The sequence below is a fragment of the Muscardinus avellanarius genome (assembly GCF_963383645.1).
Source record: "Muscardinus avellanarius genome assembly, chromosome: 4".
NCBI lineage: Eukaryota > Metazoa > Chordata > Mammalia > Rodentia > Gliridae > Muscardinus > Muscardinus avellanarius.
In genome coordinates, this window is record NC_137789.1 from 141,908,055 (window position 1) to 141,980,143 (window position 72,089).

General features: G+C 44.7%; 1 protein-coding gene across 3 annotated transcripts; it reads right to left on the bottom strand.

Moving 5' to 3' along the window:
- Positions 1 to 5,461: 5,461 nt before the first annotated feature.
- Positions 5,462 to 58,272, bottom strand: XPNPEP1 (X-prolyl aminopeptidase 1; the record flags this gene model as incomplete). 3 transcript variants are annotated; one of them, XM_080694695.1, is made up of 21 exons in its annotated part: positions 5,462 to 5,590; positions 8,697 to 8,795; positions 9,918 to 9,994; positions 11,402 to 11,575; positions 12,413 to 12,482; positions 13,938 to 13,998; positions 15,681 to 15,752; positions 17,569 to 17,646; positions 17,774 to 17,832; positions 18,901 to 18,951; positions 19,490 to 19,579; positions 20,980 to 21,190; positions 22,583 to 22,664; positions 24,739 to 24,834; positions 26,461 to 26,604; positions 26,922 to 27,014; positions 28,715 to 28,819; positions 29,939 to 30,002; positions 42,336 to 42,460; positions 46,587 to 46,675; positions 58,241 to 58,272. In XM_080694695.1, the coding sequence occupies 21 exons, from the start codon at positions 58,270 to 58,272 to the stop codon at positions 5,462 to 5,464; spliced, it is 2,001 nt and encodes a 666-aa protein (XP_080550821.1). The 3 variants fall into 3 exon arrangements, with proteins under 3 accessions (XP_080550821.1, XP_080550822.1, XP_080550823.1); XM_080694696.1 differs by lacking the exon at positions 18,901 to 18,951; XM_080694697.1 differs by lacking the exon at positions 15,681 to 15,752.
- Between the last annotated feature and the right edge of the window lie 13,817 nt (positions 58,273 to 72,089).

Here is a 72,089-nt window from a genome sequence, read left to right on the forward strand (position 1 = left end):
GAAACCTACGAGCAATTCCTCCCTCATTGCCTATTAGAACTCCCAGGTTCCCTTTACAATTGCCCCCTTCTAATCCAGAACTGGTCTGATAAGAAAGGACTGTTGGTTATTGCAGCCAATCAGATGTGTGCCTAGCTCCCAGAGAGAGAAGCTGGAGAGCCCGGACAGTGGGGCAGCACCCTGGCCCTGGTGCAAGCATCCCAGGAAGGGCAAGGAGTGCCAAGAGCCCCAGAAGTCAGGCCTCCCCAAGGGGCTCATTGCAGGGGCCCTGCATCTGTACCCTCCCTAAGATACTCATTACCTCATACATAAAATTACACAGGAACCAGGTGTAGCGGTGCACACCTCTAATCCCAGTACTTAGAAGGCTGAGACAGAAGTTTGAAGTCAGCCTTCACAACTTGGCAAGACCCTGTCTCAAAAAATAAAATAGGGCTGGGGGTGTAGCTTAGAGGTAGAATGCCCAAGTTCAACCCCCAGTACCATATATATTAGGGAATGAAGTAAGCAAGACAGAAACAAGATCAGAGGCCCCCTTGGAGTTATTCTATACTTTAGTAGAATGCCTGTTTTCCCACTCCACATTATTCTATCATTTATTTAAAAGCGGAGAATGATTCTTTTAACCCATGGTTTTCATCTTGCCATCTTCCCTCTGATCTTTGGCACATTAGAGTCTTACTCCAGTCCTCAGCCTTTGTGGGACCATCCCGCCTAGCCTAGTCTGCCGGACGTGATGCTAAGACACCTGTATCCTGGGCAGGCAGCCCGGGCCCGGCACCTGTTGAGCCCTGCTCCTCAGGCTGGAGCCAATTAAGTCAGGTTGCTCTGGCGCTGCCTTGGGGAGTGACAGGCCTAACAGCCTGATGAACAAACAGTGGAGTTACCGTCACACTTGAGTTACGGTCTGTTTCAACTATGACTCACAGCTCTCCTTCCCTCTGAGAGCAGCTTTCAGGATATCAGAGGAGATGACAGCCCAAGTCCTAAGGGGAGGCCTCCTGGCTTCCAGAGGGATGATAGATGAGAAACAGGATTAATATGTTCTATCATTTGGTGAGAGATTTCTCTTTTAAGTCTAACCTTACAGTATTTATCAAACACATGAGCAAGTGCATAGTGGCACGCAGCTGTAATCCTGGTACTTAGGAGGCTTAGACAAGAGGATCGCAGGCTCGAGGCCAGTCTCTGCAACCTAGTGAGACTCAGTAATGCAGTGAGACCTTTCAAAATAAAAAATAAAAAGGGCTGGCGGTGTACCTTGAAGGTAGAACTCCCCTGGGTTCAATCCCTAGTAACACACACACACACACACACACACACACACACACACACACACACAAGAGCAAGTACAAACAAAAAAACAAAAAGCATTCAAGAATTGATCCTCAGGAGATCACACTTTTCCTGTACTGGGAGGCACTGCTTCTGTTTCCCTGACCTTGTTAACAAATACAGCCTGAGAGGCAATTGCACACCGTGCTTCTTCCCACACAGGAAGCTGGAATCAAGGGTTCTTAAGTGGAAAAACAAACAGCAACAAGATGCTGGGCACTGTTTAAGTGTCACCAACTGAGGCTCGCCCTCCTAAAATCTTCCTTGCTGCCACTCTGCTTCTGAGTGATATGAATAGATTAGTTCTTTTATTTTCTGCTCCTTCCACCAGAGTAATGGACATTGCCAACCATGTGTTGGATAGCCAAAGTATATTTGCATTTATCTATCAGTCAAAGCCACTCAAACTTAAAATATGGTTTCAGTTTAATGAGAGATGATTCTGGGGAAATGGCAGTGTAGAAAGCTCCGCGGATCTGTCTCCTTTAGACAGCACTCGCACTGCCAGATCTGTCCATTGTAACTATTTTTAGGACCCTCAAATCGACTCAAAGCTTGCAACTTCTAAGGGAAGGTCCTAGACAGTAAATTGATGCTAATTTTGGTTGATTTCAGCTCAGCACAGTAGCAACCCCGTACCCCAACTCCAGCCCCCAGCCGGGAGTTGTGCATATGTTCCTGGTGAACCTGCACAGGGCTCGGAGGAGCTAAAGTGGGCAAAAGGGCCTTGACCTCCAAATATCGGAGATGTGTGCTCTGGTCAGAGAAGTGCCCAGGTGGTCGGCTATTACCACTGCACTTCCCCCACAGCTGGATGCCCCCCTCTTCTCCACCTGAAGTGACAGACTTCCAGGGGGCTGGAAGGGTCAATATCCTTTTACCTTCATTTTTCTTTTTAGGAGCCCAACACTGAAAACTACAACATCAAAACCAGCTACATATGTAGAGAAAATGAGCAAGTGACACACGTGCCCAGGAAAAGGCTCAGGCCCCAAAAGACCTGAGACCGTAAGCTCGTACCTTGAACTGGTGCTTCATAAAAATATCACCTATAAAAAAATGAATAACAGACAACAACAAAAGAAAGCAAACCCTGGAGGAAAGGAGAGAGTCTGATTTGCAGAGTTACCGTACTATTAGGTGTGAATGTCCAACTTTCCTAAGAATTCACAAGTCCTAGAAAGAAACAGGAAAGTATGGCCTAATCAAAGAGACAAAATAAATCAACAGAAACTATAACTGGGGGGGGGGGAGCAAATCTACTGGGCAATGACTTTATTTATTTATTTATTGGTGGTACTGGGGTGGAACCTAGAGGCTTTCTACCTCCTGGCTATACTCCCAGACCTATTTTATACTTTATTTGGAAACAGGGTCTCACTAAGTTGTTGAGAGCCTCACTAAGTAGCTGAGGTTGGCTTCGAACCTGTGCGATCCTCCTATCTCAGCCTCCCAAGCGCGGGGATTACAAGCGTGCATCAGCACACCCAGCTTGGACAATGACTTTAAAACAACCATCTTAAAGAAGCTCTGAGAGCTAAAGGAAGATGTGTAGAAAATCAAGAAAATTTTATTTCAACAAAAAGGAAATAGCAATAGAGATAGAAAACCTAAAAAGAAATTCTGGAACTGAAAAGTATAGTAACTGAAATTTAAAAATCCACTAGAGGGATTCAAAGATAGAAGAGAGAATAAACTTGAAGACAAGACAATGAAAATGATGGAGTCTAAGAAGAACACACACACACACACACACACACACACACACACACACAGTAAGGAAAAAACTAAGACATTCTCAAACAAAAGCTGAGAAAGTTCATTAACACTAAGCCTACCCTGCCAAAAAAAAAAAAAATGCTTAAAAGATCCTACATGGTAAAATAAAAAGACATAAGACAATAACTTGAAGCCACATAAATAAATAAAGATGGTGGTACACGCTTGTAATCCCAGTACTTGAAAGGAGGAGGAGGACTGCAGATTTGCAGCCAGCCTCAGCAACTTAGCAAAGCCCTCCCTGATCTAGCAAGAGACCCTGTTTCAAAACAAAAAATTAAAACAGGGCTGGGGGTATAGCTCCAAGGTAGAATGCCTCTAGTTTCAATCCCCAATACCACAAAATAAAGAATAAAGATTCAATAAAGCTAAATACATGGGCAAATATAAAAGTTGGTATTATTGTAACAATGTTTTGTGACTCTGATTTTTGTTTTCTATGTTTAAGAGACTAGTATTTTTTATTTTTAGTCTAAAACTAGCATTATTTAAAAAATTTAATGAGACCAGTTTTTAAAAGAACACAGCAATAAAATGGAATAGTTTAGTCATTAAAACTACATCTATATGTATCAACATGAAAAGCTAATGGGTATACTGCCAAGTTAAAAAGGCAATTGCAGGGGTGGGTGTGGTGGCGCATGCTTGTAATCCCAGTATTTGGGAGGCTGAGACAGGAGGATCGCAGGCTCACAGCCAGCCTCAGCAACTTGTGAGGCCCTCCACAACTTAGTAACACCCCATTTCAAAATAAAGAATAAGTCAGGTGTGGTGGCGCATGCTTATAATCTCAGCATTTGGGAGGCTGAGACCTAGAGGATGGAGGTTCGCGGACAGCCTCAGTTACTTAGTGAGGCCCTCTGCAACTCAGTGAGACCAGGTTTCAAAATAAAGAATAAAAAAATGGGCAGGGGGTGTAGCTCGGAGGTCAAATGCCCCTGGCTTCCATCCCCAGACCCAAAAAGAGAGAGAGAGAGAGAGAGAGAGAGAGAGAGAGAGAGAGAAAGAAAGAAAAAAAAATAGAGCTGGGGGTATAGCTCAGAGGTAGAATCTCCCTGGGATCCGTCCCCAGTACCACTTAAAGGCAATTGTATAACAGACAAAAAATTGTAAAATAAAGAATGGTTGAATATTTGCACATGTAGTATACGTGTCAATGTATGAACATATATGTTCTTCAATACATATACACATACTAATTCAATATTTTGCTGAATGATAAATACAAAGAAAGAAGTTGGCAAAAAATGGTAGCAGATAGTAGTAGTTATACTTAAGCAGCACGTCTTATTTTGGGTTCCTAAAGCAGCAGGCCCAAAGACAAGGTTTATTGAGGTACCAGGAAACACTGAAAAGACAGAGAAAACAAGACACAGAAGAAGAAAATACAGTCTGCTACTGAGCAAGTTACCACAGTGGGGGCAGAGGCTCGGTGCCGCTGGGATTCCCGGGAGAGAGAAAGACACACCTCAGATATCCCAGCCAAGAAATGAGAAAGCCTACGTGCCCACCCTTGAACAGGATGATGAGATCACAGGGGCACTAACTCTCTTGGCCCGGGGGGTGGGGGTGGGGGTCCTCCACATGGGCAAGTCAAGGGAAAGCCTGCACAACAGTAATCCTGGACACGTGTTACAAAACATTGTCTACAAATAATAGGATGATGAGAGCGGTGGCGACTCCTGGAGGATGGGTTCAAAAGACTGTCCCTCCTGACAGAATTGTGTTTGGAATATAACATATTTGAAATGTATTTTTTAAACTTGAGATGATACAAATACCAAAATACCAGTTGTTCTAGACAAAAGAAATGCTTACAATTAAGCCAGTAAATACAGAGAGAGGCCTGGGTCTCCCCCTAGACAACGTGCACAGAGGCCAGCTGCCCGGGGTATCAGCTTGCCTGACAGACCGGGCACTGTGTCCTGAGGAAGGAAGAGAGCTGGAAAAAGCAGTTTTGCCATTTTTATTCACTGATCATAAATATAGTCTCATGAGCATCTGGGTGATCGTGAATGATGTGCTAGCACCTGGAACATGACCATCAACGGAGCCCTCTGATTCGCCACCGCTGGCCGGAGAGCTTGGTGTCTCCCCTCACCAAGTCTTCAGCTCTGTGGGGACTCTCCTTCCAGTGTAGCAATTTTATTTCTGGTTCATTCTCAACAATTAAAAAGTCGTAAAAGACTGTTTGCAAGAAAATATCAAAGAGGATAAGAAGATTTTCAGTTCTCCTTAAGAGTCTAAAAGTAAAAAGGAGAGTTAGGGAGGAGGAGGAAAGGGAGAGGTGGTGGGTCACCACTTCCTTCCTTTCCCCAGGGCATTTTACAAAACAAAGCCGCGGAGGTCAATGCTGCTTGGAGATGGGCTGCGTCTCTCTGATGAGCCACTCCAGAGCTTCCTGGCGGCCCTGTTTCTGCAGTTCCTTCCCGATCACATCCCTGCAGGTCTCATGGTAGCTATTGAGCCAGTCGAGCTACAGGGGAAAGAAGGAAGGACAGTATTATACACCATCACACCATGACATGGGCCGCAAAGGCCGGCAGGGAGGGGCCCGTGTGCTGAGACCACAGCTGAGAGTAAAGGTGCACAAAGCCCTTCTCCCTGCTCAGAACACGATTTCCTTCTATCTTCCTAAAGATAGATGGGACCAGGCCACACTGTTCATAAAAAAAGAGCTTCCAGGAGAGTCTACTCCCTACAGACTGGCAATGACTGCAAGGAAACCAAAAATGCCTGGTGGGAGCTATGGCTCTGGGCTTCCTTGAGTGCAGTGCAACTTGTGAGCAGGCGCTCCTCGTGAGGGGACCCTTGGAAGGGATACCCACAGGCCAGGCTTGTGGCCTCGGGTGGCTCTGAGGACTCCTTTTGGAACTGTCCTGCAATACGCTGAGCTTCCCATCCTATGTCTACCGAGGGGGCTGAATAAACTAGGATCAGCCAAGCCAGGTGGGTCTTGTTTCTGGCTGTCCTTGATGGTCAAGGACTGCGGTGCTATAGGACAGGGCTGGGAGTGAGCTAGACCCTCGCTCCCGAGGGGAATGTGCCACCACACCACGAGATAGAAAAAGATGAAAAGGAAGGTGCTGATGGAACCTGGTACCTGGGTGAGGGCTGATCCACTAGGCCTGCTGGCAAAGCTCTGTAGCAGGCTAGAGGGTAAAATCTCCCTCCTTGTGGAGTAGGAGGAGAAGGCTGGAACAAAGCAAGTTTTATCATGAAAACAGTAAGCCACTTCCTTCCTTGTCCACAGGACGAACCTGACCATAACCTTGCTACGGCAAGACTGCTGAGACTGGCACTGCCATTGGAGCGGCTGTAGCAACGGTACCCCATTCCACTCACAAAGACAGTGGTGTTAGAAGGAGAAGGCTTAGGAAATGCAGTCTGGGCCTGGTACTAAGGCCTGGCTAAGGGTTCGGGATGGGCTTATGAGGCAGTAATGGATGAGGACAGAGATGGAATGGTGGTGTCACCTGGCTCTGAAGGCCAGGGCAGAGGACTTCCAGTGATAAGAGCCTGCTAGCCTGCTGGGAGGTGAGAGAAGGGGGAGAGGTGTCAAATACAGGGGAGCTGCTATGTATGGGCAGCAAGGCCAGGCAGGGCTACAAAGCAGCCTCCCTACCCCTCTTCCAAAGCAGCTCAGCAAGGAAGGCAGCAGTGGCCTGGTGGAGCCCTGGGGCACAGGGACACTCCTAGAGCCCTCTTGGCTAGCTGGGAGGCTGGGGACATCGAAACAGCCTCAGAGGGTCCTTAGCAATAGCCCAAGGCCCTGACAGTCTGCAGCTGTGCAAATTCACGTCTAACCAAGGTCCTCTGCTGCCATCTGGTGACAAATGATGGAATGCAGTCCAACCTGAAAACTCCCTAAGCAACTGTAAGAGCAGACTGGGAAGCCCAATGGACAGAAGCCTGGGGTCTTGTCCCTGCAGACAGATTAAATATCAGACTTATTAATGGGTGTATAGAAAAGGGACCTTCTTTCAAAAAGAAACAAATGATATAGTACTTTGCTTGGTATGTTAAATACTGCTGTTACTTGTGGAAACTTATTTATAATCCCCCAAATAGAAGCCATGTCCAAGGATAATTATAACAGGCACTGGTTCCTCCGGGCACAGGGCCTGTAAGCAGGGTGGCTCCCATGCCCATGTGTTCTTATCCCTTTCACCTAAGGCATCACTTGTGGGGGCTGCAGCAGAGCCATGAAGACACACCTGTCACCAGGCTGCTCACAGGCTGTTTCTCACGCTGTATCTCCCTACAAGCTGAAAAAACCAGTATCAACAGGCCACTCTTGGCTGCTTAAGTGAGAATGCTGGGGTGAACCACGCAGAGGAAGGCCAGGCAGGGAAGGATGACTTTATTCTCTGGCCCATCTGTGAGTAGGAAAAGGCAGAAGAGGCTTCTAGCTAGCAGCAGCCTATCCTATAGCTTCCTGGGCCCTGGAGGTCCTTCCCTTAGTGCCAAGAATGAGACCCAGTCAGGCCCCATGAAGGATGTGGCCCTGCCTCCAGAGATCACAAAACCTCTTCCTAGAGTATCCGCTTGTCCTGCCTTTGGCTCCCAGCAGTCACCTGCCTTCTCAGGGACCTCTGACCCCTGCCTGCTCTGCAACTCGTATCCTGGCTTCCAAACTCCTGGCTTAAAAACTAGTTTGTCTGCCAGTGCTATTTCTGCTTGTTTCTGAACCTTGTTTCTTTCCTGACCCTGACCACCTGCCTGATCCCTCCAGCCTTACTTCAGGTCCCCCAGCTTGCCACCTCACCTGCCTCACGAGCCTGGGGACTTATTCTAGGTTCCGAAGGGGTTTAAAACCTGTAATCCTTTGAGCTTGATAAGTGAGCACTATTGTGTCCAAGGATTTGCAAAGGGTTAGACAGCCCAAGTGACCACGGCAGCAACAGAAAGGCCAGCACTACCTCCCTCCTCAGCTGGGTGAAAACTGGACATAAAATAGATTTTGCTTCCCATTTCCTTAATGTTGTACACAACATAAGAAAACAAACTGCACGCGCAGTGGCCAAGGGGCCTCACCATCCATCTGGCTTTCTGTAGGGAAGACAAATGGGCCCGTGTTTGCTAAACAAATCTCAGTGCAGCTATAGCAAAGCAGTGCAGCTATTTCTTCCACAAAAGCAATGGCCTACTGCTCCTCCCCACAGCCGAGAGAACAGGACGACCACTGCCTGGACACCCAGCCAATGTAGGAAGAGCCCCAAGTGTTCAGGAGACCACAGACGTTCAGACTCAGCTGGCCTCCACCTCTAAGTTAAAAAGTGAGAATGGGCTGGGCATGGTGGCACACACCTGTGCTCCCAGTACCTGGGAGGCTGAAACAGGAGGATTACAGGTTGGAGGACAGGCTCAGCAATAGAGCAAGACTCTCCACTTTGCAAGATCCTATTTGCAAACAAAATATAAAAAGAGCTAGAAAGTGTAGCTCAGAGGTAAAAATGCCTGAATTTAATCCCCATTAACACACACACACAAAAGTGAGAATAAAATGAAGAGAATTTAGGGTAGCTGTGCACGCCACCCCTATCACTGCCCTCCTCTGCACCCCAAAACTTCCACATTACCTCTTTGTCTGTAAGAGAATCCACATCTATCATTTTGGTCTGGATCGGAACCAAGGTTAGAGGTTCAAAGGTCAGGCTTCCCCTGTTACTGAAATTGTACTGTAGGAGAAGAAAGAAAACAGCAGTTTTTATTCTTCTCTTGCCATGATTAACCATCACAAGGTCTCTCCACCTGGCCTGGACTCCTCAGAGCCAGATATAACTGAGAGCCAAGAAGTGGTTAGCTGGTCACCCTTTTCCACAGGCACACGAGGGGCATAAACATAGCTGACGCCCCTTTCCAAGAGCTGCCCCACTGGCAAGCCTGCACCATCGGGACAGCCAGCCAACATACCAAGAAGCCCCAGCACCAGGACTGCAAAGCTAACAAAGCAGGAGCAGGCCATAGCGTCACGGCTCAACAGCCCCTCTGCTTTTGGTTCTCAAGACTCTGCTGGGGTATAAGGAACCCAAATCTTTATTTTCAATAATCAGCTACGTGGTCAGCCTTGGCCACTGGGTGGAAGCACAGCTGTCTATCCAGACACAAAGCATGTGCTGGGCCTCTGTTCCCTGGTGGGCCTCTGGGAATGAAGTGGAAGGCCTCTTCCACACACAGTGACTTCCAGGTGCAGAAAGAGATCGGGGGTGGGGGGGGGGTGGGGGGGTGTCAACCTCCTTGCAGCCTTAGGAAGCTGCTTTCCTTAGGCTGCTCATTTGCATAATCACCAGAGGGGTGGAGCAAATGACTTGTTAGGTAAAGCCTTGTGCTTTAACCCTGCAGCCTCTTGGTAACCCTGACAGGGGAGAGGGTGAAGCACTTGTACTGGACTGTCTATGAGGCCTGGCTCATAATAAAACTCAGGCTTCCTCAACATTACCTGATAAAATCATCTGGGGAGGGTAATGAGCTCCCAGCCACCCGGCTCGGGCCCCGGACACTATGACTCAGGGCCTGGCAGGACCTGGGAATTGGCACCTTGAACAAGCAGAGGGGACATCACAACAACAAGCTGCCTCTACAAAACAGCTTCAAATCACATCAAGCAGGGGCCAGCTGGGGTTTCCATGAGAACAGCTGGGGCCCCAGTTCACTAAGGATTTTCTTCCTAGCTTGGCAGGGAAGTACAGTAAATTCTATTAAGAAAGCTCCATTTGGGCCCAAGAATAGAACATTCTTGGCTCTGAAGACAAAAAGTCTTCATTTTCTTACAACAGAAAATTTTTTAAATAAATACTCACCTTGGTCTTCACAGGAACCACCAAGACAACATTCTCAATGCGAATCCCAAAAGCCCCATCTTCATAATACCCTGGCTCTAAAGCAAACAAAATGCCACAATGACCCCAATACGATGCTCTTCTGCTATGTTTATTCTAAGTTGTTGTATCATATATTTCTGGAACAATTCTGAATTTAGTGAAAATTAATATTTATACTTAACCTTAACTTTTCTGGTTTCAAGTTTATATGTAAAACTTTTTTGGGGGGCAGTGACTTTAAAATTAGGAACTTAATATTTTGACTTGTTTTGCAGTGCTGGAGATTAAATCTACCACTGAGCTGTGTTCCCAGCCCCAGAAAATTTGACTTTCAAACTTTATATTCAGGTGAATTCGCTCGAACAACCCCCTCATGTTACCTGGTAACATGAGGCTGTAACTATCTTCTGTATTTCTATCTTTTTAATAAACTCTTTTAAATCTTCAAAAAAAAACTTTATATTCAGAGGTAAATAATGATTCCTAATAAAAAGACTTCCCCCAGATTTTTAATTTAATATTAATTGTTCTTTCATTATTTCTAAAACTGCAGCTGGAAAAAGTTTTCATTTTTTATGTTTGTCACTGCATTTCTTGTACACATTATTTCCTATTGCCGTTTAGTAATTTGGAACTTGTAAAACTAAATTAAAAGTTCTAATTTTGGCTATTTGAAATAAAAATTACATAAAGAAGAATTACTTATGAAATGCACTTGTATTCCTGGATTTACAAAAGTAGAGAAAATGATTGTAATTTGGTACCAGTTGCTTTTCTTTGAAGAAAATTTATGAATAATTGAAGAAGAAAAAAAAAGAAGTAGCCCACAGTGAAGCTGCACACAGAGACACTTTCACTTCTGGATGACCACCTCGCCTCACAGGAGGAGAGGCAGGCAAAGGCCCACCCTTATCTAGGGATGAGACCCCAGAGATGCCTGCCTCCACATGGCCACATTTCTACAGGCACCTGATACAGGACAGTACAGACCCTGAGGTTATGAACAAGGGCTCTGCTGAATAAAGCATGGTGTGTACTCATGCATCACATGACACAACGATGGAGACACTAAAATATATTTACAAAGATTGGGCAACAGGTGGAGAAAGGCTGTATGTTAAATAAGCAAGCAGAATACAGTATGTCCATTACGATCTTGATCATTTTTTAAATTTCTACCTATATATATAAAAAAGAGCTACCACAGTAAAATACAACATCGTCTTTTCCCTGGGTGGTGGGACTACAAGTGATTTTCCTATTCTTCTTACATTGTTCCATGATCTCACTTTTTCTAAAATGAATATGTATTCCATTTAGAGTGAAAAAAGTTTGGTTTTGCAGTTGCTATTAATTCAGGAGGGGACATTATTGCCAACCTAATTTAAAACAAAAAATAAGAACACAGAACTGTCCCAAAGACTCAGGGATCCCTGTATGACCCCTATGTGAGGAACACCTACCATCTGTGACAATCATGCCCGCCTCCAAGGGCTCATCGGAGAACGTTTTATAACTGATGCCACAAGGACCCTCGTGAACATTCAGAAAAGACCCGACACCATGTCCCGTTCCATGCAGGTAATCCAGGCCAGAATCCCATAAAGCTGAACGGGCAAAGGAGTCTAGAAGGTGGCCTGAAAGACACATAAAGAGGCACTTGATGGTATTTGTGGAGCACTTTAGAGATTAGATTTATTATGTTTGGCTCCAGGAGAAAACTGAAACCAATGGGTAAAAGTTCCTGGAGAGTTCAGATTCCAGCCCAGCACAAGGAAGAAACTTTCTAACAATCAGAGCTTCTCAGGAGCCGGTCAGAGCAGTCTGAAGCTAGGCGTCACCTGTCCAGGGTGCTGGTACAGGGACAGAACCTGCTACAGAGGCAAGCTGCATTAGGTGACTCAGATACTCCCTCCTCAGCTCTGGGACCCGAAGTCTTCAGAATTATAAAGATGAGATTCTAACTAGACTTCAGGCAGGACGGCAGGAAGGATGGACAAGAAAACTGAGGCTCAGGGAGATTGAGTACATGCCCACATTCAAGGCCCAGGTCTTCCCAGTCCAATGCACAATCCACCAGTCCTCCAGCAAAGCAGTAAAACAAATAAATCCCAACAAGGGTCATCAAAGGAAGCACTGGCCCAGGGTTGCGGCAGGAGGCTGTACGACTCCCACTTGAGCCCTGAGGCCTTCCCGTCTGCCCTTGCTGGTAGCCACCCAATGCCACATGTGGTCAGAGTAGAGCAGAGCAGCTGAGGTCAGGCCTAATCCTAAGCCTGCTCCTGGGGCTGTGCTGAGCTTGGTCAGTGCACCCAGACACTTCATCCCATTGGCGCCCCTACTTCCCTGGCGGGCCTGCAGAAGACTAGGGGCTGACACAGCAAAGGGAAGGGCATGTGATCCACTCAAACTTGGACATGTTCACCTCCTGAAGGAGAAAGAGAGCCTGCCGTGTGAGAGAAGGAACCACCTACCTTTGGTTCCAGTCGGGAAAATGGCTGCACTCACAGCTATGTGGCCCTTGAGGACATATGTGAAGCATTCCTGCCAAAAAAAACCCAGGGGCACGTTGCAGAAGGGGGACAGACATTTCAATCCTATAGCTCTCTGGTAGTTGAGAAAACTGTGCCTCTAAAAATTCTTAGCAATGCTACAGAGAAAACTGGAATGAAAAGGAAAAAAAAAATCTAGCAGATAAAAAGCCTAGCCATGGGCCAATTGTTCAGAAATCTTGAAATTAAATTTAGTAAAAATGCACCCTCAGAGAGATGACCCACAGGATTTACCATGTAATGAGCATTCTGATACATTCTATGTCATGTGAGCTTTTGAAAGGATGAAGAAAATAATAAAAAATACTAATGACCTCACTACTGTTGACAGTGCGTACACCCAATCCCACTCTTCACTGTCCTGTCGCCCTCCCCAGTCACGGAGGGACTGAGCAGCATGCCAAGTGGCAGCCCCTGATAGTGGCATCTGGCCTCACAGCCAGGCATCTGGGCTCCTCACCGCCATGTCCTCCTCAGGGTCTCCCCTACTGCCCTCGCAAGAAAAGTACTTCTTGGAAGGCTGGCGGCTTCCCAGTAAGGAGCAAAGCAGGACCAAAACTCTACACTCCTCAGTCTGGTCTGGGACTGGTGTGAGGCTCTTTCCACTGCACAGAGTCACATCACAGGGCTCCTGCATCCAAGGCCTAAACTCTTCTAAATAAGGTGCTGGTGACTACAAAGGGACAGGGCAAGGCACCAAGACTAGGAAACCTGGCCACTGCATCACAGAACACTCCCTTCCTTGGATAATCTCCTCCCAAAGGAGCTCTGGTGGGGAGACACATTCACTCAGAGACTCAACCAGCATCGCCGAGCAGGGACTAAGATCCAGGAACTCGCTGGCTCATGGAACTTCACACAACCAGCATGGGAGGTGGGAACTGTTCCCCCCATCTCTGTGGATGCTAAGTGCTTTGTTCAAGATCCTAGAGCCAGCAAACAGCAGAGAGCTCTGAAGCCAGGTCTCCAGGCTCCCAATCCCCACCTCTCCAACTCACACCTCTGCTTCCCTCTCCCTGCCTGTAACACCAGAAATTGACAGCGTCTGCCATTTCAAAAATTCCTTGAGAGGTGAGTGTGTAGCAGACACACTGAACTTGAAAAAAAAAACATAGCTCAGAATCAAATCTGGATGCTGCTTATAAAGCATATGTCTCACTACTCCCTTATCCCCAAAGAGAGTTCCTGACTCAAGAGAAGGACGAAGCTATTTAAACTTGAACCTGGCCTGCCTTGCCAAGAGAATGCTTTTAAAACATCTCCAAATGTCTTACCCCCCAATAATTAATTAAAAGACCTCAAAAAGCAGATAAACATAACCACAAAAATGACAGATTTTACTATGCCACCTGTGATTTTTACTTATTTATACAAGCCCTCTTCATGAAAGCAGTGCTCTTCTTAGGAACACAGAAAAGGGCCTCCTGAGTCTCTTCCTCCATCTTACCTTCTCAAAGACTGTAGGAGTCCCAAAATGCATGGTACGCGTCACATCTGTAGTCCCATCCCTTTCAAAATTTAAAAAAAAAAAAACGAGTTCAGTTATGGTAACCTTTTTTTTAAACATGAATCAGGTGAGCGTGTGGAGAAAATGGAACCCTCATACACTGCTGGTGGGCATATAAAGCTGAGCAGTCACGCTGGAATACAGTCTATAGTTCCTAAAAAGGTGAAACATAGTTACCATATGTGCCAGGAATCCCACTCCTACATATACACCCAACAGGTCTGAAAATATAAGTATACACAGAAACCTACACATGAATGCTCACAGCAGTGTTATTCATAATAGCCAAAGAGTAAAAGGAACTCAAAGCTCTAACTAAGTGAATAAACAAAATGCAATGGATAACACAAAGAAATATTATTCAGCCATGTGAAGGAATGAAATACTGATAAGACACCACAATATAAAGTAACCCGTGAAAATATTACACTAAATGGAAGGAGCCATATATTATACAATTCCACTTATATGATGTGTCCAGGACAGGAGAACCCATAGAAAGTAGAGGGAAAAGGGCGGTGGCCACTAATGGGTATAAAGTCTCTCCTACGGTAAAGAAAATGTTCCAAAATTGATTGTGGTGATGGTTGCACAAATTAGCATATATAAAAAATTAATTTTATGTCTTACATGCATTAACTGAACGATATGTAAATTATATCTCAATAAAGTTGTTATAAAAATGAGGTAAAGTATGGCTGCAAAGCTGGCTTGATGAAGGAGGTGTGAACTCAGCCCTGACACAGTCTTGGTCTACAACGTGAAGACTGTTCCATGACAGACACCATCACTGGGTTTATGGGAGAGGAGGATAAAGTACACAGGAGCTATTTCTAGCAAAAAAAAAAAAGGGGGCCAAGATCCATTTCCTCCTATTAGGAAAGCAAGGGGTTTACTGCACAGAGACACTAAAAATACCCAAACACATCTCTTAAGAGACCCTGGTCCACATCCCTGATGCAGAGAGGAAAACTCCCAGAACCCTTCTAAAATTCAGAAATGAAGAGATTACACCATTATCAGTGGTTAGCTGCAGGCCCAGGTGTCCCATGGTGAGGCTGTGGTTATATCACAATTGGCTGAGCTCATGTAATAACTGGGCCCTCCACAGTCCCAGCTGTAGGAAAAATGGAACTCTCAAAGGTCTTGCTCCATCTTTCTTGTTTAAACAGTCTCTGCTCTTGCTCCTTCTTGGAGTTCCTACTGAGACCCAGCCAAATCGTGGGCTCTCTTCTGAGAAACTATGCGCGAACAACTAACTGAAACAGTGAGACATGAAGGAGAAAATTCAGAAATTTAGAGGCCGTCCTCACTCCTCATTCATTCATTGATTCAAAATTAACCCTTATTACTTACAAAAGTGCTGGGGAGCTGGCGGGCAGTTCTACGGGCTGGGATTAAAGCTTTTCAAAAGTTCATTTCAGTTATTTATTTAGTACTTTAACAACTTCCAGCCAAGGACTCAACATTTCTATCAAACAATCTTCTTTGTGGGAAAAGAGTTACAACTGGGCTATTTCAACTAGGGGTGAGAGAAAGGACAAGGGAGGACTGAGTCTATCAGGGCCCACACAGAGTGAGATGGACAGCTGGGTGTTCTCAGCTAGAGAGCAGCCTGTCTACCCACTCAACCACCTCGAATCCAGAGTCTAGCTCTACACGACCCCCGTCCAGCTCACTTACTTGTATTGAGCACCCGAGTCAATGAGGTACACCTCATCCAGCGACAAGGTCCTATTCGTCTCAGGGACTGGCCTAACAAAGTCAATTAAAAATTAGTTATTCCACCAGTGTACAAATTAGGTGAATTTGAATATGAGAAGAAGGCACACAAGAGTGTCTTGTGCTATTCTTAAAACTTATTTAAGTCTGAAATGATATCAAAAGAAAATGTTCCCCAATGAACTGGTTATTTTAACCAGGATTAAATTTCTACTATTTAAAGGCTCTCTAGACCTATCTCCCCAACTCGATAAATAGCTCAGGAGAAGGAAGAATAACACTTCTTTATATCTACCTCTGTGTCTGAAACAAAACAGGTGTTCAAGAGATAATTGTAAAAATCAGAAAAAGAACCACAGAGACAATAGGAATAAGCCTGAGTGGAGGGGGTGGGGACAGGAGCAGCCTCGTTAGTCTCTGGGGACCCTGGGCCCTGCCTCAGCCTCCAGGTCCCTCCTCCTGTCCCGACTCCCTCAGAGGCCCCCCCACTCACTTCTGAGACCACCAGACAGGCAGGGGGAGAGAAACAAACGAAAGGGATTCTGCTGGAAAAGGAATGGGTTCTAATACTCTTCTGCCAGAGCACTTTTTCCAAATGAACACAAGGTATTTTTAAAAAGTGGCCCACTTTCCTCATTCTATTTTCTACACAATTATCACTGTGCTGGAAAATACCCAAAGGGATGAGTGCATTCCAAGTCTCCTCTCTGCAGGTGCCACCCCTCTCCAGCAAAAGTTCACCAGGACACCACAGGCTGAACTAAAAGTCAACCGAACATGGGCCCAGCTCCAGCGCCCTGCCTCTAAAAGGCTTCTATCAGCCCACCATGAAGAAATGCAGAAGAAGCTAATTCTCCCCCCTTGGTTTGAACATTTTTAATGCTTTAATCATATGAAAAATTCCAGGATAGTCTCCAGCCAGGAAATTCATCCTGAGTTAAACTGAAATCCTTTTGATATTTTTATGTTGGAACGGAAGCATTAATGTGAGAGAACTGTACAGTCACATCTGTGACTATCTCCCACACATAGCTTCAAAATATGCCCCAAGACTTAAAACTCCAAATGCAATTATTAAGAAGGGGAAATAAACTGTATCCGGATACAGCCAGAGAGAAGACCTAGTGTTTTTTTCCTGACTGCACATTACAGATGGGGAGGCACAGACTCGAGGTGCAAAGCAAAGAGGCTGAGCTGGGCAAGGCTGAGGCTGCAGCCTAATAGCCGCACGCAGTTACATTTCCCTTCATCTCCACCGGCAGCTCTGCCTGCCAGTCCCGAGCACAGCAGAGCCCTCCTGTCTCTCTTCAGGGAGGCTTGGCTCTGTGGGTCCCTGGGTTCTCTTTAATCACATGAGAAAAAACTCCCCTAGACCAGGCTGCCAGTCTTCAGGCCCAGGGGCAGGGATGAGGGCTTTGTTATCTCTCTCCCCAAAACAGGCTGCCCATCAGCTAAGTGGAAGGGCTTTCTATACAGAGGTGATCGCACTCACAAGATGGATGCACTAGTACACTAAGAACCCTGTCATCATTAAGAAAGAAGGAAACACTCAAAAATTCTGTCAGGGCTATGGATGGTTTCTGCAGCCTCAAAGAAGAAAGAGGGACATGCGTTTGACAACACTGTGGAGAATGCCATACTGGGCCTAAGCAGAGATCCCCAAAAGGCAGAGGCATGGGGCTGAAGGGAAAATAAGACCTCCAAGGTCATATTTCCCTAACTTTACAGTCTCAACAGACATACAGAGGTGGGCACAGGGGCCTCTGGTAAAATAGTGTCTCTCCCCTGCTCAGACTCCTGTGCAGAAGCAGCAGCAAGGCCAGGCCACGTGCTCCTCCGCATGCCTTACGCGTAGTGAATGATGGCGCCGTTGGGTCCCGTACTGGAGATGGTCGGGAAGCTCAGATCTACAAAGTCAGCCTGCTGCCTGCAACAGAGACAAAGGCAGAGCGGCTGAGAATTCTTGACTGTGCTGGGCAGCAGAGCCCTTCCAGCCTCATTTAACTTGCCAGGGAAACCAGCAGGAGGCTCAGCTCTCCCAGACAGATCCTCACCTGCGAAATTCCTCAGCTTTGTCAGCAGCTGAGATCTCTGTCACACCACCTTTGGGAACCTGTGAGAAAATTGCTTGTAAGTCATCCAGTGAGATAAATTCACAGGTGCCTCGTGCATGTTAAAAGGGAAAACATGAAAATCCTGCTTTTTCCTCAATTCCCACATCCCAAGTGTCTAATCCACAGGACACAGCTGGTGTCTCCTATTTACCAGGGAAAGAACTTCCAAAGGCTCTCACCAAGCTATCTAAAGTAGAGGATCTCTATTCATTTAATTTTTAACTCAACTCTTTTTCACAGTATTATGTCTCCAAACTTCCCAAAACTTAATGCACCAAAGTTTAAAAATTCAAAAGCAGCAGGTGTGGTAGCTCATGCCTATAATCCCAGTAGGTGGTAGGTAGAGACAAGAGAATTGCAGGTTCAAGGCCAGCAAGAGGTAACTTATGGCCCTATTTCAAAATAAAAATAAAAAGAGTTGGGGATATAGTTCAAAGTTAGAAGGCCTCTGGATTCAATACCCACCCACCCACCCCCACACACAGCCATTCCTAGGAAATATAATAAATCAGCTTGCATGTAATAATAAGAATCATTTTTCCTTATAATGAAATTCCACTTAAAATAACTCCCTAGCCCAAAAAGGATCCACCCTGACATGGAATTTTCTTCCTCCTTGCTACTATATTTTACAATTAATAATTTTCATATAAGCTGGGCGTGTAATCCCAGCATTTGGGAGGCTGAGACGGGGGATCATAGTTTGCAGACAGCCTCAGCTACTTAGTGAGGCCCTCCACAACTTAGTGAGACCTTGTTTCAAAATAAAGAATTTTAAAAAAAAAATAGGTCAGGGGGTGTAGCTCGGAGGTCCAATGCCCCTGGGTTCCATTCCCAGACCCACAAAAAAAAAAAAAAAAAAAAAAAAAAAAAAAAAATTTCCAAATATGTGTGCATGTATCAAAGTTATAGAAAAAACTACCACAAGAAAGCACTAAAATTAGACTAAGATCTTAGCCAGCATAACAACAGAGCCAGGAGGGGGCCATAGTTACATGTAGATATGTCAGATGTAGATATGCCAGAATAACCTATATCCATGTGATGGATAAAGACCAAGAACCAACCTCTTTCTCCAACCAGTTAAAGAGTTCACAGAGGGCAACAGCATCTTTAATCTGTACAAACAGAGACATTTTTAAGTTATCTTTCAAGGTCGGATGGCCAGATTCAGAGCCCAGCCCTAGGTAATCTGGGGAGGGCCACAACATCAGCTGTTGGGGCTTTACTTGTGGACACCTCCTAGAAGCTAGTTGCAGCAATTCCCTTATCAGAGAAAGGGCTGCTCTTAGTAGCTGAGGCACAAAGCAGGAAGGGCTGCACCAGAGTGTGGAGCAGCTCCCCTAAAGGCTGAACTCCTGCCCCACAGGAGCCAGGAAAGAAATGTCCAGAGCTGTCTCTGGGCCCTGATCTTTCTAGAACTCCTGCTGCCTTGAAACACAGTCTAGCCTTTTTTCATCATCATCCCATCTTCACCATCCTCTACACCATCATCACCAATATCTCTGTGTCCTGTTCCACTCCGTAAAGATCTAGCCCATCAAGTATTTTATTTCATTCTCTCCTCGACTCTGGAAGGCCGAGAGAGAAGACTGGGGCTCAGAGAGATCTTATCCGGCTGCCTCTCACCGTCTTCCGCACCCGCTCTCTACTCACGTGAGCCCGCCTCATGCCTTCTGACTCAGCTGAATTCTTCACGGCTTTGGCAATGCAGATGGGGGTATAAGGCATGCAGCAGCGATGATCCTAGGGGCAAAGGCAGCGGATGGGAAACAGCCAGACCAAGGCAGCCACCCTGCACCCTGCCAGGAGCTTGAGATAAATCACTTGAGAAGCTCACACTCAGGCCCCACTGGCTGTCCCCTGGAGCCCCACCCCTTTCAGTTAAAAGAGCTAGAGCTGGTCTGAAAAGAGCATCAAACAAGGCATCCTCCTCAGAGCCCACCTCCGCGGCTCCTGAGAATGCTGGCTGCCAGCCACTGGCAAGATATCACTTTCCAAGCCTTGGTAGCTGTGGTGACTGGGTTCACTAACTGCCCAAAGCCTGACCGAAATAACCCCTCTCGCTGCACAAAGGAGGCTTTTTTCCTGTCTGAGGTGCAGATGGCCTAAGGAGGGAGTTCTCCTGCTCTCTCTGTAGTCCCACTCAGTGGGCATCCTCAGCCACTGTTAATGGTCAGATCCTAGAAAGTGGGGAGAGGCCCTTCCAATCTGAGGATGAGTCAGAATCCAGTCCTGTATGACAGGGAGCAGGGCTCAGCCTACCTAGCACTTGTACAGAGCCCCTCAAGTTGTTTTCATACTCCCTCTTCTCTCTCTCTCTCTCTCTCTCCCTCTCTCTCTCTCTCTCTCTCTCACACACACACACACACACACAATCACAATCACATACTTCATGCAATGGGGAAGGCAAAAGTGACCCCTACTTGGGTCAAGAAAATAAAACTCTGAACTCTGAGTGACCAAGTGGCGTGCTAGAGGTCATGCCCAGTGTGACAAACACAAGGGCTCAACGACAAGCCAGGCCTGGGCTCTTCCCAGGATGGCTCAGTGCTCAGTGGAAGAGCGGGTACTGCTGAGTCTGCCAAAAGCCACTTGGCAGCCAGCCACCAAGGCAAACCCCAATGAGAATGAGGCAACCAGTCTGCTGTCTCGCACCACGAGCAAGAGCCCAGTGATCTCTGACAACCCGCAACGCTCCTGCTCCCGGCCTCAGGTCTCCTTAGCTAAAGCACCTGGTGGAAGGAGGTATGGAGAAAAGGTCTCCCGAATCCAGGCATCCTCACAACACCTGCATGGCTTCTGCCCTAGCTGCCTTGGCCCCTGCACCCTTATTTACTTTTTATTCTGTCTTAAATATCTGTCACAGCATCAAAATCTCATATGCTACTCACATCATTTTCTTTTGTACATTCAATGCTGAAACAAATGCATTTAAATAAATTTCAATATGTGTCACCTAAGATCACCTCTCACAACCAGCAGACATAGGCCTCAGTGAGTTCAAAGGGCCTCAGAACCCTGACATGGCTCCAGTTCTATGGCTCATACAGTAAGACGACAGCTCAGATCCCGTGACTTCTGCTCCACAGACAGATCTGCGAAGAGGCTACAGAGTTAGGACAGGCCAGACTGGGGCCACCAACCTTGGGGATGGCCTCGCTCACGGCATAGCTGGCCTTGTCGCTGACCCACACCTTGTCTCTCGGAGACAGATCAGCGCACAGGGTCTTTAGCTTGCTCAGGATGGACTTGTAAGGAAGCACCTGAATTCTGTATTCAGCCTCCAGACCCAAGTCAAGAAGCAGGTGCTCCTTCACACTGGGGGCATCTATGCGGTCACCATCAATGAAGAGCCTGCAGAGGGACCAGAGGTGGGTGATAGGAAGGGGTGGGGGTGAACAAGACACGCACACCCACTGGGATCCATCTTCTGGCAACCCAAATCAAGCAGATTTTCCTTCCCAAACTGCGCTCCCTGTCCCGTGTGGTGTCATCCTGCACCGCTTCCACAAAGCCAGAAAGCTTGGCACTGTCCTCCCTTACCCCCTGATCCCTTCTCCAGTAAGATCCTGGGCCCTACAGCTAGGTCCCCACCACATCTGTCCAGCTGTTTGTAGCCTGGCACAGTTACTACCCAGGCTCCGGCTACAGTCACCTCTCAGGCTCCGAGCTTGGCTCCCCCTATCCTGTTTTTCATAGTCACAATATTCTAAAGAGTTTACAAGACTGATCACTCAGTATCTCCCCAATGTCCTTAGGACAGGAGCCCACACTCCTAAGTAAGACCACAGACCTTTTTATTTATTTAGTGTTTTGAAGACCCCTGCTCACTTTCTAGCCCCACACTTTGGCTCTGACCACACTGGACCACTCCAGGTTCTACACACACTCCTAAAAATGCTCTTCCCTCCACTTATCCCAGGCTGCCCACTCTTCCTCACCCACCACCCTCCTAACTCATCCTTGATATCTGACTCAATAGCACTCCCCCCAAGAGTCTCCTTTGATCCCCAGTCTAGGCTAGGCCCCTAATACAAGTGCTCATCTTCCCAACGCTAACCCAAAACCCTATCTGTGTCCTTCAACCTAGACTTAAGAGAAGAGGTACACAGAGCAGGCACTCAGTAAATATGTTGTCCAAATGAAAATGCCATCCAACAGAAGAACAATGGCAGGAAGGCCACAAACCGTGCTTTGAAAAGATAAAATGACCACTTGACAAAGCACAGTTTAGGGTATTTCCCCATGTCATTTTTGACCTTCAAAATGACTAGGTTTATTTACACTGGGGGCCCAGAATTGCATAACTGAGTGTGTGTGTGTGTGTGTGTGTGTGTGTGTGTGTGTGTGTGTGTGTGTGTGTGTGTGTGTGTGTGTGTGTGTGTGTGTGTGTGCGTGCCCTTTGCATTGTCTGCTAGAAATTCTAGAATCAAATGTGTGGCCTGAACAAGATTTTGCCACAGGAATTTTTTGAAGTAACCTCACTGCAGCTTTGTCCTACTGTCCTCATTTCGCTATTTTTAATCTCACAATACTTTAAATGTTTTCATAGATTTCAAGTCATTTGAGGGGTTAAAAGAGAGGCGGGATATAAATAAGTACCTACCCTTAAGGAAGACAAGAAGGGAACAGGAAAGGGCAGGGAAAAGGAAGCGCATCAGCAGAACTTGAGGCAATGGCTGGCCGGACAGGGACAAGGGCCGGGAGGAGCTGGGGCAGGGAGGCCCGGGGAGGGGAAGCACTCACATGATCGTCTCTAGTCCTATTACTGCATAGGAGAAAAACACGGGGTTGTGCTCCACATCTGATCCTCGGAGATTGAACAGCCCTAAAATCAGGAAAGCAAAGCCCCAGTCACCTGCCTGGCTCCGAAGGCAAGTTTGGAGAGGTAGTAGAGGGCAGGGCTCCGACATGAAATCCAGCTGCTATCAAAGGACTTGCCTGCATCTCTCAGAGAGGCAGGGCCTCACTCAGGTTCCGCCTCTGAACTGCAACTGCTGGTGTCCGCCACCTGATGGCACCAGAACTGAAGCTTATGTCACCATACCCTGGCCATACCCCTGAGATCGGAACAGAGTTCTTACACAGAAAACAGAGAAATGCCCACCAGAGTTGAGATGACCCATCTGGTGGTGCCTGCCAGGTTTGGCTTTGCCACACACCCCGACATTCCCCAGTAAGGGCAAGGAGGCAAGGACTGCTTCCTTCTGAGACAAATGAGCTGGGGTAGAGACACTGAAACTCACCCGCAAGGAAGGGGCGCGAAGGAGAGTCCCTCTGAGCCCCGTGGAAGCAGAGCTTCCCTCAGAGGCAGAAGAAAAGCAGTGAGTCATGAGGCTGCGTCCCATGAATGAAACCAGAGCCCGTAGGCCACCCACAGTCCCTGTTACCAGGAAGGGTGGAGGGCCCATCTTTAGCCAGGGCCGGGGTCTGGTAAGGTCACTGAACACTTGAGAAACTGGAGGGACCGGCAGAGGCACAGCTCTGGTCCCAGGGATTCCAGCTCCCAATGCCTGCTTTCAGGAGGTTCAGAGGGCAAAAAAGCCCCAGTGCCAAAAGTGCTTCCTCTGTTATATAAGAACAGCTTCTCAAAATAAAGCAGCAAGGCAAAAGTACCTAGTACTTTTTAAAAATGATACAGCACCTGGGCTGGCAAAGGTTGATAAGATGGGTCAAAAACCCTACTATATACATATCTTCCAACTCATAATGCCACCCCTAAAGGCCAACCAGAAAGAGGAGGAAGAAAATTATCAGAAACTAACATACGCACTTATGAATCAGGATTTTGGTGGTAACATTATAATCTATTATAGGAAAGCTAAAAATAATCCAAAGATTGTCCATAGGAAAATGGGTAAATAAATTATGGTATAACCATTTAATAGAATACTTAATGCTTAAAATTACACATATGTATGTTTAAATTTTACAGATACATTAAAAAACTGGCTCTAAAATGATATAGGCATAGAAATATTAACACTGATTGTCTCTGGGTAACAAAAAATAAGTGACTTTTTTTCTTCTATTTCCTCTGCATTTTCAATAGTAGGAATGTGTTTTTGATATACTAAAAGAGAGAAACTAGCTTTGTGTTTGATATACTCAAAGGGAGAAACTAGCTCTCTGATGCTGGAGTTGTTAACTGGGGATATAAGTCACTGATCCATTTGACAAAAGTTTGGAAGGTTAAAGAGATGAGATGGGACTGAAGAGATAAGAAGTAAGTAGTGGGTCTTCTTTCTCCAATAAAAAGCAGTGCTCCTTCTCAGTTATCCTGAATAAAATCCAGTCAGAAAACAAGAGACAGGATAGGAAGTTTCAATCGGATTCATTCAGGTTCTAGAAGGGGCAGAAGGTTCTCAACAACTGCAGGGGGCAGTTTAAGATCTAAAGATCAAGAAACTGCTACTATATCAAAGGGCCTGGAGAAAAACTTTTGTTTCCTGAATTTTCTGAGGTAGAAACATTCCTAGAACATTCTCACTGTGAAACCCTTAGAAAACTATAGGAAAAGTATAAAGAAAAAAAATACAGCCTACAATCCCACTTCTACACCCATGGAGAGGCTGACAAACAGGAAATGTCTGGAGGAAATGTCCTTCCTCAAAGGAGTCACAGTCCTTAGAGATGGGCCTGAGGTGGCCATCACTCATGGATCTGCCATAAGCCCCTGGCTGTAATACTGCTTTGGGCAAGGCTACGGTCCCTTTTCCTATGCCCTGTAATTCTTTCTCATTCATCCTAATTGGCATCTCCTATACCCACTTGGCGAAAGTCTTTTGCTTATTCCCTGGTGCTCAAAGTGAATGGCATGAACACACAGATTCCCAAAGACCCAAAGGAGAGATCCAGTAACACACCCAACCAGTGAACCAGAGTACAACCAGAGTACTCACACGCAATCTCATCCAGGGCTGTGACCACAAACCACACAATGCTCCTCTCAGCCATTTTCAACCGGAGGTCTGCAACCTTCTCCTTCCAAGAGATGCCTGCAAGAAACAAACGTGCCTATGGCTCCAGCTCTGGTCCCAGGAAGCTCAGGAGCCAAATGAAAACACCCACCCCAAACACTCTTGCCCAACACCACATCTGACAGAGAGCGTGTTGCTTACACAGGCAGGAGGCCTGGATCCAAGCCCGGCACAAGAAGCATGACTCCAAAAAGCCACTTGGCTGTCGTGAGCCAAGTGTCTCCCCAGCAAAACGTACTCATTTGTGCATCTAGACTGGCCAGGTATAGGTACCTGCCAGGGACTACACTGGTCACTGGCTGCAGTTACAGCTCTGGACTAGACCCTGCCCCTGCCCTCATGGGGCTTATAATCTAGATGAGAAGACAATTAAACTAGCAATCAATTACACTACTGTATAAAGATTTATGCAATAGAGGAAGCAGAGGAAGCTGTGCTCGAACATGAACACACCACCCAGCAGAGAGAACTCACCCAGTCTCACAAGTCAGAGGAATATTACTTTATGTTCCTTAGACCACCAGACTTGCTTTCAGTGCTCAGACCTAGGAATTCCCTGTGGCCTGCCTCAGTGTGACTACCTCCTCCAAATCACGCTCACCCTGTTAACAGCACCCAAGGCCTCCTGGCTGCTTCCGGGATGAAACAGCAGAGAAACCCACCCCACTACCACCACAACCACCCACCACCATGGCATTTGTAACTCAGGTTGCAGCCACCTGTGAACAGGGCTACCCAGCACCTCACAGTGTCCTGCACACAGTAGGCATGCAAACATTTGCAAAACAAAAGCTTTACCAGCAGCATATGCTTCCCTTTCTCCTACAGCAACAGGTTGGAGCCTCTGATTCAGGTAAAAAATAAAATAACTCAAACCATGCTGATGGAAAATACTTAGCTGACCCTAGGGGACATGCTAGACCCACCCTCCCCAATGTATAATACCCTCCAGTGAGATGTCACACAGGAAAGCCAACTGGGGGCTGCCCCACCACCCAGGCCTGCTTTGCAGATCAGCTCAAAAATGCTGCTTAAAACTTGGCAAGGAGTGTGAGCTGTAATGCTTTCTTCCCAGGACCCTCTGGGCAATCTGCCTACATTCCAGACATCCCCCATCCACCTCTCCCTCTCTCCAGCAGGGCTCCCTCCCTGCAGCCCCACCGCCCAGCTCTCTCCCTCCCCTCCACTGTTTGCACAGATCCACACTTCTGTCTCCCACAAGGGTGCACAGAACATGCTGCTCACCCAGCACTACCACACAGGCCAAGAGCCACCTACGCCCAGCAGAAGGTACCAGGCGGAGGGCGGGGCCTGAAGGTGAACCTACGACTCTAACAGAAGGAAAAGAAATGGATCTTAGAAACCCTTAGGCTCTATCTCCAGGATCAGGTGCAGTTGAGTGGCAGCAGCTATAGGGTGAAAAACTCAGCTCTTTTAGCACCCTAAAACCAGCAGAGGAGCCTTGCATTCATGGACTAAGCCGGTAAGTGGCAAGTTGGTAGCAACCGTGGAAACCAATAAAGGCCCTGTTGTGTCAAAGGCCTTCTAGGCCAATGTGGAACGAAGCCTTCCCATCAGCTCCCACTCCCTGATTGCGAGGTCAGGATGGAGACAGGGCCAGGTGGGCACCGCTGCAGCTCTGACCTGTGTAATCCAGGCCCAGTGTGAGAAGGGGTTTGCAGGGCCGCTCAGGACGGTCTGTCCAGATTTTGTCCACAAGGTTCTCCTTCACAGGAATGAGGTGGTGGCCAGCACTTCGCAGGACCTTGGCCATCTTCTTCCAGTAATCTGAGAAGACACAGGTGGCAGGCCATGGACTGAACACCATTTTCCCTGAAGCAGGCAGCAGGGCCTTGCAAGCCTGGCCCCCAGGACCCAGTGAGGGGCAAGCAGGGCAATGAACTGTAAAAGGACATCTTTACCAGCCAAGGCCTTCCTCTGCCTCTGACCACAACCCTTCTCCTCACCTTGACCTCTACTATGACTCAAGCCAGGCTGGTGACTTGAATAAACAAACGCTCTACATCCCACCAGGAAACAAAGAGAATGGAAAGGAGTCTAGAAGCCATTTCCCTGCCCATACCAGAGGGACCAAGCTCACTCACCTGTAGGAATGATCAGAGGGTCCACGCCCACCCTGGATCCTTCAGGAAGCACACTCACCAGCCAGTCTTCCTGAGTCGGCGTGTCCTTCAAACCTAAGCAGGGAAAGCTGATGAGAAACAATTCCCAGTACAGTGCAATTCAGCACCTCCATGGAGCAGGGTCCCCACAAAAAGCCCTTTTAAAGGTAGGTTGGCAGGACTTGAATAGTCTGAACCCCCTTAATCCTAAAAGCTACATAAGCAAGTGGGTAAGAGTCAGATGGTGTGTAAGGAGAGCTTAATATAAGGGTGGGATAAAGGCGCAACTCCAGGTAAACCACTGTCCTAGTTGCTCTGCAAAGATACAGTTGTGACAAAGATCAGCTCCCGGCACTGGGTCACTTTCCCACCACTGATCACCTAACACTCAGGCAGTGACTTGGTGAAGGCTGGGAGCTGGGAGCCTCCTTAATAGCACACACCAAAGAAGGGACAATATGCCACTAGTGCCTTCCCTATCTACAAGGCCCAGGTCACAGAGAGAAGGCCCCTGCCCACAGCCGGCCTGACTGCAGTGCTGGGCATTCTTGGCCACAAAAAAAACCTTTCCAAAGACTACCCAAGAGTACAAGAGCCTGCAGTCATCATGGTTGGCATGGCCTGGGCTTCCCAAATCCTGAGAGCACATAAGCCTTTTTTTCTTGTTTCTACATATGAAACATAATTCATGATTTTTTTTTTTCTTTTTGGTGGTGGTACTGGGGGTGGAACCCAGAGGCTTTCTACCTCCGTGCTATACTCCCACCCCTATTTTATATTTTATTTGGAAACAGGGTCTCACTAAGTTGCTGAGAGCCTCACTAAGTAGCTGAGGCTGGCTTTGAACCTGTGTGATCCTCCTGTCTCAGCCTCCCAAGCGCGGGGATTACAAGCGTGAGCCACCATGCCCAGCTAATTCATGATATTTAAGAGTCAAAATAGAACTAAAATTTTTACAGTCCAGTTTTTCTTTAATCAAGCCAATATTTCTTCTCTCTCTAGCCAGTATCTTTGGAATGTGTACTTTTTTAGTCAGATTTGTTAGCCAATTAACATCCTGATAAAATATATGCATATGTAGAGTAAAAGCTCCCATTCTCTAAAACGGTACTTATCCTTAATATTTTCTCTACTAACTACTGATATAATCACAGAGCCACAAAAAGGAAGTTCAAAGGCTTATAAAGAAATGAGCTCATGAATCCAGTTCTAAAAGCTGCCTGGAGACTGGCATGGGGTTTTATTTTGCTATTTGATTCTTTCTTATTTTTTTATAAAGCACTAAACAAGCCACTTTATTAGTACAGTTTTTCTTAGGGCTCCTGGTACAACTTCTGCACAATGAAATCACATCAATTCCTAGCAGAGAGATCTTTGGCAAAATGCTGGGGGTAAATAACTCACTGGCCAGCGAAACCACCACCGTCTACCTACGCAGAGGGCTGATGGCAAACGAGAGAGGGGCTTGGAAGGAAACAACTTGTCACTGCCCAGAGCAGCCACAGCCCTACTTTAACACATGGGCCGATGACCCCAAGTGCTAAGAGACCTGAAAGCTTGAGCCTTGGCCCTGAGAGAAGCCCCCTGCCCTCATCAAGCAAGACCCTCCAAAACTGAGTGTGCAATGGTATAAATGTAGCAGTTGCTTGGTTTTCCTTAGGGTCTCAAAGGGCCCATGACATCATGAAAAGGTTAAGATCCAGGAGGCTGAGGGGCTCCATGGTCCCCGCCTAAACCACAGCACCTTAGGTGAGGCTAGCCACGCCACTACCCACCCATCTTCATGAGCGTCCAGTTGCTGTCCATCTGCTTGGCAGCCTGGAGAAAGTAGCGCCCATCGGTCCACATGGCTGCGTGCTCTTCTGTGATGATGGCTGTGCCTGCAGTGAAGGAGCAAAGAAAAGAGAGGTTTCTGCCCAGTGCCCAGAAGCTGCACAAATGGCAGCAGGCAGGCTAGAGCAGTGACAGGCACCAGTCCCAGGGGGAAGGGGGCAGGTGGGCCTTGACTCCAGGCAAGAAAACAATGCCACCAACAACCAGCTATGAAAGAAAAAGTGAGAAGCCCAGGCTGCTAGGGATCTGGTCTGCACAGAAAGGACCCAACATGTGCAGCAGAAGTCAAGGCCGGAACAACAGGGGACTGTGGGCTTATGGCCAAGGTCTTGTCTCCTAACAATAAGACAGAGGTGGGAACAGTCCCTGCTTGATGGTCACAGCCACTTCCTGCTCCAAACACCCCAAAAGAGGCGCTTAACCTTTCCCAAAGACAGGCTGATGAGATCCTGGGTCCCCACAGTGACTTTGCAGTCACTAACTGGGAGTTCCTACCTCTAGCTGCCCTCCATTCCCAAAGGCCTGGAAATCCCAGAGCTCTCAGCAGAGGTGTCAGCCAAAACCAATCCCAACATTCCCAACACGCCAACCAACACAAGCACTTCCACCCAGAACGAGGTGCGCTCCCGCAAGGGGACAGGGGCTGGCACCTCGTCCAGCTGGCCTAAGGGATGACAGCTTGATGGGAAATCTCAAGGGCACAACAGTTTGAGAAAGTTAGTGCAGGATACTAGTGGAGCTCAACATTGCCCTTTGTTATTTAAGTCAACAGTGAAAACAGAGAAACCAAAAGCCATGTACTTAGGTAAATATATACAGAACCAATACGCTAAGTCAGGGGTTCTGGGGTACCACTATAGTCCCACCTCTTGCTGGTGCTTGTGACAAGGCACATTCAGTTTAACTGATACGATTCTGTTTATGTATGTCAGGTTCAATAAAAAGTTCAAAAATGTCTTTTTAAATAAATAATTTTTTTAACTTTGAGAAAAAAGGCACAGAGAAGAACAAAGGGTCACCCAAAGGTGACTGTGTTGAGCTGGGAACCTACGCCTTTCTGCAGAGGCTCAACAAGAACACTGGTTTACATTTCCTTTTTGGTTCAGCTATTTTGGAGAGACCGACAAAGGTACGGGCAAGAACAGAGAGAGAATTTAGCAACTCACCCGCTGAGCCATCGAATCCAGAGACAAAGGCCCGCCGACAGTCGCAGGGAGCAATGTACTCACTCTGGAAAGCAGAGATGAAGCGGAATTAGACTTCAGTCGGCCGTGCCCACCACTCTCTGCGGCTAAGGCCTGTGCCCGACCCAGTGGGTCTCAAAGGTTGGGAAATCTTGGCAATAGTAGGCTAAAAAGGCAAGCTGAATATTTTTCTTTTAAAAATTAGCAAGAACACTGCAGAAGACTAAGGATTAATAGAGTTATCTCCTTTAGCCTTAATTTCTTCATTTGGACAATAAAGCAAGAAAAGAGAAACAGATAAAAACAGCTCTTTCCTCAATAAGATTTTCCTCAAAAAGCAAACTAATAGCCTTTTCCCTCCCTTATCACTAACATTTAGGCATCTGGTATTTTTCTGGAAAGGAGTGCTAAATGTCTGATTTAAGTGCCAATGATTCCCTGCCTTAAGTCTCTTTAGACTTTAGCTTGCCTCTGAACTTCCTGTTTGAGTCCCTCCGAGGTAGCTTACCAGTCTCTCCCACGCAGTCACTGTCCCCTCCTGTTAGGGAAGGGGCGGAAATGCTTCCAGCAACCCAAATTTCAGCAAAAGGAAACACCATATCCAAAGCCAGGACCTTCCGACCAAGAATCCCCTGGCCCAGGAGTGGAAAGGGTTAGGGAGTGAAGCAAGGAAAGGGCTCTCCTGCCCGGCTGAGGGGCAGGCCATCAAGTACAACTTCCGGTAACAGCCAGAGAGGCACAGACAGTTTAAATCACAACTTGCCCCAAGTAAACAGCAGAGGCGGGATTGGAACCCAGGGAGTCAGCTCCAAACCCTTGACTCTGAATTCCATGCCAGGCTGCCCACACATGACACCTATCTCCTGCCTTTATGAAGAGTCTCCAAGATAAGACAAAGAACAAAGAAAACAAAGGCTCCGGAGACTATCTTTAAGCGACTTGCCCACTGACAACCGACTGGGCCAGGATCCAAGGCCAGCTCTGTGTGCGTCCAGAGCTGCTTCTCCTACAGTTAGTGGGTTTCTCCCAAGCCAAAGGACCCAATAAGGTTAAGAATGCTTAGGGTGGGGAAGGGGGCTGCTAGCCAGAGCTCAAGGCATTTGGGGACAGTCACCAGGAGAAAAGGTATTGTGTGCCACTGTTGCCATGTGGTGCCAATTAGCCCTTTCACCAAGGCAGCCGCATTTCAGCCTCAGACCAGCCCAGGGCCCTCCAGGGAGGACAGATGCAGATGCTGGGAGGGTGGCCAGATAGAACCAGGGTGCAGGAGCAGCTCTGGTCATGGCCGCCCTCCAGTCCAGGCCCCCTGCATTGCCTGCAGCAAGGCCCAGCCTCATTTCCAAAACTGCCCACTCTAACGGCTAAATGCAAGCACAGGCACATTTTTATCCCCAAAACATAAAGAATACTTAACAAACAGGCCCAAGGAAACAAAAAGACATGGCATGAGTATCATTTACAAACTCTACAATCCTTATTAACCCAGTGAGCATTAGGTGCAAACTGTAAAAAATAAAACAAAAGCACTAGTGGGAAGGACAGTATGTTAATGTTTAAAACTCACCAGAAACCTGAAAGCACTGCATGTATGCAATAGAAGTTGGGTACCTAATCTCTTCTTCCTGAACATCAGGAGACATCTTAGGGACTCTCGTGCTAAAAGTCACTGGGCACGCGGGGAACCTGCAGCAAGAGTGCTCTTAACTGGCAACACAATTCCACAGACTGGGGCCTGCCGCCCTGTCGCACAGCAGGCAAGCCGTGATGGCTACTGAGAAGGTGGTGCCGATCCCACAGGGGAGACTTGCACTCAGAGACAAGGTTCTCCAGGGAGGCCTCACCTTACCCAAAAGAGCCGGGGCAGGGGGGGTAGACAACCACAGTTAGTCGCTCTAGAGCTCCCGCGGGAAAGGCAGGGCAAGGCTCCATGAGGGGAGGTGGAATTAGCAGCAGACAGGCATGTTTAGTTTGGGACCCAGAGGAGGTCTGGGGCAAGAACCAGACATGACCTAAGCGGTCAACATGCCAGGAAGACGCTGCTGAGGGAGCCTGGCCACGGCCTCACCTCCACACCAGGCCACGCAGAGGCCAGCTCAGGGCTGGGCCTGTCACTCTCCTTCCCCACCACTGAGCGGGTAAAGCAAGCCCACACACTTCTTCCCAGAGCACTGCAAAGGACCTAAAGTAAGCATGCCAGGGAAAGGCACAAAGAAGCCCACCACTGGCTTTTCCTCCAAGGCCCCCACTCCTCTCTCTCTCTAGTAACAGGATTCAGTCCAAGTCTCCATTGCCTGGACTTTATAATCCACTCTTCACACACACTAGAAGGGAATGTCTCAAAAACACACACACAGGCAAACACATTTATATTACACCACGCTGTCATCCTCCTTAGCCCCTCCAATGGCTTCCTGGCATATTTAAGATAAAATTCAAACCCTGATCTGGCCTGTTTTCCTCTGGGAACTCACTCCCACTTAGTTCTCCAACCACACTAGCTCCATTCCGCTCTCTGCACACCCTGAACTCATTACTGCCTCAGGGCTTTTGTACATGCTCTTTCTTGTTTCTACAAAGGCTGCCGTCTCTGATCATGGCACGGCTAGCTTCTTCTCATAGTTAACATTTCAGAGCAAATGTCACATCCACAGAAAGACCTCCATGAGCCAGGTGTGGTGGCGCACACTTGTAATCCCAGCATTTGGGAGACTAAGACAGGAGGATCAATCACAGTTTGTGGACACCCTCAGCTACTACTAGTGAGGCCCTTTGCAACTCAGTGAGACTCTGTTTCAAAATAAAGAATAAAAAAATGAGGCTGTGAGTATAGCCCGGAGGTAGAATGCCCGTAGGTTCCATTTCTAGTTTGGAAAAAGAAGAGAAAAGAAAAGAAAAAGAAAAGAAAAAGAAAGAGAAAGAAAGAGAAAGAAAGAGAAAGAAAAGAAAGGAAGAAAGGAAGAAAGGAAGAAAGGAAGAAAGAAAGAAAGAAAGAAAGAAAGAAAGAAAGAAAGAAAGAAAGAAGGAAAGGCAGGCAGGCAGGCATTAACTACCCAGCTAAGATACCCACTCGGCCACTTTGAACTCTCTATAGAATGTTTCTGCATTTTTCTTTTCTTAGGGAACAGGTTTGTTTTTTTTGTTTGTTTTTTTGTTTTTTACTGTATTGTCCTACACACCCCTCCCCCAGAATGTAAGTTCCATGACATCAGGCTAGCCATCGCTGTGCCTGTACACATGCAGTAGGTCATCAATCAACACATACAGAATAACTGAACAAGAGGAGAGATGAGCCTTTCTCCTTCTGCCCAGTTAAAACCTTAACCATCCCAATGAAAATGGAGGAAGGGGCCATGAGCCAAGGAGTAAATGTCGCCCTAAGATCTGGAAAAGGCAAGGAAAGGGGTCTCCCCTGCACAGCTTCCTTCAGAAGCAAGGCAGCCCTGCAGACTTCGGACCCCTGGAATGTGGGGAAACACTTCAGTGGTACTTTGCTATGGCAGTGACAGGAAAAAGGAGAAAGATCCTAAGGGATTATAACTGAGCATGGGCAGACAAGCCAAGTAAAGAGGGCGTCTTTTCCAGAGACAGCACCTCTGACCTAGCTGATTCCTGGCTTGCATAGATGCAGGCTACATATCTTACCGACCTTCAGTATGTCAGGAGAAGCTAGAAATTTATAGCCCTTCATGAGAAATCACCCAACTTTTAAATGCTGGCATCAAATTCAAACAATATAAATAAAACACAACCAAATAAAGCACATTTATAAACTACTAAAAAAAAAAAAAAAAAAAACTCAAAATCTGACTCAAATCTACTCTTCCTTAAAGCCTTTGGACCCACTCAGCTTTTAGAGGTCTCCCATCCCACATCTCTGGATTTTACGAGACCACCTATACTCTGCCGTGAGTGATGATAACACATCACAGAGGCTAAGGGTCTTGGCTCAACACCCCTTACTTGCCAGTAACTGTACTCATGTCCTCTAGTTCTAATCCCATAACAGTTCTGGAAGGAATCATCCTTCCCCTACTACACATGGGAAAAAAATAATAAAGGTCAGGAAGAAAATTACTTACTTCTCCAAGCCACACCCACTGTGAATGGCAGAGCCAAAATCTGAACTCAGGTCTGACTCTTAAAAGCCCCCATTATGGTCTGGGGATGTAGCTCAGTAGCAGAGTCCTTGCCTACCACATGCAAGGCCCTGGGTTCAATCCCCCAGAAAAACAAGTAAATCCTTGATATGCTGCCAAACAACCTCTTCTAATTGTGTATAGAGATTGTCTACATCTAGTCTGCACAAGTAGATTATAAGCTCTCAGGGAAGAAATACAAAATATGATCTTCATTTGTCTCTACCTTCACCAACCTCACAAATGATACCTCCTACAACCTGGTCATATCCACGTTCAAGCCTGGCTCCTGGCTTACTAGCTGGGTAAAGCTTGGGCTCCATCTGCTTGTCCATAAAATGGGGATAACAATGCCCACGCAGGAGGCTGAAGTGTGGCATAAAGCAATGAACACATGTTCAACACGGATAAGTGCTCTGCATCAGGCAACGAGCTAGCCTCTGTAGGAAAGGGAATGCAGTGACCACCTGACCAGCACAATCAGAAAGTGTTCCATAACACAGCAGCACGATGAACAGCCACCTAGACCATGCTGATATACAGCACAAAATTTGCTCTCGTTTCAAGGACACTCAGATCAACCTTACATCCAGGAGGCCCTAGGCTACTACAGACAGATGAGGAAGAGCAAGAGGGCAATTCAGAGAGAGGGAGAGGTGTGAGGAGGCCAGAAGCCTGGGGGAGGAAGCAAGCCAACTGGCCTGACAACATGGCAGGAAGCTCAAGGAAACAGCAGCAGGTATTTCTGGAAAGGCAATCTAAAGACATGGCCAAAGACCTCAAATATCACACTAAGAGGCTTGAACTTCATGGGGCAAGTTCTACAAAGACTAAAAGTTGAAGAGACAGTGGTAACAGGACCAGAGCTAGGTATTAAAAAGAGAGGCCAGCATGGCCACACACAGATATAGCAGGCGAGAAGGCTGATGGCTGGGTGCTAAGATAAGCTTGACTGAAGTTACTAGGCGCATGCTGGGTGACATGTTCCACCTCCCAAGCCCTCTACTCCCATAGGCCACAAGCCTGGCATGTGCCTCAGTCAAACCAGGTTCTCCACAAAAATGAAATTGTGTGGCTGTCAATCCACACAAAGTACCACAAGGTAGGCTGTGACTGGAGACCTGGACTCCTTGTGCCCAAATACCGAGGCAAATGCTAGCACTTGGCATTTTCTTCTTCTCCCCTAAAGGGAACCAAGTCAAGGTATGCGGGGAAACCGTATGGCTGGCCAAGTCACTGGAGAGAGGCCACCAGCCAGGACTTCATTTCCCAGGCTCCCTTGCACCCAGATGGGGTCACTTGACTAGTCCTTACTGATAGAATGTAGCTGGAAAGTGATGCCCTGGCCAGGACAGTTAAAACTAGGTGTGCCCTTGCCACACTCCTTTCTCCTTCTATCAGCTGCAACAGCGGCAACACTGGATGAAAGGAGCCTGGGTCCCTGAATCGCTTTTCCTGCTGGTGGAGCAAAGTCCCCCACCCACCAGGACACCCACTCTGTACTGCTACATGAACAAGACACAAGGCTGTACCGCACCAGCTCACTGAAACTTTGAGGTGGGTTGCCCCCACTAGCATTACTCTAAGTAACATGAGTAAAATCACTCCGCCATCCAGAAGAAAGCCTCTTTAAGAAATATAAAACAAAACAGGAAGCTGACTCCAGGAAGAATGGAGAAGGGTCCAGAGAGTTTAGGAAAATCTGATTCATGTGTTCAGAAGGATGAAACATAAACATAGTCAAACATTCACACTGGCAGAGATACCCCTGAAGAACGTGGCCCCATGACTAAGCCCAGCACAAGCATGTAACATGGAGTCTTTCGGATGAACAGGATGAGGACTGAGGATTTCTAAGAGGAAGTGCAGCACAGCTCTGGCCCCAACCCTTGATTGTCCTGGGCTGGAGCCAGCGGGGCCACAAATCCCAATGCTTCCCTCAAGACAGTACATGAAAGCCTTCAGATTACCAGAAAGAATGGACAACTACTCACTGCAAAAGTCCCCCTGGGCCTGAACTCATTAACACCACCCCCTCTGCTCTGGGTTTAAAAAGAAGAACCTCTCGGAGCGGTAGAGGACAGAGAGGAGCAGACCACAGGAGTGCCAAGTCCTTGCGGAACTGTGCACTTGGGGTACGTTTCTCTTTACTAGAGAACAGTGTGTGGGTGTGTGTATTTGTGTTTTGGAAAATACACAAAGGACAGAATTCAACATTCCCTTCACTTCTCCCAACCCTCCCTTCCCCACCCTTAGGAGAAATTCCATTAACCTCAACTCAAGCCTGAAATGAAACAATTAGGAACAAGAGTCTCAGAGAACAGAGCCTCTCTATTACTGAAGAGGCGCTGAGCAGGTCAGCACAAAGCCTTCCTCCTGTTCTCACAATCCCGGCAAGGACCCAGAGTCCCACTGAATAGTCACCCCAAGTACGCCTCTCTCCACAGGAAGTGAAACAAAGAACTGTTTCTTTCTGTTGAGGGAACCCCAAACACCTTTGGCCCCCAACTTCCCAATCCCCATGGCCACCTGCCTGCAAGGTCCACACTTAGCCTAGGTTCTACTGCTTCTCTTCCCAGCTGTGTCCTCTTCTCTGTTCCTGATGCCAGTAACCAAGTCCACACCCTCTTTACCCAGGCTCTGGGAACCTGTGACAGCTTCCTAACGAGTTTCTCAATTCCCAATCTATATTCCTATATTCTGCTGACCATGTCCCTTTTTTTTTTTTCTTTTTTTTTTTCTTTTTTTTTTTTTTTTTGCAGGTCTGGGGATGGAACCCAGGGGCATTCTACCTCCAAACTACATCCCCTTCCCTGTCTTTTATTCCTTATTTTGAAACCAGGTCTCACTGAGTTGCACAGGGCCTCACTAAGTAGCTGAGGCTGTACGCGAACCGCGATCCTCTGGTCTCAGCCTCCCGAATGCTGGGATTACAAGCGTGCGCCACCATGCCCGGCGCATGTCGTTTTCTTGGTCAGAGACCCTCAATGGGTCCCTACTAACAAAAACCCAAACTCCTGACACCGGAAGTCAAGGACACCCATGATTAGGCAGACCCCTGTATTTCTTTCTTTTTTAAATGTATTATTATGTCTGTTCTATTCCCATAGATTTGTTCATAGGACATCTTCTAGGTCTCTCTCTTCATGCATCCAATTCTGCCTGTTCACATTACAACTTAAAAGCCACTTCCTCCAAGAAGCCTTCTCTGATCCTGTCAGCTTAAAATCGTCTCTCTCACCGTCAATGTCTTCCATACTTTATGTAAAATTATGCTGTCCATTACAGCAGCTGCCAGACACACATAGGTATTGAGTACCTGAAGTGTAGCTAATGTGACTGAAAAACAAATATTTAATTTATTCATGTAACTAATATGTCTGAAAAAATATTTTATTCCATTTTAATTAATTTAAATATAATTTTAAAATTGGAACTCAAGATTCTAATTTTTTAAAAACTTTGTGTGTGGGAGGGGAGTGCTGGGGATTGAACCCAGGGGCGTTCTACATCCGAGCTACACCCTCAGCCCTATTTTTTATTCTTTAGTTTGAAACAGGGTCTAAGTTGAGGAGGGTCTCACTAAGTAGCTGAGGCTGTCTGCGAACCCAGATCCTCCTATCTCAGTCTCCCAGGCACTGGGATTACAAATATGTGTCACTATGCCTGGAGATGGAAAACGTTTAAATATGTTTACAACTTGGGTGTGTGGGACTACCTTTCCAACTGTAAATTTAATGACATCTAAATACAACTAACCATTTCTGAGGAAAGCAGCATATTCAAATGGAGATGGTTTATAAATGTAAAATACATACTATATTTGAAGACTTAGTGTAGAAAAAGGAAAAGTATCTTGTAATTTTTATGTTAATGATATTTCAAAAGGATAATATTTTGGACATACTGGAGTAAATAAAGCATATTATTAAAGTTTACTGCATTTTTTACTTAATGTGGCCATAAGAAGACTTAAAATTATACATGTGCCTCACATGTTTCTACTTGACAGTGCTGCTTACTATCAAAAAGACAAAAAAATGCTGATGAGCGGGGTGTGGTGGTGCACGCTTGTAATCCCCACACTTGGGAGGCTGAGACAGGAGGATCGCACAGGTTCAAAGTCAGCCTCAACTGGCTTAAGAGACCCTGTTTCCAAATAAAATATAAAATAGGTCTGGGAGTGTAGCCCGAGGTAGAAGGCCCCTGGGTTCCATCCCCAGTACCACCAAAAAACAAATCAAAACAAAACAAAAAAAAATGCTGATGAGGACGCAGAGATACACTGCTAGTGGGAATATATATTAGTACAGTTATTATTAGTCATACAGTTACTACGCAAAACAGTATGGCAAGTCCTCAAAAAACTAGAAATAGAACTACCATATCATCCAGTAATTCCATTACTGGGTATCCAAAGGAGATGAAATCCATTATACCAAAATGATATTTGTACCTCTATGTTAATAAAAGCAATACTTAGAAGAGCTAAAATATGGAATCAGCCCAGATGTCCATCAGTAGATAAATGGGCTTAAAAATGTGGCACCTGTACATAATGGAGTAGTATTTAGCCATAAAAAAGAATGACATCTTGCCATTTGCAGCAACATGGATGGAAATGGAGGTCATTGTGTTAAGTGAAATGAGCCACACAGAGAGACAAGAATCACATGTTCTCCCTCATTTGTGGGAGTTAATAAACCAGTCTCACAGAGGAGTGGAATCATGATCACTAGAGACTGGGTCGGGGATGGGGATAGGAAGAACTTCAACAAGGAACACCAATACGCAGAGGAGGAATTAGTTCCGGCTTTCTAGAGCTCCACAGGGTGACTGTTGGTTAAAACAACCCATGCTACATTTCAAAATGACTAGAAGAATATGAAATTCTCAACACAAAAAAATGTTTGAAAAGATGGAAATGCTTATTGCCCCAATTATTATACATTATATATATGCATCAAATTACTACAATGTACCCCATAAAGATATGCAAATATTATGTCTTAATTTTTTAAAAGACCCAAAAAATTGAGTCCGGGTATACAAAAATCAGCTTTATGATGACAAAAAAAAAAAAAAAAAAAACTTAAAGATTGCTAGGGAACAGCACCTATCAAGATAAACTTTGCTTAGTGTGGCTAAAAGGTTTCCCCTGGTAAACATACAGATTACACAGACTAAATCCTGATGACCCCAGGCAAAAGGAAACTGAAACTGGATACAAAGACTCCAAAGTCTCCAACGCCCCCTTCCCCAGAAGATCCCTTTAAGCTAGGAGCAGGAGCAGGAGCAGGGCCACTCAGACCTCCCCCACCTCCCCCACCGCAGAAGTTCAAAAGGTTCTGCACAGCCATGAGGAGTCCCTGAGGCTCCTGTCTGAGAAGAGCCCCAAATTCAGGGCTCCTCAGTGCCAGAGACCGCGCCCACCCGACCCAGTGCCGCCAGAGCTCCTGCCCATGTGAGGTAGGACGGCTAACGCCAAAGCAGTCCCAGGCCACTGCCCAGTGCTCAAGAGGCAGGAAATGGAAAAGCCTGATGCCCGCAGGGCACCCACGTGGCACGAAGCCTAAGTGCAAAGGCTGCATGGGACAAAGCTGGAGAGGGACCTGGGCAGAAGGCCAAGGACACTGCTGAGGACTAGCCCAGGGTCTGCCCTTCCTGAGTGCCGGGCGCCCAGCTCAGCAGCCTCCACGCCTTCCTCACAGGCCACCACACCCTGCATCTGGCCCCTCTGGTTTCCTGCAGCTGAGCAGGCTGAAGAGCCAGCGCTGTGCCCACACGCTGTGCTGGCTCAACTCCCCGTCCCCACCTCTGCGGTAACAGGAGCCTCTCTTCCCACACACTGACCTCTGTCCCCCCACCTTGAAGAGCAGGTTCTAACCCACCATGGTAATGAAAAGTGCTCCTGCCTCAACAAAGACATTCCATGGAGCAGAGTCCCCTACTCCACCCCAACACGGCCCTGGGAATTCCATAAACATTTAGTCTAGAAAATGCTAACTTTATCCCCTTCTTAGAGTTATTCAGTACACATCAACAAATTGAAAGCCCCAATAAATCCTGCAGTTAAGAAATCATCAAGCGAGTCAGGTATGTGGTGAGCAAGGTACTTGGGAGGCCCAGGCAGAAGGATCGCAAGTTTGAGGCCAGTCTGGGAAATTCAGCAAGAACCTTTCTCAAAATAGAATAAAGGGCTGAAGACATGCCTCTGAGGAAGAGCACTTGCCTAGCATGTCTAAAGCCCTAGGGTCAATCACCTTACCATAAAAAGAAAATAACCTGTCAAATACAAATTAAAACCCTGAGTTATCACTTCACACCTGTTAGTCCCTGTCACATGTAGATGAACCTTGAGAACATTATGCTAAGTGCAATAAGCCGGTGTATTAGTCAGCTTTGTCATCACCATGACCAATACACCTAAAATGGCACCTGAGAGGAGGAAAGGTTTATCTGGCTCATGATTCTGGAGTCCATAGCTGGCCACCTCCCAGGCAGAAACATCATGGCGGCAGGAAGAAGCAGACAGCTGCTCACTCCATGGCTTGAGAAGGTAGAAAGATAATTCGAAGAAGGGACCAGGGCAGGCACCATCCCCCAGGCCGTGCTCTCAAGGCCTACCTCCTCCAGGCACGAACTCCCTGCTGACACTCACCACCAGGAAGTCCACGCAGGTTACCGCTCCACGAGTCAGTGCACCTCTGATGAGGTTAAGCCCCGACTCAGTCATTTTACTGCTAAACATTTCTGCATTGCCAATGCATGAGCTTACCTGAGGCCATTGCAATCCAAACATAACAGCCAGTCACACAATATAAATACTACATAATTCCAGTTATATGAAATATCTAAAGTAGTCAACTCTGAGAAACAGAAAGCAGAATGGTGAGCCAGGCGTAGGGGTGCATGTTGTTGCAATCCCAGTACTTGGAAGGCTGAGATGGGAGGATCATGGTTCGCGGCCAGCCTCAGCTACTTAGTGAGGCCTTCTGCAACTTAGTGAGACCCTGTTTCAAAATAAAGAATAAAAATAGGAATGGGAGTATAACTCGGAGGTAGAATGTCCCTGGTTCCATCCCCAGGACCACAAAAAGAAAGAAAGAAAGAAAGAAAGAAAAAATGGTGATTACCAGAGCAGGGAGAGAGGAAATAAGAAATTGTCATTTAGTGGGTAGAGAGTTTCAGTTTTGCAATATAAAAAAGTTCTACAAATCTATTGCACAACAATGTATACATATCATTAACACTACAGTACTATATATTTTAAAATGGTTCCAATGATAAATTTAATGTTATATGAAATATAACACATTAAAAAGGACAGTTCATTTCACTATTTGCTAGACCATTTAATATAATTTTTTGCAGAACATCTTACAGGACACAATAAGAATGCTGTAGAATATCAGTTGGGAAACAATTCTAAACATCAATGTGTTCTAAACTTTACGGCCATGTAGGCTAGAACTTTTAGGGAGGGGCAGAAAGGGGGTCAGAATGGGCCTGTGACATCTCTTGGGATCTCTGCTCAGCTTACAGGAATACTCTTATCTGCTAGCCCTCCCTCCTTCCTGGTAGACCCCCACCACTCATGTTCCTTCCACACGCTCCTCTTCCCTCTCCTCTTCTCTCTCTCTCTCTCTCTCTCTCTCTCTCTCTCTCTCTCTCTCACACGCACACGCACACGCACACAAACACACAGAGTAGCCTGGATAAAGAAATTTTACCAATCATTCTCATTTGGGACTCTTCTTGAAAGTAAGAGATAAAGATACACACACACACACACACACACACACACACACACACACACACACGAACTGTCAGGTGTATACTACCTACCCTGTTGACCAAGAAAGCAAAAACTGAAAATCCCCCTTCCAGTTCTTGCCCAGGGCTGGCTGCATTCCCATCCTCAGGACCACAGACGCCTATGTGAAGCCCGGACAGGCACACTGCAGAGGGCCCTGTGCACCAGCTTCTGCCCCATACCCACAAGACGCTGTCATTGCTCCGAGTGCCTCAAGGCACATTCTATATTCAAACCATAACAGAAGGTGAAATCTTCTACGCCCAGTGAGACCCCGCCGGGCACTGGTCCCTGTGACGCCCTGGGAGACATGCTTACTTGTGGACTGATAATAGTAATTCTGCAAACACATGAGGTCTAAAAGGAAGGTCTAGAAAGAAACGAGAGGCTGGTGAGTTCCATTCTCAGGCCTGTCTCTGCTCAGTACCTGGTGGGCATCTCCCGATGGGATGATATAGGCCTGGATTGGTTCCGTCACGTACTCAGAGTTCCTCATGGCTTGTCTCAGCTGCCGAAGCAGCTCCGAAGTCACCTTGGGAGCCATTTTGCAGTCTGTAATGACAGGAGAGTTTGTTCCAAATCCCGCCCCTGCAATGCAGTGACCAGTTCAAAGCAAGGCACAGTGAGAGGTGCCCCACCCCAAGCCATGTCTTCAAGCTGACCACCCCTCTGCTAGAACATGCCGAAAGCTGCAAGAAATACCGATGTTGATCCTCTTAAGTTACTACTTCCAAATAGTCATTATGTGGCAAAAAAAAAAAAAAAATTCTAGCCACAAATACCCACTTCCAAATTTATTGGTTAGCTTTTTCACTTCTAGGACTTTATTCTAAGGAACTAACTACTCTACAAAATTATAGGTATTGGTCTTTGTTCATAGTAGCAAAAAGTGGGAGAAAACACAGGATTGGTTAAATAAACTATAATACATACAACAGTACACTAAGCAGCCATTTAAAATTATGTAGACCTAAAAAATAGTGTATATATGTTTTATTAAATATTATATACACTATATATAGAAGGAAAGATGCCTAGATAATACTGGCAACTGATTAAAAAGATTCCAAAGAATGTGTATAGATGGTTCTTGTTTAAAATTAAATATGCATATATGCAAAGAGAAGCTTCTAGAAGGACAGTCACCCAAAAGTCTTCAGTTGTTACTTTTCAATAAGTAAATCTGAAGAAATTATTATTTGATGTTATAAGGTCCATCGGTTTTGATAAATACATGATGAATCCATCCTCAAGTATCACTGAGGATATTCACTGCCAGAAAAATCCTCTGTGCTCAACCTATTCATCCCTGCCTCTCCTCCAGCCCCTGGCAGTAAGTGATCTTACTGTCACCATAGTTTTTGTGCTTTCTAGAATGATACATGATTGGAATCATACAGTAGCTAGCCAACTATGACCTCATAAGGTTGCCACCATCTGAAAATTCTACTCTGATATCTCTCAAGGGCTTCAAAATAGGTATCCATACTTCAAACTATATTTCTGAGCAAGGTAACATTTTTAAAGAGTAAAGCATGAAGACTTCTTTGGAGCAGTGGTTCAAGCTTGGCTATAATGAGAACTACCTGGACATTTCTGATTTAATCGGTCTGGAGTATAGCCTGGACTGTGTGTGGGGTGGGGGGGGGGGCCACTGGGCATTGAACCTAGAGGCATTATTTTATTTATTTGAAAACAGAATCTCAATAATTTGTGGAAGGCTTCACTAAATTGTCGTGGTTGGCTTAAAACCTGTCTCAGCCTCCCAATACTGGGATTACAAGCATGTGCCAACACGCCTGGCTTTGGTATCTGGAATTTTAAAAAGCAAATATCAGATAGTGTCCAATATACTTTCATGCAAGATAATTAATTTCCCTTTGAAATTTGTCTTCTAAACATTCTGATTTAAGAATTCTGATGTCACCAGCTGGGAGTTTATAGTGTTGGCCATCGTGAGAATCAACACTAGCAGTCACTAACCTCATCAATAAAGTTACTGTAATCCAGGCCAAGTATGAAATCCTCAATTCTAAGCCAGAATTGACCCAAGGCAGAGCAGGCCTGGCCCAACAGGCCTCCTGCTTCCTGGTCACCAGAACCTGCCTCCTCACTCCATGTTCTCACCATCGCCTTCTCCCGCCTCATCCTCACGTTCCTCCTCCTGATGGGCATGCTGGGCCTTCCCGAATCCACAGCACCACCAGCCTTGCTACACTACAGCGCACAGTTCCTGCCCCACAGTGTCACTCTCGTCCCATCACCACCCCCTCCACATTCCTCTCTTTTCTCCCTTCAAGCCCATCACATTTGGCTGGTGTCCTTGGTCAAACACAACCACTTCTCTGTCACCTGTACCAGACACAATGACACAGGAGACAGCACCATCAACACTTAGGATGTGGCTGGGGCAGTGGCAGCACCAGTGAACATAGAGAAGAGAGCAAGAGGCAATGGCTGAGGTCACGGACCACAACAGCAGAGCCAGCTACAGTGAGGCGAGGACTCACAGAGGGCCTTGAATCAACAGGCCTTGGAAGTGACGGAAGGTGGGCAGCTAGAGTGAGGAGAGGGCGAAGCTGAAACAATTATATATCTTAGCCACTGAGGTGGCAACAGCTGAAAAGACAGCAAAGATGAAGGCGGTCAAAGCCAATTTTTAGGAATATGAAATTACACTATGTTAAGCACTTAAAAGAGTGCCTGGGTACCCACTAAATGTTATATAAATATTTGCAATTATTAGAATCAGCTACACAACTAATTACAAGAGCAATACAATATTGGTGTGGCAGGTATATATACTGCTTCTCCCTGTAACACAAACCTGCATCTAGCCTAGAACATAACACGTACATATGCTCCCTCAAAGATGCTGGAATGAATGTCACAACTCTGTGTCTGAGCTTTTCAGACCCACCATAACAACAGTAATAAATCTTCAGGGAAAGAAAACAGCTAGGAACTTAGAAGATGCCATATTATGACATCTGCTCATCCCACATCCTCTTATTTTTCAGCAGTGTTAGAAGCAGCCAAGCACTCAGCAGCACGTGCAGGGAAGAGGAAAGCCAAGAGCAACAGGCCTGGCCCACGATGTAAATCAGCCAGGGCACTGCTGGGCATTTTCGAATCCTGCCTGAGAGGGAATGACTCATCGAAAAGTCACTTGATGTGCAGATCTGCCTTAGAAACGAGCTCCAAACCTTCAGCTCATCGCAGCATGACTTCTCACTGCTTTCACGACACCATAATAGTGCATGAAAGTACTTTTGCAGCATCTAATACTACAGTGTATTCATTGTTGGAATATATATATATATATAAGCCTGGATCTGAAGCACCAGCTGGGAGTCCCACCCACCTAGTTGTAAGAATAAAAAAGGCCACTTTATCCCAATTCCAGCATCTTCACACACACACACACACACACACACACACACACACACACACACACACCCATCCAGCATCGATAGCTTTGGAGGTAGCAATGTGTCTCTGTTACATGGCTGAGAAAAGGCTTTTACATACATTAATATTTAATTCTCAAATAATCCTCCAAAGGAGGTTTCACTGCTCCCATTTTATACATAAATGAACAGGAATTAAAAGGACTTAAGTAAATGCCCAAGTCAGCAGGATCAAGTACCAAAACCAAAGGTCTCCACCCATGTTCCATTATCATCTTATCTAAGGAACTTAAAAGAGGCTTAAAGCATTCTAAGACCCCGAGAAGCAGAACACATGGGCTCAGTCTCCAGCTGGCATCTACAACCACAGACAACTGAAGATCCCAGAAACCATTTCCTCATATACTAAAAAAATAAATAGCCAGGCACAGTGGCGCACACTTGTAATATCTGTGCTTGGAAGGCTGAGACAGGAGGATTGCACAGGTTCAAAGACAGCCTCAGATACTTAGTGAGGCTCTCAGCACCTTAGTGAGACCGTATTTCCAAATAAAATATAAAATAGGTCTGGGAGTATATTCCAGAGGCAGAAAGCCCCTGGGTTCCACCCCCAGTACCACCAAAAATGATTAAATAAATAAATATTAAAAAAAAAACTAGAGCGTTTGAGACAGGAGGATTACAGGTTTGAGGACTGCCTCAGCAAGTACTGAGACTCTCATCAACCTAGTAAGACCCTGTTTCGAAATAGAAATAAAATAGGGAGGGGGTGTAGCTTAGAAGTTAGAATGCCCTGGGTTCTATCCCCAGCACCACAAAAAAAAAAAAAAAAAAAGTTTTTCCCTTTCTTTACTTCCTCCTTTTCCTACTTCTTCCTCCTTCTACTTCCTCATATGGCTCCAAAATGTGCAAGATGCATCTATATTTTTAAAGAAAAAAAAACTAAAATTGTTTACAATGATAGCACTGGTATTCCAAGGGAGATTAGGTAGTCGTGATTTCTTATGCCCTTTAAGGGATCAATTTTTCAGTCAACTAAAAGAAAAGGAGAGCTGTAGCTCTCCTGGATAGTCCACAGAAAAGCACTGGCTTACCTGGAATAGGAAACAGTGAACATCACTTTTCAGAATCAGGTTTCTGGCAACCCATCTGACAACTAACCACTTCTGGGAAGAAAGGATGGTCACAGAAATGTTTCCCATAAAAATGTTCTTAAATTCACACTTAATTTACAAAGCACAAAAATATATAGACAAAATTATTGTTACCTGTTTCCTCAGCTGTGTCCCCTGAGTGTGTCACCTCGTTGGGTTCAATTATTCTTAGATTTCTCAGCTGAAAATCCTGGTAATTCGCCCTTAAAAAGAGAAGGAGCAGGAGAAAGTCACAGTTGCAGACTTTGACCACAGTAAACGTGGCAATGCTCATTCAGGGAAGACTTAGCAGTTTTCTTTAGTGAGTCAGAAGAACTCTCACCCCAGCACCAGTGGTGGAGTAAACATTTCAGATAAACTTGCAGGTGTAAAACATCACCTCAGTTCTAGCTGTCTCATGAATTCTCTTCAGCCACATCTCATCTTCTATATAACTATCATCCGCTATATAATTAAGAAGATTTCATTATCAGTGGCTATACTTTTCACTGCTACAAGTTCTATTTGGTTCTATTTCGTATTTGCCTATTTTTTTCTTCCTGGTGTCCTATTCTTGGACTCTGGCTTCTATTTCTTCTCTTAGCAATTTAATCATTCGGGGCCCTTATTTTATCATTCTTTTCAAACTTTTCATTCAGGAGAGCAATCCTGTGTTTGCTGATTGGCTGCCTCTGCCTCCTGGCAGCTTATTCCTGGCGTGCTTTGTAATCTTTTAAGAGCTCGTCTTCAGTAGAGAATGAGATGTGTCCTGGTTCACACAAACATGACTGTCACTGTTGTTTGCTTCTAGTCTAACTTGCACGTTCACTTCTTACAAGTTTCCTGTCCCCGTATAGGGGCAGTCTGATACCTTGGACTCCCAGTATACAGGTCTCTATCTGTGTTTGATAACCTTCCCAGGCTCAGCTTACAATGCACTATTTAAGCTTTAAGTTTCCCTTACATTTCAGGCACTTAAGATTTCTCTTTCTTTCAAGTTCACCCAGTCAAATATTTACTGAGAATCTTCCATAATCCAGGCCCTATCTAGACACAAGAGTGAGCAAAAGAGACAACACACCTGTCTGTAAGAGGGAGAGGTAGTGCAGTGAGAGACCGGCTAGGGGAGAGGTGTCTGCGAGACAAGACAATACACACACGTTCCACAGAGGGGGTGAGCAATGAAGCAAGGCAAGGGGGAGAGGTGTCTGAGAGACAAGGAAAGGGTGATTCGCTTCAGGGAGCCCGAGAAGGTCTCTCTGATGACAACTGACATTGTAACAGAGACCAAAAAAAGTGAGGAAATGTTCATTTCAAGGGAAAGAACACTGCAGCATAGGACAATAGCAAGGGCCATGTGGTAGAGGTATACCTGGTACAGCTGAGGAAAAGCAAGAAGGCGTGTGTGTGTGTGTGTGTGTGTGTGTGTGTGTGTGTGTGTGTGTGTACTGGAGTGTGCAAGTTGGGCTTGGGGGGCAAGTGGTTAAGAAGATGTGTGAGGCACTAAAGAACCTACTGTAGATCATAGAAAGAGTTTTAGATTTTTCTCAGCTATGAACCTAAAGTAATTTGGCCTCATTTAAGTGTCAGTAAAGACAGAGAACACATTAGCTCAGTCTATTACATGACCAGAACCAGAATACCAGACATTTTCACTAATTACTCCAGGCCTGCTTTCAAGTGGCTGCTTGGGTTCATGGGACAAAGTATGATGCAATTAACTGAAGGGAACCATACACTGTTCCACAAAAAAGTAAGATACCAGACGGGGGTATAGCTCTGTGGTAGAGCACTTCCCTGACAAGCATGAGACCCTAGGTTTGATCCCAAGCACTACCAAAAATAAATAAAAAGATATAGCCAGGCGTGGTGGCACACGCTCCTAATCCCAGCATTTAGGAGACTGAGACAGGAGGATCGTAGCTTGAGGACAGCCTCAGCTGCTTAGTGAGGCCCTTTGCAACTCAGTGAGACCCTGTTTCAAAATAAAGAATAAAAAAATAGGACTAGGGGTGTAGCTCAGAGGTAGAATGCCCCTGGGTTCCATCCCCAGTACCACAAAAAAAGACATTAAAATATCTCTTATAAATGCAAATACAGCAACAATATAAAAATTATCATATACCATTGTGAAGTAGATTTTATCCCAGGAGTATAAGGCTGGTTCAGCATATGCAAGTCAATTAATGTGACAACACACCACACAAAGGACAAAGAACAGAAACTACATGACCATCTCAAGAGACATGGGAAGCACCTGACAGAATCCAATGACCTTTAAAGATAAAAATATTCAACTAACTAGAAGAGAAATCCTCAAACTGACAAATGGTATTTAAAAAACTACAACTAACATCATCCTTAATGTTGGAAAACTGAATGATTACCCTATAAGCAAGAACAAGACAGGGATAACTACTCTTGTCACTTCTACTTAAGATTTTAGTAAAGGTTCTATCCAGGGCAACTAAGCAAGAAAATAAAGCAAAATACATCCAGATTAGAAAAGAAGTAAAACTCTATTTGTAAGTGGCATTACCATAAATACAGAAACCATAAAGAATTCACAAAAGAAAATAAATGAGTTCATTAAGAATGCAGGAAAAAGTGGGGCATGGTGGTGTATGCTTGTAATTCCAGTACTTGGAAGGCTGAAACAGGAGGATTGCGGGTTCAAAGGCAGCCTCAGCAGCTTAGTGAGGCTCTCAAAAACTTAGTGAGATCCTGAAAATATAAAATAGGTCTTAAGGTGTAGCTCAGTGGTAGAAGGCCCCTGGGTTCCATCCCCAGTACTACCAAAAAAAAAAAAAAAAAAAAAGCAGGAAAATAGGCATGTTGCAGTACACCTGTAATCCCAGTACTTGGGAGGCTGTGACAGTAAGATCTCAGGTTTAAAGTCAGCACATAGTAACTTAATGAGACCCAGCTGCAAAAATAAAAAATAGACAAGGGCCAGGGGCTATAGCTCTGTGGTGGAAGAATGCCCCTAGGTTCAATCTCCAGTACTACAAAAAGAAAGAAAGAAAGAAAGAAAGAAAGAAAGAAAGAAAGAAAGAAAGAAAGAAAGAAAGAAGGATATAAAATTACACAAAAATCTATTGCAAGACTTCCAGGAAGATGGCAACCGAGAAAAGTGGGGCTTAAGAGCCCCGCTAACAACCAATCTCCATTACCACAAAATCAGCGCCTTTCATAGCCAGAAAACACCATCACCAGAGAAACAAAAAAACCACCAGGCTCCAGAGAGAAAGCGGACTGAGAACAGAGCTCAGAGCCACAGAGGAGATACACGCGCCCGAGGACACGGCAGCAGTGCCATACTGCCGGCGGCAGCGGCGAACTCACCGGACGGCTACAGCAAGCCAAGGTGAGCCGCTGCGGGACAGCCAGGCGGGATCTTTCGGCGCAGAGAGCATTTAAAGCTCCCAGTGGCTGAGCTCAGCACACACTGCAGGGACTCAAAGTGGAACTCAAAACCAGAGAAGAAAAAATATGCCAGCCTCACGGCCGAGGGCGTGGCAGTGGTGTCATATTGCCACCGGCGGCAGCAGCAGTGAATTCACAGAGTCCAGTACAGCTACATCTGCGTACTCAAAAATAGTGAGTCAAATTGCGGGCCACAGAGGAGAAATCCCAGTACTGTACTGTACTGGGACTTGACCCAGTGAGGGAGTGGCGGTGGCAGAGATATCACACCATAGGAGAACGTGCAACCTGGCACCCCTCATAGTTTAAAGCAGCCTCTATCGACTCCCTGGGTCGGAGACTCTGTGATACAACCAAGTAAAGGAGTAGTGGGGTCTGAGATACTACAGACTCGAGATCCAGAGCACCTTAAGTGAAGTCATAGTGACCCAAGGGAAGAACCCAGAGAAGGCACAAACTTCCGAAATCATGGGAAAGAGGAATAACACTGGAGCAATGAATGCCCACAACCCCACAACATCAGAACCTGATAAAACAGATAATCAGAGATTTCTAGAAGATCAAATCAGGAAAATAACTGTAGAAATAATAGAGGTGCTTCGAAAAGAACTCAGAGAGAGCCAAAAAGAGATAAAGGATGCAATTAATGAAGTAAAGGCCTCAATTCAAAGCACAAACAACCGATTAGACCACATGGAGAACAGAATCTCGCTCTTAGAAGATGATCATTCCAAAAATGAACGCATAGTTTCTAATCTAGAAAAAAATATCCAACAGCAGGAATCTGACATTGAAGAAATATGGGCCCATTTTAAGAGAGCTAAACTAAGAATAATTGGAATAGAGGAGGGAAAAGAAAGTGAAACCAAAGGGATCAACAATCTCTTCAAGGAAGTAATAGCAGAAAATTTTCCAAACATAGAGCAAGAGGTTGATACACAGGTCCAGGAAACTTATAGAACTCCCTTTAGACAGGATCGGAGAAGAGGATCCCCACGCCACATAATTGTCAAAATGACCAATGTGGAAGCCAAGCAGAGAATCTTAAAGGCAACAAAAACAAAGGGCCAAGTGACATTCAGAGGCAAACCAATTAGAATCACTCCAGACTTCCCAAACCAAGTCATGAGAGCCAGAAACTTATAGAACTCCCTTTAGACAGGATCGGAGAAGAGGATCCCCACGCCACATAATTGTCAAAATGACCAATGTGGAAGCCAAGCAGAGAATCTTAAAGACAACAAAAACAAAGGGCCAAGTGACATTCAGAGGCAAACCAATTAGAATCACTCCAGACTTCCCAAACCAAGTCATGAGAGCCAGAAGGGCTTGGAGTAACATATTCCCAACTCTGAAAGAAAACAACTTCCAGCCAAAAATTTCCTACCCAGCAAAACTTTCTATCAAATTAGATGGAGAAATAAGAAGCTTCCATGACAAACAGAAACTGAAGGAATTTATGTCTTCAAAACCAGCACTAGAGAAAATACTCAAAGAGATTAACTACAAAGAAGAAATAGGTAACACACACCAGAACCAGAGAAACAAGATTTTCCATCCAACAGACAACTAAGATTGGTTATCTATGGAGATTCATTATTTATGTTAGTCTTTTACCTATCTCTAAATTGTATTGTTTGCCTTTATTGTTGTTAATTTTTAGGATTTCTAGTTGGAATATTAATATACCTTCAGATATAGCATTTGGAAACATTTTATCCAATTCTATTAGTAACTTTTAACTCTGTTTACATTGTCTTTGGATATATAATTTTTTTTATTTTTTTAGGGAGTTTGCATATTCTTTTGTTGCCTGTGCCATTGAAATCATATCCAAGAAATCACTGCCAATTTCAAAGTTGTGAGGTTTTATGACCCAGATTTTCTTCTAAAAGTTTATAGTCTTAAGATTTATATTTAGGTCTTTTATCTATTTTGAGTTAATACTTGTATGTGGGATTAGGTAAGGGTCCAATTTTATTCTTTTCCATGTAATTATTATTTTTCAACAATATTTAGTTAAAAGATTATTATTTCCACCACCAAAGGTTCGTGGAAACCTTGTCAAAAATAACTTGACAATATAGGGAAGAATTTAGCTCTAGGCTTGTATTTAACTCCAATGGTTTATATATCTGCCTTTAGAACAGTACTACACTGTTTCAATTATTGTAGCTTTATATGGTTTGAAATCAGAAAAAAATATATATTCTAGCTTTGTTCTTTTTCAAGATCGTTTTGGGTATCTATAATCCATATTCCATATTAGGATAGATTTTTTTCTGAAAAATAAATATATAAATATATGATAGTTTCACCTAAAAAAACAGAAAAAAAATATCCTCTGGTAAGAAAGAAAGCAAAAAGAAATATTGAAATGTTATCTTTAAGTCATCAAAAGCTTGGTATCAGACTAATGAAACTGTTATGTGAGATTATCATTTTTAATTTTGGATAAATTGCTATAATACTAGATGTCAACCACTAAGCCAAGCATGGGAAGGAGGGATGGGGAGAGAATGGGGTGGGGATCGGGTGGGGGCTAACTGGGTGATGTGTGCATATATGTCTACAAAAGTTTGTATCCCACTATGATGTATGAATACAGTGCACCAATAAAATAAAAATAAAAAATAAAATAAAATAAAATAAAAAAGTTAAAAAAAATCTATTGCATTTTCATGTCCTTGCAATGAATCAAAATATAAAATTAAGGCCAGGAGTGGTGGTGTGATTCCAGTACTTGGGAGGCTGAGATAAGAGAATAGCAGGTTGAGAGCCAATTTCAGCAACTTAGCAATACCCAGTTTCCAAATTAAAAAATAAGTAAATAAGGATGGGGATGTAACACATGTAGAATTCCCCTGGGTTCAATCCCCAGCACAACCCCCGCCAAAAAAAAAAATTACCTTAAGAAAAGTCCACTTACAATAGCATCAAAAATAATAAAATAATACATTTTAACAAAAGAAGTATAAGATGTATACTATCAAAGTAAAGATTGGTGAAATAAATAAGACCTAAATAAAAAGTGTCCCATGTTCAGCAACTGGGAGGTTTAATTTGTTGAAATGACAATATTCCCCAAATTAATCTATAGATTCAATACATCTGCTATAAAAATTCCAATTGCTTACTATGCAGAAATTGACAGGCAGATTCTAAAGTATGGAAATGCAAGGGACCTAGAATAATGAAAACAAACTTGAAAAATGAACAAAATCTTGAAAAAGAACTCACCCTTCCCAATTTCAAAACTAAATACATATGACCCAGTAATACCACTCCTGGGTATCTACCCAAAAGAATGGAAACCAAAGTACTAAAAGTAATACATGCATATCTATGATTACAGCTGCACAATTCACAATTGCCAAACTCCGAACCAGCCAAGATGTCCATTAAAACTATGGGATATGTACACAATGAAATTCTATTCAACCATAAAGAATATTTGTAGGGAAATGGATGAGAATGAAGAAAATTATGCTAAGTGAGATTAGTTAGTCACAAAAAGTGAAAAGTCAGATGTGCTCCCTAATATGCAGAAGCTAGAGAGAAAACAAGACATAGGAAGGACTCCAGATAAAGGAGAAACCTAAGATAAGTGAAGGTGATCTAACTGAGGAAGATGGGAGAGGGGATGAGGGAAACACCTCAATGGACATGGTATACATACACACACTTACCAAAGTCAATCACTGTGCTAAGCACAGGAAGAAGAAAAGAAGGAGGCAAAAGGGCAGGAGCTGGGGGAGGGATAAATAAGTGCTGTGTGTGCATGTATGCCTCTATCACACAACTTCATTACGATGTGTGATTGCAATGCACCAATTAAATAAAAAATAAATACAAAACTGCAATAATCAATACATTGTGCTACTGTATAGACCGATTTACCGATCGATAAAGTAGAATTAAAGAGTCCAAAACTTAACCCTCAAATTTGCTGTCAACTGATTTTTGACAAGGGTGCCAAGACTATTCAATAAGAAAAGAAGTCTCTTCAATAAGTGATATGGAATAACCAAATCATCTGTGAAAGAATTAAACTGAACCCACCTAATACCACATACAAAAATTACTCATAATGGATCACAGATATAAAAATAGAAGTTAAACTATAAAACTCTTAAAAGATAACATATATATAAATTTGTCTTTGACAATAATTTCTTAAGATACAAAATCAAAAACACTAGCAACAAAAGAATAGACACACCAGACTTCATCAAAATTTAAAAATTTGGCCAGGCATGGTGGTGCACGCTTGTAATCCCAGCATTTGGGAGACTGAGACAAGAGGATCACAGTTCGAGGACAGCCTCAGCTACTTAATGAGGCCCTTTTCAAAATATTGAGACCCTGTTTCAAAATAAAGAATAAAAAATAGGGCTGGGGGTGTAGCTCAGAGGTAGAATGCCCCTGGGTTCCATCTCCGGTATTGCAAAAAATTTTAAAAAAACAAAAAACAAAAAACAAAAAAGATCAAGAAAATGGAAATACAGCCCACATACTGAAAAATTATTTGCAAATGTAATCTAGTATATAGCCCATATAAGAAACTATTACAAGTCAACAAAAAAGACAACCTAATTTTTAAATTGGAAAATTATCTGAATAGACATTTCTCAACAAAGATAAATGGCCGAGAAACACTTGAAAAGATGTTCAGCATCATTAATCAAAGGAAGTGCAAATCCAAATCATAATAATACCACTTTACACCCACTAGGAAAGTAATACTCAAAAAGAAAATAACAAACATGGATAAAGATGTTGAAAATTAGAACCCTCAGACATTGCTGGTGAAAATATAAAATAGTGGTGTGGCTTTGAAAAAGTCTGATAGTTCCTTAAAAGATTAAACACAATCTTAAGCAATTCTACTCCTAGGTAACATACTCAATAAAACTGAAAACTCATAAAAACTAGTACATAGGGCTAGGGATATATCTCATAAAAACTAGTACATAGGGCTAGGGATATATCTCATAAAAACTAGTACACAGGGCTAGGGATATATCTCATAAAAACTAGTACACAGGGCTAGGGATATATCTCATAAAAACTAGTACACAGGGCTAAGGATATAACTCAATGTTAGAATACTTAGCTAGCACATGTAAGGGCCTGGGGTTCAATCCCTAGCAGTGCAGAAAAAAAAAGAAAAGAAAACCCACAAATGTTCCATAGCTCCAATCTTTGTCATAGCCAAAAAGTACAAACAACCCAAATGTTCATCCGCTTATGAATGGATAAGAGGTCTAACCATTCAATGGAATATTGTTTGGCAATAAAAAATCACACATACAACATAGGTGAACCCTGAAAAACATCACAGTAAGGGGGAAAAGCGTGTCAAAAAGGACTACATCATGTATGATTCCATTATATGCAATGTCCAAAATGAGCAAATCTATAGAGACAGAGTAGATTAGTGGTTGCCAAGGACTGAGAGGGGGTTGGGGAAATGAGGAGTGATTACTATGGGTACAAGGTTTATTTGAGGGATGATGTGAAAATGCCCTAAAAATTGACTGTGGTAATGGTGTACAACTTGGTGAATATACTAATAATTAATGAACTTTAACAGATGACTCATCATAAATAAATTATATTTCAATAAAGCTGTTATAAATTTAACAAAGATACCTCTTTTTCTTGGACAAGGCTAACATTCTCATCCAATTTCCCAAAACTTCATATGTAAGTTTACAAGATGGTAAGTGAAGGAAGTTAATCGCTCTCTCTGTCTGTCTGCAACTGGTCCCAGTGACTGGTTCAGACACAGGACTAGATAGGTAGGAGGAAGTTATCTAGGCAGTCCTACTCATTAAATTTACAGATACAAAGATAACTTACTATACCACTTGCCTAGTAGTTACAAAGGCAAGACCAGAGCCAGGTCAAATGTGCAGGCTCTAGCTCTCTTGATAAGTATCACCACCTCGACCTCCCTGTCTGGATCCCAAGAGCCACAGCTGACTCCTACCATTGCCCTGCTCTTGCCATACCTTGTTCTCTGGAGTCCAAAATTCATCCATCTTTCACTTACTTTGACACAACTGCAAGCCCTCTGTGGAAGCAAGACCATCACTAAAGACTAGAGCTAATGGAATGTACTTCAGAGACCATGTAACTCAACTCCCTCCTCTACACAAAGAAACTGAGATCAAATGACTTGCTTACAGCCTCACAGCTACTTAGGGAAAGCTAGAACCAAAAACCAGGCATCCCACTTCTGGCTCAGTGCCCCTGCCCTGCCCAGATTTCCTTCAGTCTACCCCTTCACCAAGTCAAGATGAGCCAGGAGGTAGGGAAGGGGAACAGAGCTGCAAAGCACTTCCTCCTCAGTCTTTGTACAAGGCAGTTGTGGCCAGAATTACTTTAAAAAAAAAAAAAAAAAGAACTGCACAATTTTTCTTCCTCTTTTTAAAAGAAATCCCAGCAGTCTTTTACATACCCACCTCTAACCCTACCCTCAGTCCGTGATGAGCACATCTAGTGCTCAAGGTAGGGTGAAACAAGGACCAACACGCGTAATCACACCCACTAAGAGGAGGCAAAGGTAAACTTAGGGTGAAGGAGCAGGCAATGCCATATTTGCCTTGCCTAATGAGAATGTTTCCATCTCAGTCCAAGGGGTTGGAATGAGGATCACCAGCTCATCCACAGAGTTCTGGGACCCAGGCCTGATGGATCCATCATCCATCCCCCTGACCATAATGACTTGTCCAAGGATAGACATAAGCTAACCAATTGAAAAATCAGTTCTGGCACTTCCGTTCCAACATTAGGAAAGAAGACTTTATTTCTACTGGGGCTGTCAGCCTAAAGCTCTCTTAACCTGTCATAAGAAAGTTGGGCCATGCATGGTGGTCCATGCTTGTAATCCCAGCATTTAGGAGGCTGAGACAGAAAGATGGTGGTTCAAGGACAGCCTCAGCTAATTAGTGAGGCCCTTTGCAACTCAGTGAGACCCTGTTTCAAAATAAAGAATAAAAAAATAGGGCTCGGGGTTGTAGCTCAGAGATAGAATGCCCCTGGGTTCCATCCCCAGTACCACCAAAAAGAGGAGGAGGAGGAGGAGGAGGAGGAGGAGGAGGAGGAGGAGGAGGAGGAGGGGAAGGAGGAGGACAGCCAGAGAATAAAATCAACTCTGAAGAAATCAGAGCCTTCCCTCTCAGCCCACTAGTTGATGTTGACTCTTCTGCCTATAAAATATCGTCATTCTATCAATCTAGCAGACCACCTTGGTCCTCTAAAAGGGTTCCTTTCAACCTAGGGCATAACTCACTATCCGTCTGCCTGAGTCACTTCTGGAACGTAACTTACAGAAAGCTCTTTGCGTGGAAGTTGACTGCACCCTCTCACCGTGCGGGTCTGGAACTCAGCTCACTCCTAACATTTGGCAAGGCCAAGCCCAATTCTGGGTCAAAGTGGGCCTGAGATGTTGACCACTGACTAACACAAGCACAAGCACAAGCTGTGCTATGAATGGGCAAGTAAGCCTGGCCATGCTGCCAAGTAAGTTCATTCAAGTCTCAGCTGCTTAGAGGGTGTGTGATGGACAAAAAAGTTTGAATTCTGTGGATGGACAAAAGAAAGTTTGAATTCTGGCTTTTTTGTACTTTAATGGCTCCCACTGGACTCCCACCTTTATTAGTTACCCTGATTAGTGTACCCTGGTGGTGGAGGAGAATAAACAAAAATATGTTTAATTTGAGGCTTGGGGTGGAGGAATTATCCTTCTGACCTCCCTGTGCCCAAGGTGAATCAGACCACTGGTGGGATTTTTCTGAAGGTTAGGTCAAAGTATTCCCTAATGCAGCCTCAGAGGCCATTTGGGTGGGGAGGGCCCCGCGGATGCCTCTCTTTGTGGCAGTGAAGATCCATGAAGGGAAAGGCAGGTATCAGATTTGTCGGGGTTGTAATCTGAAGATGGGATTACCAGGAAGGAGAGGAGGGCTGGGGCTCGCGCACCTCCAGGTACCGGGAAGGATCTAAGAGGGGCCAACTTCCTGCAACAGCGGGGCCTCCCCGCGGGGCAGGGGCACCGGCGACGGCCACCGTTCCCCGCCCCGGCCCAGTGTAGCGGGTACATTCGTCCCGGGACGGGCTTGGGCTGGTCCGGGGTGCCCGAGGCCCGGCCGGAAACGCATCGGATCCTGCCCGGCGGCATGGCTCGGTCCCCGGGCTCCCGCTCCGGGACTCGGGGCGGCTCGGGCCCTCGCCGGACTGCGGCAGGCCCGCCGCTCCTCACCCGCTGGGCCCGGTCCACCTGCGGAGCGCGACGCGCGCGTCGGGCCAGGGCGGCCGCAGGTTGCCCGGACGCCGGCTCGCCGGCAGAGTCCCCTCACCTTACTCGCGGTGGCTTTCTGGAGGCTGCCATTCGGCGGTGACGTGCCGCGGCCCACGTCAGGAGGGCGCCGACCAGCTGATCACCCGCGGAAAGGCAGGAAGGAGGGAGGCGCGCGCGCGGCCGGCCACGCCCCTCTGTGACGTCTGCGCCTGGCCACGCCCACACGCAGGCCACGCCCGCCGCCGGCTGGCGCTGCGCGTTGTCGTGCGAGCGGGTCCTGCGTTTGCACTCGCTTACCCCGCGGCTTTCTGGTACAAGGGCGCCATGCCTCGGCGCTTCCTCTTTGCTGTTTATTTTTCTTGCCATTCCCCAAAGGGGAAAGAGAAGGGCTTTGCCGGCCGAAGTTCCTGCCGTACCAAATCAGGGATGTCCTCGCCTTTAGGAAAGAAGGGACTCTGGTAGAATCTCAACAGGGCCCTCGAGGCTGTAGGGCAGGGTCTTACCTCCTGAGGCTTTAGAGATGTCCCCAACGTTTTTTCTGCAGAGGTTCAAAATCTAGGCCCCTTAACGTGTCCAAATGGAGCTCCTAATCCAATACAGCAAAACAAAATGGTTTCCTCCAGCCTTCGCTATCTCAATCAAGGGCTACCCTCCATGCTCTAAGGCCAGCATTCCCCTCTGTTTAAAGGCAAAAGTCATGGAGTCGTCCCACCCTATGTTTGGTCTGCCAGGAAATCCTTTTGAACCTGTCTTCAAAATAGATCCCTAATCCCACCGCTTCTCACTCCCTCCATCTTATGCCTCTGTTGTGCATAGCTACTGCCTCCTCTGCGTGCATACACCTGTGTGCCCTTGCACAGTCTAGTCTGAGCAAGCGGCCAGACCAGCCCTTCAAAGCCTGCGATTAGGGATCAAGTGACTCCTCTGCTCTGCACATACCAAGGAGGTCCCCTTTTAAATCACTCCAGATGAAAACTCTTCCTGATCTGCCTCTGACTGTATGTCTGTGCCCATCTTACTTGATCCCTCCACTCCAGCTGAACTGGCCTCCCTCTCTTCCTAAAAAAGCCAGACACACTCATGCACTTCCTTCTGCGTTGACGTTAGTGAGACCCTAATACAAATAGATTCTGCTTCTGCTGCCTGCAAGAACTCCAGGTTCTAGTTAATATTCCAAAAGCACTTAGATAAGCCATGAAAGATCCAAAAATGTGGTGCATCCCAATGTCTGTTTCATTTCCCCAAGTTTATGGAGCCAAAAAGAAAGGGACTGTAAGTAAAATTACTGGTTCCAGATCACATCTGGAAGATGGTGGGGAAACCAAGTAGTAAGAGAGAAAGCTTAAGATACCAGAAAGTGATAAGCGGGACGTAAAGTGGGCAAGTGTTTCATAATTACATTGCCAAAGAGGAAGGAGTTGGCTCAGAATTTATGGCATTGGCTTTAGAGGAGAGTCAGGAGTACTTGGTGTTCCCTGAACTGGACTTGAATTCATGTTTACAGGATAACAAAGCCTCTTTCCTGCTCTTGAAGTTCTTTAGAGAGAACCTCAGGGAGAGGAAGTCGTGCTGAATTATCCTCAGCGAAGCACTTGGATTCCAGGGTGTATTTTGCAGCCTAGGCATAAGCCACAGTGATGGGCTCAGAGATTACTGTGGGACCCGTGCAATGCAATGGGGCTGAGAGTAAGTGCTAGAACAGGGCCTGGTTCTCCTCTGCCAGGCAAAAGCCTGCGTGCACGTATTCTAGAACTGCTGCCTCTACACGCAACATGTGAATGGCACAAAAGCTACAGAAGGAGAGCAAAGAAGAGGAGAGAAGCAGACTTCTTGAATCCTACCTGGCCTTAAACCAGATCTCCTGCTGGTCTTCTCAGATATCAGGCAAAAAATAATTTCCTTTTGGGTTTAAGTCAGGTTGACATGGGTTGCCTAGAGTTTGCAATACGAAGACTCTTAACAGCTGGGTATGGTGGTGCAGGTTTGTAATCCCAGTACTTGGGAGGCTGAGACAGGAGGATCACAAGTTCGTGGCCAGCCTCAGCAACTTGTGATACCCTGTTTCAAAATTTTTTTTTAAAAATGCCGGGTGTGGTGGTGCACGCTTGTAATCCCCAAGCTTGGGAAGCTGAGACAGGAGGATCGCACAGGTTCGAAGCCAGCCTCAGCTACTTAGTGAGGCTTTCAGCAACTTAGTGAGACCCTGTTTCCAAATGAAATATTAAATACGTCTGGGAGTATAGCCCAGAGGTAGAAAGCCTCTGGGTTCCACCCCCAGTACCACAAAAAAAAAATTTTTAAATAATAAAATAGGGTTGGAGATGTAGCTCAGAACTAGAATGCCCCTGAGTTCAATCCTCAGTAATGTAAAATAAATAAACAAGACTCTTTACTGAATAATTTAAGTAATCATCTGTAAAACTGAACATTATGCATGAATTATAATTTTATTAATATAGATAATCATAAACTAACAAATGGAAAGGTAGATTATAATGTAATAGTATAGTCTATTTTTATAATGTATATAATAATTTTAAATATATATACTGATGTATATAAATATTTTCTTATAATAAAAGGAAAGAGATCCACAAAAGCTTAACAGCACTTATTCTGAGATGGCAAAATTGTGTTGATTTCAATTAAGTTATGCCCTTCTTTTTCTTTCTTCTCTCTCTCTTTTTCTCAATCTCTCTCTCTCCTTTTTTTTCTTCTTTTTTTGTGCTGCAGATTGGACCCAGGAGATTGTTTTTTGTTTTGTTATGTTATGTTTTTCGTTGGTTTGTTTGTTTGTTTTGGTACTAGAATTGGCTCTAGCTACATTCTACCTCCAAGTTATACTTCAGCCCTTTTTATTTTGAGAGTCTTACTAAGGCTAGGCTAGGCTAGGCTAGGCTCAAACCTGTGATCCTCCCGTCTCAGCCTCCCAAGTATTGGGATCACAGGCATGCATTACCATGCCCAACTCAGAAGATTGTTTTTCATAAGAAGAAAATAAAAGTACTAGTCATTTCTCTGATTCTATCTCCTTGAAAGCAGAGTGAGGGAATCTGTTGCATCCCCCAAATCTAAGCACTCCAAGCCATAGTAATCCTCCAGGATTCAACTTGATAACTACCTGATGGCCTGACCCTTCACTGGGAAGAAAGTGTGGCAATATCCCTTCAATAAACTCCCACTTGAGATGACTGGGACAAAAGGAAATTCTTGTAGGAGATCAAACCTACTTTCAGCTTCAGAGAAGAGCTTTAACCTCTTCAAGCATTTCAATTTGTTCTATAAAATTGATGGCTGTTTAAAAAAACAGCGATGAGTGCGACTCATAAATCGTTATAATAAGGCCTTATATATTTTTTCGTAAAGTTAACTAAAAGATAGGCTTGTGGTTACACCCTAGAGAGGAATGGGAGAAGAAAGCCAACTTTCGGGATGGTAGCGTCTGCCAAGACAATGTACTGTAAGTGAAGGGTGGGGAAACTGCATTTGGCTGTGTTCAGAATCTACTCACCCTTTGTATTCAATGAAAACTGAACTCAGACCTTTTGATATCTGAGTTCCATTTGCTCTTGGCAGAGTTCACTGGTTCAAATAAAAAAAAAAATCTTAAACCTTTAAGAGGCCCACAGTTTCTTGGACATCAAATGGTTCTTGCACAAACAACATATTGATGAGCTAAGTGTTTGTGAATCACAAACACACAGGGTAAGTGTTCTCTGGAACTCACAGAGCCTCCCATGCTGAAGGAAAAGAGGCTCTGGGGAACGTGACGCCTGCATTTTCCTTTAAGGAGTATCCCCTTTTATCATATGTTATCTCCTCTTCAGGGGGCCTTCAAGGGACCGTTGCAAAATGTGAGAAAGGGAAGAGTGTATCCAGCTGTTCATGGTATAGACTTCCCATCATCCCTTCCTGGCTATGCTTTGAATACTAGGCTTTGAACAGAGTTCGCATGGCAAGTCCTGGCCCTGGTTCTGCCATTAATTAAATAGGTGCATGACTTTAGAACAGACAAAGCACTCTTTTTCCTGGTTTCCTATGAGATCGGGCTTGAGGAACCTCTTCCTCTGCAGTGATCAAATCCTATGCAGAGAACTCAGAGTTAGCAGCCTGGTGATAGGTTCTGTGTCACCCTCACTTTATTCTTTTGTAAGGCCTTTATTGGGGGAAAAATTCATATACCATACAATAAGCCCATTGGTAGTATTCAACTCAGTAGGTTTTAGTATATTCACAGAATTGTGCAACCACCACCCAAATCAATTTTAGAACATTTTTTTTTACTCCCAAAAGAAATCCATACGCTTTACAGTCACTTTCCATTTCCCCCCATCCTCCATATCCTAGGCAACCAAAAATCTACTTTCTGTCTCTACAGGTTTGCCTCTTCTGGGCATTTCATATAAATAGCATTATGTAATATATGGGGGTTTTTGACTGACCTCTATCATTTAGCGTAGCATTTTCAAGGTTTAGCCATGTTGTAGCATATTTAATTCCTTTTTATTGCCAAATATGCTAAGTAATCGTCTATCCAATGGAATATTATTCTTTCTTCAGTTAATGAACATTTAGGATGTTTCCAATTTTTAGATATTGTGGATAATGCTAGTATGAACATTCATATAAAAGTTTTTATGTGGAAATACATTATTGGGTTTTTTTTTTAATTGGTATTAGGGGTTTAACCCAGGGGTGTTCTACCTCTGAGCAATACCCCCAGTCCTTTTTTATTTTTTATTTTTGCAACAGAGTCTCACTACTTGCTGAGGCTGTCCTTGAATCTGCAATCCTCCTGTCTCAACCTCCCAAGTACTGGGATTACAAGTGTGTACCACCATGCCTGGTTTAAGATTTCACTATTTAAAAAATCTTTATCTAATCCAGGTACAATGGCACACACCTATCATCCCAGTACTTGGGAATCTGAGACAGGAAGATCACAGGTTCAAGGTCAGCCTCTGAGACTCTGTTTCAAAAAGAAAAAAGAAAAAAAGGACTAGGGGTATTGCTCGGATGTAGAATGCCTCTTGGTTCAAACCCCAGTACCAAAAAAAAAAAAAAAAAAAAGGAAGGAACCATAGAAAGAAACATAGAAAGAAAATCTATACCTATAGCTTCCTTTGAAAAATCAGAAGGTTGGTTTGGCAACACTGATTCCTCCTTTCATACACTAACATGCAACGTGCACAGAGCAGGGGCTACCCTCCACTTAAAAAGTAGGCTCTTCTACTTTACCTGCTAGATCCCTGTTTACATTTGATGTGAGGCTCCTCCTCCCAAAATGTCTGACGTCGCAAGGCCTGGATTACAAATCCACTGAAACAGCCCTTGCAATTGAATTAAAGTAACAACTTCTTGCCAGAATGTTGTCACCTTTGGCACTTAAATATAGAATCCCCCCAAACATAGCACCAACTTGGCAAGTCGTCCACTCTTCCTATTTTGCAATTTGGAACTTTCACGGCCTGGGGCAAATCACTGGGGCTTGGCAGAGCCCCCAGAATTTTGGCAACCCCACTGGTATTGATGTCATGAGTGTCCCTTGCCATATGCACCGTCCTCTCTAACTCAAACCAGCCAAACAAACAAACGGAGCCGAAAAACAGATTAACAGGCTGCCCGAGCTTCAAAACACTACATAAAAATACTCAAAAACAATTTTAGTGCTTAGGACCACATCCAAGAATGAAAATCACCATTTCTCAATGTTAACCATCAGTTTTCCTGATCATAATTTACTGGGTAAAACCAGTCCCCTCTTCTCTGAGTAAAAGGAGTACCCCTAAAAATATGCATTAGTATATAACCTAGTAGTATAAGATTTTCCCCCTCATCTAATTAACCTTTGTTTAACTTTTTATTCATCTAACATTTCACTTAAATATTTTTTATCCTTAGCATTCTTTCTTGAAACAGCTTGATTGAGATATAATTTTACATACCATATAATTCATCTACTTAAAGTATGCAATTCCATGGTTTTTAGTATATCCAGAGTTGCACAACCATCACCACAGTTAATTTTAAGACATTTTCATCACCCCCAAAAGAAACTTCATATCCTTTGGCAAAATTCCTCATTTCCCCCACTCCCCAGAAAAACCACTAAATCTGCTTTCTTCTCTATAAACTTGCTCCTTTGACAATTTCACTGAAATGAAGGCATATAATATATCATCCTCTGCGGCCAGCTTCTTTCACTTAACGTAGTAGTCTCAGAATTCATTCATGACATAGCATGTATCAGAACTGCATTCATTTCATTGCAGAACAATCTATTAAATAGATATATCACATTTTATGTATCCTTTTATGTTTGTATCAGAACTGCATTCATTTCATTGCAGAATAATCTATTAAACAGATATATCACATTTTATGTATCCTTTTATGTTTCTACTTTGAGTTACCACTTTTTGACTATTGTGAATAATGCTGCTGTGAATATTTGTTCATAAGGGTGTTTTGTTTCGGGAGAGGTGGGTTGCAGATCTATATTTACAAGCCCTTTTTTATTTTTATATCCAAACAGGGCCTTACTAAATTGCCGAGGCTAATTTAGAACCTGCAATTCTCCTGTCCCAGCTTCCCACATTCTGAGATTACCCAATTATGTGCTTAATATTTTGAAGAGCTAACAAGCTGTTTTTCAAAGTGGTCACACCATTTATTGTTCCCACAACCAATAGACAAAAATTTCAATTGCTTTGGATCCTTGCCTGTTATTCTATTTTATTCTTCTATTTTATTCTGCCTCCTCCTCCTTCTCCTCCTCTTCTTCCTCTTCTTCCTCTTCCTCTTCCTCTTCTTATTCTTATTCATGCTTTTTCTTCTGTACTGGGGATTGAATCTAGATGCATTCTACCTCTGAGGTATACCTCTAGCCCTTTTTTATTTTATAATTGAGGCAGGGTCTCACTAAGCTGCTGAGGCTGTCCTTGAACTTGTGACCCTCCTGTCTCAGCCTCTCAGGTACAGATTGCAGGTATTTGCCATCACAGCCAGCTCCCTTGCCTACTCCTACTATTTGAATAAATTTATTTTTCTTTCTCCATCAACTTTCCTCAGTTTTCAAATAAAATTCCTAATGGCTTTTGCCACTGGGAAAGTAGGGTGACATTTAATTTTAGAGTGAACCCTTATTTAGCCTCTCCTCTCAGGGAATCCTTGGAAAAATCATATTCAACGTTCCTTTCACTCATATAAATATAGATTTGTTTCTACAGTGCAGCTGAAGCCTGCATCACTAAGTACATAGTCTAGAGGTGTGTGTGTGTGTGTGTGTGTGTGTGTGTGTGTGTGTGCGTGTGGTGTTGGGGATGGAACCCAGAAGCATCTTACCTCCAACCTACAATCCCAGCCCTATTTTTTAGTCTTTATTTTGAAACAGGGTCTCACTGGGTTACAAAGGGCCTCACTAAATAGTAGCTGAGGCTGTCCACGAACCCGGATCCTCCTGTCTCAGCCTCCCAAATGCTGGGATTACAAGCGTGAACCAACACACCCGACTTCTAAGATTTTTGATACAAATAAAATAAAGGAAGCTTACCATGTAAATTATAGCCATTGATGTGAAATTTTGGAACTAGGAGTCTTTTACCAATGCCTTGTAGATGAGGATGCTCAAACAAAACCAAGAGACTCGTGTGAGCAAGGCCATGCAGCTGTTCATTATATACTTAGACTAAAACCTGCCTCTTCTTATCAGTGTACACTAAAGTCTTCCAACCAGCTGGGCTCAGCAAAGCTCTCATGCTCAGGGGTTTATCCCTGAGCATGACAAGCAAAGCATAGACTTTGGTGATGCTTAGGTATCTATGGGCTAATTCTAGCCCAAAGATGTATTTAATTTGCCCTACCTGGTATTTTAAAGCTTGTTTGTTTGTTTGTTTGTTTGTTTGTTTTAAAGTACTGATGACTGCACCCAAGAGCACACTACCACTGAGATACACCCCCAGCCCTTGTTGTTGTTGTTGTTGTTGTTGTTGTTGTTGTTGTTGTTGTTGTTGTTTTGAGGCAGAGTCTAAGTTCCAAGGCTAACCTCAAGCTTGAAATCCTCCTGCCTCAGCCTTTCAAGTAGCTGGGATCACAGGCGTGTGCCATTAATAAAAATTTTTTTCCTTTTGCAATACTAGGGATTGAACCCAGGAGTGCTCTACTTCTGAGCTATATCCCAGCTCTATTTCATTTTTTATTTTGAAACTGGATTTCATTAAGTCACTATGCAATGCTGGCCTCACTTGGCTTAAGATGCTATGCCTGGTTTAAAATTTCTTTCTTTTTTTGTGGTACTGGGGATGGAACCCAAGGGGCATTCTACCTCCAAGCTACATCCCCCAGCCCTATTTTTTATTCTTCATTTTGAAACAGGGTATCACTGAGTTGTAGAGAGCTTCAGTAAGTAGCTGTGGCTGTCCGCGGACCATGATCCTCTGGTCTCAGCCTCCCGAATGCTGGGATTACAAGCTTGTGCCACCATTCCTGGCTTTGCGATCCTCTTATCTCAGCCTCCCAAGTACAAGTGTGCACCACCACGCCTGTCTAGCAGCAACTATTAAAAAAAGAAGGAGAAAAAAAAAAAAGAAGAAAAACACTTGAACTGGGAATGGTAGTGCAAGGCTTGTAATCCCAATACTTGAGAGAGAAACTGAGACAGGAGGATCACAGGTTTGAAGCCAGACTCAGCAGTCTGACCCGGTGGGCAGCACTCCTCATCCTCCCTGCTAGTTTCCGAAAGTATTTGAATGAGGGACTTTTAATCCAGGTAACTGGGACACACATGGTGCGCTTGCTGTCTACAGAAATACCCCTACTCTAAATGAGCCTGATTAGGAAAGAAATACAGAAACCAGATAGACAAATACTGGCGAGCAACGGATAAGCCTGCTTATGTATTGAGCTTATCAGGAAAGAAGCCAAGTGAGGAGGAGGCTTGGGGCCTTTGCAGAGCCTCCCGTGGTCCTATATTCACAAAATAAACAGCAGATGTAGCAAGACCTCTGCAGATTTCCGAGAGACCTAAGGATAGTGTGTTGCTCAAGTCCCCCTGCAGGGAAGGCCTGGGAACTGTATGCATTCTTGTGAGCTGGAGCCTTCACCTCCCCTCATGTGAGGAGCTGGGCCTTTCTTGCTTCCAGAAAGTGCCCTGCCGTTCATTCTGCTGTGCAGCACACCACACAGCTCTTCTGATCAATTGCTAATGGATGACCTGGGTCACAGACCCCAGTGCATCCCAGACCACAGCTCCTATGGAGCAAAACACAGTACAAACCAAAGTCATCTGTCAGCTGGTTCCCTGCACCAGCTGTGAAAGGCATGCTGCCCATTTGTTGTTGTTGTTGTTGTTGTTGTTTTATTTTAGTCCCTGGAGGCCACCACATCTCAGCCCACATTGGGGTCACAAACACTGAACGCAGTCTTACCTCATCCTAGGAACTCAACCCCAGAATGCCTGTGTTGCCTCTTACTACCTGTGAGAGCTTGGGTAACTTAATTTTCCTCCCTAAACCTCCTCTATAAAGTGACTCCCAAGGCTATGCTAAAAACTAAACAAAAGAGCATAAGAATAGCTCTTTGCACTGTTTGGATCACAGAAAGAACTCTACTCCCACCGTGCATTTAAAAAATCTGATCTCTAGCCATCATCATGAACTCACAGGCTGTCAAAATTGGAAGCGTCTTCAGAGACCACCTAGTTCACTGAATGTATGAGAAAAGCAGTTCCCTCCCCGTAAGATGAGGTGAGGGCCCTGGCCAGCGTGGGGCCCCATCAGTGTAGGATTTTGTCAATGTCCTCATTGTACAGAGCCAGGCACACCTGCAGACACCAGCTCCGGGGGGCAGGTCTTGCTGTTATGCTGAGCAGTCACCTTTCCTGCAGCTTTGCTCACTACTTAACCCTTAGAGTTAAGAGGCCCCTGCGTGGGGCTCGTAGACAAATGAGCTCAGAACACATGTGGGAGAGCAGGATTTACATCCTTTCCTCTTTGCCAGAGTCTCCGAGTATGTGAGGAGTGAGATGGACAGCTCTGGGGTTGGAGTTCAGCACAGCTGTGAAAACAGCCTGTCCTTGTGGCTTCAACCAGCTCTTTGGCACAAAAAGGCCTCCCAGCAGCTTCAAGCAAAGGAGCTACCCTGAAATGGAGAAAGCAGAATGAAGAGCTGCTATTGCATGACCGCAGCACTAACCAGGTCTTTCTTTCTTTCTTTCTTTCTTTCTTTGCAGTTGGGTAGAATTGAAATCATGTGGGTGTAAAGTAATGAAAGAAAAAGTAAGAGATTAAAAAACCTCTAAAGATGTTGTTGTCCACCGTGACCACAAGAACTCAGGGCCTGTCAACTATAAGCAGGCTTAAAATATGAAAACACCAGGGTCTGCGAACCGATGAATGAAAAAAGAAATTGTGGTGCCAGGCGTGGTGGCGCACGCTTGTAATCCCAGCATTCGGGAGGCAGAGACAGGTGGATCCTGGTTCAAGGACAGCCTCAGCTACTTAGTGAGGCCCTTTGCAACTCAGTGAGACCCAGCTTCAAAAATAAAAAGACTAAAAAATAGGGCTGGGGGTGTAGCTCAGAGGTACAATGCCCATAGGTTCCATCCCCAGTACCACAGAGAGAGAGAGAGAGAGAGAGAGAGAGAGAAGAGAGAGAGAGAAATTGTCGTAATACACACATGCATGATGAAATATCATTCAGTCTTGAAAAGGAGATCTTGCTATTTGCAACAATATGGGTGAACTTGGAGGACATATATGAAGTAAAATAAACCAGACACAGAAAGAAAACTGCCGTATGATCTCATTTATATGTGGAATCTTAAAAAAAGTCAGCCACAGACACAGAATAAAATGGTGATTATTGGAGATGAAAGGTGGGGAGGAATGGGAAGTTACAAATCAAACGTGTGCCAGTACTGGAAAATTGCTTTGGTATTAATTTCCAAAATGTAAAACGTAGTCAGAGCCTGGCGCTGCGCAGGTGCTCAGGCAGGGAGGGGCTGCAGCTGTTACAATGCACAGTTTCTCTCTTTACCCTTCGTTCTAATGATTAACCTATAGTAAAAGCCTTAGAGACTATTAAAGCTGTTAGCCCTAAAAATATAGAGAGGCGATCAGTGCCTCTGTTTACCTCCTCTCCTCTGTGACCTGGCCTGGGTGTAGGAAAGGTAAACTTTGTGTGCTGCTTCGAAGCACTCATAGTTGATGAGCAACCAATACTGCCCAAAACAATAGAGGCAAAAGCCAGGTAGAGGCCGGGCGTGGTGGTGCACGCTTGTAATCCCCGCGCTTGGGAGGCAGAGACAGGAGGATCACGCAGGTTCGAAGCCAGCCATGCGCGCTGGTTTAGGAGACCCTATGTCCAAATAAAAATGTAAAAATAGGTCTGGGAGTGTAGCCCAGAGGTAGAAGGGCTTCCAGGAACAACAGTACCACCAAAAAAAAAAAAAAAAAAAAAAAAAAGCCAGGTAGATTCTTGACCCCTGCACTTAGTAAGTACACTGTCCAGAGACCAAGAGGCACCATCTGGCTAAAAATAAGTTACTAGATTGCCTTGGTAACGCTGATAAGGAGATACCTATATAAGATCTATTTAAAGGCTGGAGTCCCAAAAAGGGGTCAGAATTCCACTTTCGGGCTCTCCAGCATGCGTGCCAGTGTGCTGTTTTTTCTTCTCTTTCTATTTCCTACTGATTTTGTAATAAAGACTTGTTAAAACTATACCAAGCTGCCTATTAGTTTTAATTTTTTTTGTTCAACAAACTTTAGTTGAATAAGAAAAAGAGCCCACAGCACCATTTAGGCCATAATAAAAAGGTGTTAAGTTGCAAATGTGTAGAATAAATAATTCTAGAGACCTGATGCACAGCATGGGAAACACAATGCATTATATATTAGAAATATGCAATAATTGTAGATTTTAGGTACCCTTACAGGAAACAATAATGGGTAGCTAGAGGAGATCATGGATATGCTAATTTGATTAACTATAGTAACCATTTCACGTTGAATATCAAACATCTTCATGTGTGTGGGGAGGGGATCCTGAGGACTGAATAAAGGAATATTCTACCTGTAAGCGACACCCCCAGCCCTATTTTATTTTTTATTTTGAAACAGGATCTCATTAAGTTGCTGGAGCCTTGCTAAATTTCTGAAGGGAGCCTAGAACGGGAGATCCTTCTGTCTCAGCCCCCAAGTGCTGGGATTACAGATATGCACCACCATGCCTGGCTTATTGTATATCTTAAGTATGTATAATTAAATAAAATCACAAGCAGGATTTAAAAGGCTAATATCACTTATTAGTCATCTTTCTGTCACTATACGAAAACACCTGACACAGGTTACTTATAAAGAGAAGTTTATTCGTTTTTGATTCTGGAGGTTCAAGATCCATGGGTTTGGGTGTCTGTAAGCCATGGTGGGAGAGCATGTCAGAGTGAGCAGTCACTGAGAAAGAGAAAACTCAGCTCCCAAGGCCCTTGTTCAGGGCTCCAGCCCCAAATAACCTAAGGACCACATACTAGCCAACATCTTTTTTTTTTTTTTTTCAGTATTGGGGATGGAACCCAGGGACATTGTACTTCTAAGCTACACCCCCAGAACTATTTTTTGTGTGTGTGGTACTGGGGTTCCTGGAACACTTCTATCTCCGGGCTACACCTCCAGACCTAATATATATATATATATATTTTTTTTTCCTTTCTTTTTCTTTTGGAAACAGGGTCTCATAAGCCAGCAAGGCTGGCTTCGAACCTGTGCGATCCTACTGTCTCCTCCTCCCCCCAAGCATGGAGATTACAAGCGTGCATCACCACGCCCAGCCCCCCAGCACTATTTTTAGTCTTTTTTTTATTTTGAAACAGGGTCTCACTGAGTTGCAAAGGGCCTCGCTAGGAGCTGAGGCTGTCTGGGAATCGCAATCCTCCAGTCTCTGCCTCCCAAATGCTAGGATTACAAACATGCACCACCATGCTCAGCCTACTAGGCAACATCTTAAAGATCCACAGCATCTTCTAGTTTTACCGCTCCGGAGACCAAGCCTTTTCATATGTCCATTCTTTGTGTGACAGGTTTGAAAAGAAGAAATCCCCGCCACCCTGCATCATAAGAAATAACTAACAGTAGACCTTTTATGTGGCCAATGTCTAGGTGATGTCACATAGCCTTAGGAAATGGATGAGATCAACTCTTTCTACTTTGAGACATAACAGAGGAGGGTAAGCAGGACCAAAACACCAGTTCTAGGTAACTTTAATTTATTCACATAGTCAGTAAAATTATTAGTCAGCCAGGTCTGGTGTTATACTCTTGTAGTACCAGTACTTGGGAGGCTGAGACAAGAGACTCACACAGATGCAAAGACAGTCTCAGCTACTTATGAGGCTCTCAGCAACTTAGTGAGACTTTGTTTTTAAATAAAATATAAAATAGGTCTGAGGGTGTAGCCTGGAGATAGAAAGCCCCTGGGTTCCATCCCTGGTATCACACACATACACACACACACACACACACACACACACACACACACACACACACACACAAAATATATATATATATATATATATATATATATATATATATATATATTCCTACTGCGTGCCCCATTCCTGGTGGTGATAATAAGGACAGAAAACAAAATCCATAGGAATCTTAACTTACATGGAGTTTACTTTCTGGTGGTGGAAAAAATGAATAAAATTAAAATATAGTACATGCGATGGTGGTAAGCACCGCAGAGAAATGAAAGTAAAGGGAGGGGAGATTGGGATGTGGGAAGTGGTTTAGGATGCAACTTATCTAGGACCTCAGACTCTTGAAGCCTAACTTAAATTTATAGGAGGTGAAGGAGTGGGCTCTTATCAGAGTGTCTTGATGGTGTAGCAGCACTGACGTGGACAAAAT